This window comes from Zea mays, chromosome 4 (assembly GCF_902167145.1).
Source record: "Zea mays cultivar B73 chromosome 4, Zm-B73-REFERENCE-NAM-5.0, whole genome shotgun sequence".
Taxonomy (NCBI): Eukaryota; Viridiplantae; Streptophyta; class Magnoliopsida; order Poales; family Poaceae; genus Zea; species Zea mays.
Genome location: NC_050099.1, coordinates 133919467 through 133990985, shown reverse-complemented (window position 1 = coordinate 133990985; position 71519 = coordinate 133919467). Strand labels below are relative to the sequence as shown.

General features: G+C 53.1%; 2 protein-coding genes across 2 annotated transcripts; both read right to left on the bottom strand.

The window, feature by feature from the left end:
- Positions 1–12015: 12015 nt before the first annotated feature.
- On the bottom strand, positions 12016–20754 carry LOC100277110 (uncharacterized). Its single transcript, NM_001150770.2, has 8 exons — positions 20471–20754; positions 18832–19001; positions 14333–14466; positions 13994–14241; positions 13097–13202; positions 12871–13009; positions 12649–12776; positions 12016–12558 (listed from the first exon to the last, which is right to left on the bottom strand). The coding sequence occupies exons 1-8, from the start codon at positions 20652–20654 to the stop codon at positions 12297–12299; spliced, it is 1371 nt and encodes a 456-aa protein (NP_001144242.2). The 5' UTR covers positions 20655–20754; the 3' UTR covers positions 12016–12296.
- LOC103653695 (uncharacterized) lies at positions 14473–18293 on the bottom strand. Its single transcript, XM_008680522.4, has 2 exons — positions 17788–18293; positions 14473–17707 (listed from the first exon to the last, which is right to left on the bottom strand). The coding sequence occupies exon 2, from the start codon at positions 17310–17312 to the stop codon at positions 15480–15482; it is 1833 nt and encodes a 610-aa protein (XP_008678744.1). The 5' UTR covers positions 17313–17707; positions 17788–18293; the 3' UTR covers positions 14473–15479.
- Positions 20755–71519: the final 50765 nt, after the last annotated feature.

The following is a 71519-nucleotide window of genomic DNA, read 5'->3' as shown; positions in this document are numbered from 1 at the left end:
ATGACCGCATGTGACTACTGCCTCTCCGACTATTCCGACGGTAGCCGCAGCCTTGACGACGAGGACTGCGGCCCAAGCCACGAATGTTTCCACGTCGAGCTGGGGGATCCCTCCGAAGGCAACCATCTTGGCATGCCGGAGGACGGTGATCTTTCTAGGCCGGTGCCTCGCGCCGACATCCCGCGGGAGCTAGCTGTGGTCCCCGTTCCGGCAGGGGGTCACGACCCACAGCTCGAGCAAGTCTGCGGGGCGCAGGCCAGGCTTGACGAGGGAGCAGGAGCGCTTGAGCCGATCCGTCGGGACGTCGGGCAGGTATGGGCGGGCCAACCCCCGGCCGGAGAAATGCGTCACCTGCCCCAAGGTTTCCAGCACCGCATCGCCAACGACGTCAGGGTCAGGCCGCCGCCCGCATCCAGCGGGGTCGGTCAGAACCTGGCAGCCGCAGCGATGCTCCTCCGCGCGATGCCGGAGCCATCAACCACCGAGGGTCGGCGAATCCAGGGAGAGCTCAAGAATCTCCTGGAAGGCGCTGCGGCCCGACGGGCCGAGAGCACTGCCTCCCGAAGGCAGGGATACCCCTCGGAACCTCATGCCGCGACTTCCTGATTCATGCGGGAAGCCTCGGTCTACACCGGGCGCACGCGCAACACCGCGCCTGCGGCCCCGGGCCACCTCGGCAACGAGCACCACCGTCGCGACCGTCGGGCCCACCTCGACGAAAGGGTGCGCCGAGGCTACCACCCCAGGCGTGGGGGGCGCTACGACAGCGGGGAGGATCGGAGTCCCTCGCCCGAACCACCCGGTCCGCAGGCCTTCAGTCGGGCCATCCGACGGGCGCCGTTCCCGACCCGGTTCCGACCCCCGACTACTATCACGAAGTACTCGGGGGAAACGAGACCGGAACTGTGGCTCGCGGACTACCGCCTGGCCTGCCAACTGGGTGGAACGGACGACGACAACCTCATCATCCGTAACCTCCCCCTGTTCCTCTCCGACACTGCTCGCGCCTGGTTGGAGCACCTGCCTCCGGGGCAGATCTCCAACTGGGACGACTTGGTCCAAGCCTTCGCCGGCAATTTCCAGGGCACGTACGTGCGCCCCGGGAATTCCTGGGACCTTCGGAGCTGCCGGCAACAGCCGGGAGAGTCGCTCCGGGACTACATCTGGCGATTCTCGAAGCAGCGCACCGAGCTGCCCAACATCACCGACTCGGATGTCATCGGCGCGTTCCTTGCCGGCACCACCTGTCGTGACCTGGTGAGCAAGTTGGGTCGCAAGACCCCCACCAGGGCGAGCGAGCTGATGGACATCGCCACCAAGTTCGCCTCTGGCCAGGAGGCGGTCGAGGCTATCTTCCGAAAGGACAAGCAGCCCCAGGGCCGCCCATCGGAAGAGGCTCCCGAGGCGTCTACTCCGCGCGGCGCCAAGAAGAAGGGCAAGAAGAAGTCGCAATCGAAACGCGACGCCGCCAACGCGGACCTTGTCGCCGCCGCCGAGTACAAGAACCCTCGGAAGCCCCCCCCCGGAGGTGCTAACCTCTTCGACAAGATGCTCAAGGAGTCATGCCCCTACCATCAGGGGCCCATCAAGCACACTCTCGAGGAGTGCGTCATGCTTCGGCGCCACTTCCACAGGGCCGGGCCACCCGCAGAGGGTGGCAGGGCCCACGACGACGACAAGAAAGAAGATCACCAAGCATGAGAATACCCCGAGGTCCGCGACTGCTTCATGATCTACGGTGGGCATGCGGCGAATGCCTCGGCTCGGCATCGCAAGCAAGAGCGTCGGGAGGTCTGCTCGGTGAAGGTGGCGGCGCCAGTCTACCTAGACTGGTCCGACAAGCCCATCACCTTCGACCAGGCTGACCACCCCGACCACGTGCCGAGCCCAGGGAAATACCCGCTCGTCGTCGACCCCATCGTCGGCAACGTCAGGCTCACCAAGGTCCTGATGGATGGGGGCAGCTGCCTCAACATCATCTACGCCGAGACCCTCAAGCTCCTGCGCGTCGATCTGTCCTCCGTCCGAGCAGGCGCTGCGCCCTTCCACGGGATCATCCCTGGGAAGCGCGTCCAGCCCCTCAGACGACTCGACCTTCCCGTCTGCTTCGGAACGCCCTCCAACTTCCGAAGGGAGACCTTGACGTTCGAGGTGGTCGGGTTCCGAGGAACCTACCACGCGGTACTGGGGAGGCCATGCTACGCGAAGTTCATGGCCGTCCCCAACTACACCTACCTGAAGCTCAAGATACCGGGCCCCAACGGGGTCATCACCGTCGGCCCCACGTACAAACACGCGTTCGAATGCGACGTGGAGTGCGTGGAGTACGCCGAGGCCCTCGCCGAGTCCGAGGCCCTCATCGCCGACCTGGAGAACCTCTCCAAAGAGGTGCCAGACGTGAAGCGTCATGCCGGCAACTTTGAGCCAGCGGAGACGGTTAAGGCCGTCCCTCTCGACCCCAGTGGCGACACCTCCAAGCAGATCCGGATCGGTTCCGGGCTCGACCCCAAATAGGAAGCAGTGCTCGTCGACTTTCTCCGCGCAAACGCCGACGTCTTTGCGTGGAGTCCCTCGGACATGCCCGGCATACCGAGGGATGTCGCCGAGCACTCGCTGGATATTCGGGCCGGAGCCCGACTCGTCAGGCAGCCTCTGCGCCGATTCGACAAGGAGAAGCGCAGAGCGATAGGCGAGGAGATCCACAAGCTAATGGCAGCGGGGTTCATCAAAGAGGTATTCCATCCCGAATGGCTTGCCAACCCTGTGCTTGTGAGGAAGAAAGGGGGAAAATGGCGGATGTGCGTAGACTACACTGGTCTCAACAAAGCATGTCCGAAGGTTCCCTACCCTCTACCTCGCATCGATCAGATCGTGGATTCCACTGCTGGGTGCGAAACCCTGTCCTTCCTCGATGCCTACTCAGGGTATCACCAAATCCGGATGAAAGAGTCCGACCAACTCGCGACTTCTTTCATCACGCCGTTCGGCATGTACTGCTATGTCACCATGCCGTTCGGTTTGAGGAATGCGGGCGCGACGTACCAGCGGTGCATGAACCATGTGTTCGGCGAACACATCGGTCGCACAGTCGAGGCCTACGTCGATGACATCGTAGTCAAGACAAGGAAGGCTTCCGACCTCCTCTCCGACCTTGAAGTGACATTCCGATGTCTCAAGGCGAAAGGAGTCAAGCTCAATCCTGAGAAGTGTGTCTTCGGGGTGCCCGGGGCATGCTCCTGGGGTTCATCGTCTCCGAGCGAGGCATCGAAGCCAACCCGGAGAAGATCGCAGCCATCACCAGCATGGGACCCATCAAGGACTTAAAAGGCGTACAGAGGGTCATGGGATGCCTCGCGGCCCTGAGCCGCTTCATCTCACGCCTCGGCGAAAGAGGTCTGCCTCTGTACCGCCTCTTAAGGAAGACCGAGTGTTTCGCTTGGACCCCTGAGGCCGAGGAAGCCCTCGGGAACCTGAAGGCGCTCCTTACAAAGGCGCCTGTCTTGGTGCCCCCAGCTGATGGAGAAGCCCTCTTGGTCTACGTCGCCGCTACCACTCAGGTGGTTAGCGCCGCGATTATGGTCGAAAGGAAAGAGGAAGGGCATGCACTGCCCGTTCAGAGGCCAGTCTACTTCGTCAGCGAGGTACTGTCCGAGACCAAGATCCGCTACCCACAAGTTCAGAAGCTGCTGTATGCTGTGATCCTGACGAGGCAGAAGTTACGGCACTACTTCGAGTCTCATCCGGTAACTGTGGTGTCATCCTTCCCCCTGGGGGAGATCATCCAGTGCCGAGAGGCCTCGGGCAGGATCGCAAAGTGGGCAGTGGAAATCATGGGCGAAACGATCTCGTTCGCCCCTCGGAAGGCCATCAAGTCCCAGGTGTTGGCGGACTTCATGGCCGAATGGGTCGACACCCAGCTACCAACGGTTCCGATCCAACCGGAGCTCTGGACCATGTTTTTCGATGGGTCGCTGATGAAGACGGGAGCCGGCGCGGGCCTGCTCTTCATCTCGCCCCTCGGGAAGCACCTGCGCTACGTGCTACGCCTCCATTTCCCGGCATCCAACAATGTGGCTGAGTACGAGGCTCTGGTCAATGGGTTGCAGATCGCCATCGAGCTAGGGGTCAGACGCCTCGACGCCCGCGGTGACTCGCAGCTCGTCATCAACCAAGTCATGAAGAACTCCCACTGCCGCGACCCGAAGATGGAGGCCTACTGCGATGAGGTTCGGTGCCTGGAAGACAAGTTCTTCGGGCTCGAGCTCAACCACATCGCTCGGTGCCACAACGAGACGGCGGACGAGCTGGCTAAAATAGCCTCGGGGCGAACAACGGTTCCCCCGGACGTCTTCTCCCGGGATCTGCATCAACCCTCCGTCAAGATCGACGACGCTCCCGAGCCCGAGGCACCCTCGGCACAGCCCGAGGCACCCTCGGCACAGCCCGAGGCGCCCTCGGCACAGCCCGAGGCACCCTCGGCTCAGCCCGAGGCGTCCGCGGTTCAGCCCGAGGTACCCTCGGCCCCCGAGGGTGAGGCACTGGACGTCGAGGAGGGGCAGAGCGGGGCCACACCTGATCGAGATTGGCAGGCCCCGTACCTGCAATATCTCCGCCGAGGAGAGCTACCCCTCGACCAAGCCGAGGCTCGGCGGGTAGCGCGACGCGCCAAGTCATTCATCTTGCTGGGCGATGAGGAGGAGCTCTACCACCGGAGCCCCTCGGGCATCCTCCAGCGATGCATCTCCATCGCCGAAGGTCAGGAACTCCTGCAAGAAATACACTCGGGGGCTTGCGGCCATCATGCAGCGCCTCGAGCTCTTGTCGGGAATGCCTTCCGGCAAGGCTTCTACTGGCCAACGGCGGTGGCTGACGCCACTAGAATTGTCCGCACCTGCGAAGGGTGCCAATTCTATGCGATGCAGACCCACCTGCCCGCTCAGGCTCTGCAGATGATACCCATCACCTAGCCCTTTGCTGTATGGGGTCTGGACCTCGTCGGTCCCTTACAGAAGGCGCCCGGGGGCTACACGCACCTGCTGGTCGCCATCGACAAATTCTCCAAGTGGATCGAGGTCCGACCCCTGAACAACATCAGGTCCGAGCAGGCGGTGGCGTTCTTCACCAACATCATCCATCGCTTCGGGGTCCCGAACTCCATCATCACCGACAACGGTACCCAGTTCACCGGCAAAAAATTCTTGGATTTTTGCGAGGATCACCACATCCGGGTGGACTGGGCCGCCGTGGCCCATCCCATGTCGAATGGGCAAGTGGAGCGTGCCAACGGCATGATTCTGCAAGGGCTCAAGCCCCGGATCTACAACGGCCTCAACAAGTTCGGCAAGCGATGAATGAAGGAACTCCCCTCGGTGGTCTGGAGCCTGAGGACGACGCCAAGCCGAGCCACGGGTTTCACGCCGTTCTTCCTGGTCTACGGGGCCGAGGCCATCTTGCCCACTGACCTGGAATACGGCTCCCCGAGGACGAGGGCCTACAACGGTCAAAGCAACCAAGCTAGCCGAGAAGACTCACTGGACCAGCTGGAAGAGGCTCGGGACAAGGCCTTACTACACTCGGCGCGGTACCAGCAGTCCCTGCGACGCTACCACGCCCGAGGGGTCCGGCCCCGAGACCTCCAGGTGGGCGACCTGGTGCTTCGGCTGCGACAAGACGCCCGGGGGAGGCACAAGCTCACGCCCCCCTGGGAGGGGCCATTCGTCATCGCCAAAGTTCTGAAGCCCGGAACATACAAGCTGGCCAACAATCAAGGCGAGATCTACGGCAACGCTTGGAACATCAAACAGCTACGTCGCTTCTACCCTTAAGATGCTTTCAAGTTGTTCATATACCTCGCACCCACGCAAAGTTTAGTCATCAAGGAAGGGTCGGCCTCGCCTCGGCAAAGCCCGACCCTCCCTCGGGGGCTAAAAGGGGGGAGACCCCCTCTGCGTCGAATTTTTCCTCGAAAAAAGATCTCTTGTTAGCAGAATTTCTTTCGTGCTTTTTGACTACTTCGAAAAGCGGATCCTGGAAACGACGGAGTACACGTAAGCAGTCAAGGCTGACCGAGCCGAGGGACTCCTACGCCTCCAGGATACGGATACCTCACTCATCACCTTCTGCGATAAGTAACTCGCGTTCGGATAAAGTGATTCCGCGGACCGAACAAGTCTTCACGTTCGGAAGCTCTTCTGCCGAGGCGGTCCTTCAAGCCTTCTCGACTGAATCGGTGACAGGGCCTCATGGACGGGCGAAAGTACGCGTAAGCGGCAAGGCTGACCGAGCCGAGGGACTCCCACGCCTCTGGGATACGGATACCTCACTCATCACCTTCCGCGAGAAGCAACTCTCGCCCACGCAAACATCCCTGTTGCCGACGGAAAGTCCAGATGCTCGAAATAAGAGGAAAGGAGACGCGGCTTTACAACGCAGCGAGGGTGTGTTTTCTGGCCTCGGCGGCCGCAGAAGGCACACGCTACAAGACAATCTGATCCTGCAGGCTCGGGTCTTCATGCTGAAGGGGGCTGTAGCACCCTCGGCATCGACGACGCCTTCAGCGAGGTCCGACCCAGCCTCGGACGGCGGCGCGGTCCAGGGACTTCTCCGGGAATCCGGCCCGAGCAGGCGGCTCGACCGGTTACCCCTGGGGCCTCGGCCAACCATCTTCCAAGGGCGCCAGCCCGACCCGAGGCCTCGGCTGATCGACTCCGGCGTCAGCCCCGCTGACGGGCAACCCGGCTAGGCTCCGGCCAACCAGGTTCCCATTTTCGAGCCAACTCCACCTCTGTTCATACTGATATCGCTACCCCTGGCCTCGGCTCATCGAAGAGCGGCCAAGGGGTCCCTTTAACTAAGCTAGAGGAGCCTCCGACAACAAGGTCGATCGAGCCGAGGGACTCCTACGCCTCCGGGATACGGATACCTCACTCGTCACCTTGACACGGGGCGACTCATGCTTGGTGAAGCGATTCAGATAATCAACAGGCGAGACTTAGTGCTCAAAAATGAGGAAAAAACACGGCTCCGTGCCGAAATTACATACATGTTCAGGCCTCGACAGCCACAATGAACAAAAACACTGGCATTCGAAGTGCCATTACAAACGGAACTCCGGTTCCCCCTCCGCAGGCACGAACAACCCCACTCCGAGGGGGAAGGCCTGCGGAGCAACGGAAGGCCGACGAACGGCGCGCCGTCACCTGCTCCAGCAGCGGCGACGACGACTTCTGCTCCGGGGGGCCGAACAGCGGCAACGCTGACCTCAAGGTGGATGCCGCTGCCAGGAGGCCCCCGCCCATGCCAAAACTCGTGAGGCAAGGACGGGCAGAAGGCCGTAGAGTTGGAGGTCAGTCTGTGGCCGGCCCCGGCTATCGCGCCGGCGGAAGAACCTCTTCCAGCTGCCGTGGCAGACGCCGGCGCCGCAAGCGGCTCCGAAGCCACTCGCGTCTGAATACCGGGCACGCTGCAGCTGCCAGCGCCACGGACAACAACCGCTCCTCCCCCCATCACTGAGTGAAGGAGCGGGCCACCGCCCGCGCAGGGGGCGACCTCAACTCGGCGCACTCCCCTCCCCAGCCCCGATGATGAAAATCCTTGAGGCTGAGGGAGGGGCAGGGGCCGCAGCCCGGCTCGCTTTCCCCCACCATCAAGCCGGAGGTCACCATCTTGGGTGACCACCGGTGGAGGGGTGCGGCCGGGCTGCATGATGAAAATCCTTGAAGCCGAACGATGGCTGAAAGGTACCAACTCCCATGGAGTTGCGTTCCTCCAACGAGGAGGCGGAAAGACGGCGGATACCCCCCATCCGGGGGCTTGGAAGATGGAAAGACACGACGCATAAGGGAGGAAGAAGACATGGTTGCCTTCCGAAAGGGGTCGCCCTCCTTTTAAAGGCAACTCTCCCTACGTGCGCCCCCAAACGCCACGGGCTGAGTCTTCTCCAACACGCTCCAAGGCCCTCCCCTGCGGCTCGGGGGCTGGGTCCCGCATGTCATGCAAACCGGCTCAGAGCACAAGAAGCCAAACCGCCGCGCGTGGTGCACACAACCGCCCAGCGGTTACAAGCGACCCCCCACTTTTGCCCAGACCAACGGGCGAAAGGGGCGGGCAGCCATGCAGGCGGCATGCAACCGCGCCAGGTGGACGCGCTTCTCCGACTTCTGACACGCCAGCTTGGAGGCCCAGGCCCACGCGTCACGCAACCAGCGCGCCAGTTGCTGCATGCAAGCAACCGCACCGCCACTTGCGCCACCATCGCGCCTCTTCGGTTGCGGAACCTATGCGCGACTCGAGGCGACCCAGCAGCGCCAGCCTGGCGCGACGGTCAATGCGGCCGAAAGTGGGCCGGCAGTAATGACGGTGGCAGGCGGGCGGGAGCAGCAGTCACGTCGTCAGCCAGGCTCACGTCCCATCCAGGGACAGCAAGAGAGCCTCCTCCCACGGTGTGAAGACGGTGCGCCCGTGATCCGTTCCTCGAACGGCTCGCGCACGCGCAGCGGCCGCCCCGCCAACCACTCGCCCCGTCGCATTAACTCCGCGGCGGGACAGGCGGCGCCTCTGGCAGGAGAAGCGGGCGACGCTTCGCCTTCACCGTAATAACCGCGCCAAAAAAGGTACGCCACGTCGTTCGATTTCGTATCCTTTTCCTTTTTTCCTCTTTCTCTATCTCTTGCAACAGGGACCGGGAAAGGGGGATACCCCGAAAAGGATCCTTCTCTGTGAAGGAACCGGGCTCCGAGCCCCCCCCCCCTACTGATCAGAGGTTCGAAGGCTGGCCCTCCGAAGGGTTCAACAGTCGCCTCAGATCGCGTGGGCCCGACACCCACTACTGGTCAGGGGTTCGAAGGCCAGCCCCCCGAAGGGCTCCATGGCCGCCTCAGGCTACTCGGGCTCCGCGCCCATTACTGATCAGGGGTTCGAAGGCTGGCCCCCGAAGGGTTCACAGTCGCCTCAGACGCCGAGCGAGGGATGACCAGGGGTACGTTCGATACATAACCGAGGCTCGGGCTGCGCTCCCGAGGTACCCTAGGACATTTCCGAGACCAGCGGGAACGATCTTGTAACGGAATCCCATCGGAGGGAGGCATCGAGCCCTCGGACCCCGTCGCCAGGGGACCGGGTCCGGCAGATCACCCGCAGGTACTTTTGGGCGTGCCTCTGGGCCCCTAGCCGACCCCCAACGAACGGGGCACGGACGTCCACTCGGATTACCCGCTTGCAGCTCACCGGAGACACCATGTTCGGTGCCCATCGAGGGTAACATGGCGCTCTCCCCCCCTCCTCCTTGCGGAAAGGCGACGCAGGGGCGTATGTAAAAAAGCCGAGTCTGTCCCTGATCGTCCTCTCGCCCTGTGCGGAGGCTCGGGGGCTGCTCTCGCAAACCTGGCTCCGGCCAAACCGTTGACAGCGTCAACATACCAGCCCGAGAGCTTGGCCCCGACCGTGCACCCGGGCTACGGCCAGTTCGCATGAGGGAACAACCAGACCAGCCGAAGCATTACGCAAGGCATTAAGACCTCGAAGGAGTGAAACCACTCCTCCGAGGCCTCGGGGGCTACACCCGGCGGGTGCGCTCGCGCGCACCCACCGGAACAAAATGCAACCGAGAAAGGCTGGTCCCCTTGCAAAAAAGTGCGACGAAAGCCTCCAAGCGAGTGCTAACACTCCCTTCGAGGCTCGGGGGCTACTGTCGGGGACCATAATTAGGGGTACCCTCAAGACGCCTAATTCTCAGCTGGTAACCCCCATCAGCATAAAGCTGCAAAGGCCTGATGGGTGCGATTAAGTCAGGAATCAGTCCATACGAGTGACTTGATCACGCTTCGCCCGAGCCTAGCCACGGACAAGGGCAGCCGACCTCGAGGGACTTCCGTCTCGCCCGAGGCCCCCCATTAACGGCGGACACATCTCCGGCTCGCCCGAGGCCTTGGCTTCGCTAAGAAGCAACCCTGACTAAATCGCCGCACCGACTGACCGAGTTGCAGGAGCATTTAACGCAAAGGCGGCCTGACACCTCTATCCTGACGCGCGCCCCCCGGCAGAGCCGAAGTGACCGCCGTCACTCCGCCGCTCCACTGACCGGTCTGACAGAAGGACAGCGCCGCCTGCGCCACTCCGACTGCAGTGCCACTCGACAGAGTGAGTCTGACAGGCAGTCAGGCCTTGCCAAAGGCGCCATAGGGAACTCCGCTCCGCCCGACCCAGGGCTCGGACTCGGGCTAAGCCCCGGAAGATGGCGAACTCCGCTCCGCCCGACCCAGGGCTCGGACTCGGGCTAAGACCCGGAAGACGGCGAACTCCGCTCCGCCCGACCCCAGGGCTCGGACTCGGGCTAAGCCCCGGAAGACGGCGAACTCCGCTCCGCCCGACCCAGGGCTCGGACTCGGGCTAAGCCCCGGAAGACGGCGAACTCCGCTCCGCCCGACCCAAGGCTCGGACTCGGGCTCAGCCACGGAAGACGACGAACTCCGCCTCGCCCGACCCCAGGGCTCGGACTCCGCTCTGGCCTCCACCGAACGATCTCCGCCTCGCCCGACCCAGGGGCTCGGGCTCGGCCTCGGCCACGGAAGACAGACTCGACCTCGGCTTCGGAGGAGCCCCCACGTCGCCCGACCTAGGGCACAGGCTCGCCACGTCAACGGGAAGCGCCATCATCATCCTACCCCGAGCCGACTCGGGTCACAGAGAACAAGACCGGTGTCCCATCTGGCTAGCACCGCCAGATGGGCAATGATGGCGCCCCACCAGCTCTGTGACGACGGCGGCTCTCAGCTCTCTTACGGAAGCAGGGGGACGTCATCAAAGACTCGACCGCTCCGACAGCTGTCCCTCCGCCAAGCTCCGTTGCTCCTCCGATAGCCACGACATCACGCCAGCAGGGTGCCAAGATCTCTCCGGCTGCCACATTGGCATGTACTTAGGGCGCTAGCTCTCCCTCCGCTAGACACGTAGCACTCTGCTACACCCCCATTGTACACCTGGATCCTCTCCTTACGACTATAAAAGGAAGGACCATGGCCTTCTTAGAGAAGGTTGGCCGCGCGGGACCGAGGACGGGACAGGCGCTCTCTTGGGGCCGCTCGCTTCCCTCACCCGCGTGGACGCTTGTAACCCCCCTACTGCAAGCGCACCCGACCTGGGCGCGGGACGAACACGAAGGCCGCGGGATTTCCACCTCTCTCACGCCCGTCTCCGGCCACCTCGCCACTCCCCCCTTCGCGCTCGCCCACGCGCTCGACCCATCTGGGCTGGGGCACGCGGCACACTCACTCGTCGGCTTAGGGACCCCCCGGTCTCGAAACGCCGACACAATGTTTGCATATGATGCAATTATTCAGCTATTTGTACAGAACTCCTATTATATAGTAAAGATTTGACATTCGTTTCTGTACCATGAGTCATCATATGTGTGAGACTTGGTCCCAGCATACTTGGTGATTATTTCGAGTCCGGATTTTGGACCTTAGAATCCGGGTGTGAGACTTTTACAGTCTTGTACTCATTTTCAATTGCATAGTTGGTTTCACTTAAAATTCAATGTGCAACGGCACAAGAAGCGGGCGGACGTTGTTGCAAAATGGACGGGATTTGTTGTTAGAGCGATAGCTACGAGAACGCTGTTGTGTAAACAAATAGGATAGGGATGAGATATGACCTGAGATCGTAGGTTGATTTTGAAGAAATACAAGAGATTCTTTGTAAAAAAAATAACGGGGATGCTTTAATATAGTAAAGATGTATCTAGCACTCCAAATGTAACGTACCCTTCGGTCCAACTCGATGCATCCATAGCTCAGGTACGGAGGTACCAGTGCAGCTGAGGCAGGACCACATAGCAGCGCAGTTGAGGCTGAGAGTGAAATAAATAATAGAATATAGAATAGTTGATATAGTGTAGAGATTTGAGGTGAATATAAAGATTGTAGTATATAGTAGATAAATTTTGCTAACTAGAATAAAAATTAAGATAAAAATTTAGAGTTGCATAATCTTGTAAAGCTTCAACGAAGCAAACCATCAGCGGTTTTAATAATCTATTATGAACGCGGCTAAACCAGCCTGAGGCATCTGATTCCAACAAATACATAGCTGCTACACGCTACTTTCCACCAACAAACTGATAAAAGAAGCATGAAAGAAACTGCCCAAATTCGGCCAGGTTGCCAAGCTGCAAGCCTGCATCTCGATACAGCAAAGCGTCTATTACATAACATAATACATGATCAACGAAGCACCTACATTAAATAAATCTCATCTAGTCTAGATCCCAACAACACATTACAGGCCATCGCGTCGCATCAGTTTATGTTTCCCCAGATGGCGTGTCCTGAGGTCACTTTGTTGCTTGGCCTTGCTGTCAGTTCATACACGATCCGAGCAAATGTGTCCGAGTATTTCCCTTCTGATGTCAGGATCTCAGCAAAAGTGTTCTCGTGTACGAGGAGATGCATCCTGTTCTGCGGCTCAGAGACGAGGCTCTCCAGTATCATCGACGTCTTCCTGCAGACCTCAGGCACAGGGTGCGGCGTTTTCACAATCTTTAGGAGTCTATCGACAGCCCTGGTTCAATTGACATCAAAATGGTAAATTTTACAGATTGTTAAAGCCCCTTCTCCGATATTGGATGCTTTGTATGAAGCGGACATTTACCATCGCTCACTGGCAAGCTTGAGCCTGCAATCCATATTCACTTCGGCTACATTGTAGAGTGCACTAACAGCAGCAGCCTGTGCATCATATGCTGGTACACTCAATAGGTCAACGAGTCGTTTGTATATCTGCATCAAGTAAACCAATGTAAGTATGACACCAAAAGATCTGAGAAACAGATACCTTTATTCGAGTGATCGAATTCCAAAAAAAAACATTTACTTGTGGAATGATAGGAAGAAGAAATGGCTCGTTGTCTGGATTTATTATCAGACGGCCAATCAATTCAGCAGCAGCACAGTGCCATGGCTTTACGGAAGAAGAAAGCATACCCATTATGGCATGAATTGCACCTTTCTCGCTATCTTGGCAAAGAGCAGAAAATGAGTAAACCTCAAAATAGGAATGAACTGGGAGAGAATAATGAAATTCTAGCGTCATATCTTACGTCATTTTAATGAACGAAGGCTTCGATGAGCTGAAGATCCTCAGGTCCAGCACAGGTGCTAAATTGACAAGGGTCTCCAGCATGTTTGTTATGAGCTCATCATCTTCTGTTCAATGACAAATACCAGTAGAACATGAGTTCCCAATTATGTATTAAAGTCTGCCAGAAAAATGGCTAGATTTGAACTGCCATGACATGTCACATAGCCCCAGGATACATAGCTCACTCAAGTTGGCAGCAGATAGATAGTCGAATAGGAGTACAAACATACCAAAAAAATATATAAACTTCACATCATCCATATTTTTGCAGAGTTAGACCAAACACAAAGTTAAAATGGGAACATTAAATCGCCAGTTTCTTTCCAAAGCTTGTGGAGACTGAGCAATAGCTCGGTTGCGGAACCTCCAGTTGAGAGGCTGTCCACCCAGGTTTCGACAGTCACAGGTCATGTATGTACCTCCCTTAAGGGTCTGGCACAGTGTCACCATAAGGCCCTATTTGATTCCTCTAGATTTTGAAATTATGGATAGAAAATCCCATAATTCCAGTATCTCATCGAAACAGCCTAGTTTTTAGAGGGATTTTAACTCAGATTTTTTGAATCTCGAAATCCAATAAAACTGTTAGGATTTCTTTTTATCCGAATTCGCAGAATACCTTGGGATTCAAACGGCACCGAAGACAGAGCCAAGGGGAAGTTACCTTGTGGGGATTTTTCGCAGAGTAATAAACAACATAGATGCTGCTTGCTGCATATGCAGGTAATAATTGGACAACCCATAAACTACAGCACATTTGAAGTGCCAAACACATTCACATAGCCTCATTTGACCATCACCAAGTTAATCTATAAACTAAAAAAACAAAGACGCAGGACAATATTTCAATATTTACCTCTATTCTGGTTTTCTAAGCAATGAAATATAGTTTCCAAGCAATGCCTATGTTGAACCATGATAATCTCATTTTCTGGCATAAAAGAGAAATTGCGGATTATATTGGAGGCTGCAATAGCACACTGCTGCCTTTCCGCCCTCCCTTCATCATCGTTGTTAAACAACCCATCCTCATCAAACCAAAAGCTTGCAGCGCGCTTCTTTGTGACACTGGAATCTTCCGCCTTGGATTGGTCATTAGAGGTACTGTAAATAACACATTTTATAGAACATAAGTATGGCAGAACCATGGATACTGAGGGTTGTCAGGATCTTGGTAAGACTAGTAACAACATACGTGGCAGTGTCAGAGTATACTTTTTCCATATTCTCCTGGCCAAAGCCCGAGAGTGTTGTGTTGGCACCCAAAGTTCTTAGTCTGGGTGGTTTCGTATGGTCCTTAGGCATTGAAATATCGCTCCATTCATCAATCTGCACAAGATATCAAAGCATAAGACAGAATGCAAAAGACAAAAGATGGTAGCTTCTTTTTGAGAAAATGTGCAGGCACATTAGTATGTTACTTAGCAGAAGTTAGAATTTAATTTGGTATAAGAAACATATGAATAAGATGATACAAGAAAGTGCTTAGGTGACCCATTAATAATCGAACGCCTCATTTGACTTTATTAGGAAGAAGTTTATTGTTAGTTATCAATATGACAGACTCTTCCACAGTTAATCTCTATCTACCGCATTCCCTATCTCTCCCCCTCTCTCATCTCCATGTAAATGATGTGACTGCCATATGACAAAAAATAATGTTCTCGCTACGAAATCACCAAAAAAAACACCTCACTCGTCCTAGGGCATGGTTTGCACCTGTTTTATATGATTCTGGACAAAAAAGGGTGAACACTTGTGGGGTATGGGGAGAACTATGGGCAGCCTTATCCTTGTTTTTTTTTGGCAACATGTAGGATAAAATTTAAAACAAGTGCAGGTCCTAGTTATTAAAGTGTTAAGGCGACATAAGGCGATCGACCCCCTTTTTAACTTATAAGCGGTAAACCCTAAGGCGAGGCGACGCCTTAATTATATTGATAAATATAAAAAATAGACCAAATATTAGTTATATATCACTAATTAGAAGCTAATAAACAAGTAGCACAACTGTTTTTTTTCGTGAACGCGCAGGAGAGCTGCGCATCATTAAATTAAGAGAAGAAAACAGTCCAAAATGGACCAAAGTACAATGCCACAAAAGGCCAAACACCAAGACCACCAAATCCTGGCCAAACACAAGACCACCAATTCCTGCTACGCACAGAACTGCAGCTTACTTCTGCGCATGGAAACAGCAGCACGCAAAAGGACAACAGCATAAGTGCTAGCAGGCCACACACCCACACAACTGCTCTTCACTAAGCCCCCAATAGAACCCTTGATCTGAAAATTGCAGCACCAGGACCCAAAGCCTCAAGATGTCTAGCACCGGCAAGCCTCTAGCACTCAAACTCATCCAGAAAAACTGATTTTATTCCATGAATGGAAGGCCTGACGCCATCAAAAACCGCCTTATTACGGTGAAGCCATAAACACCAAGCCCCCAAGATGATGATACCGTTAAAGCCTCTTCTTTTGGATTTGTGCACTTGCTTACACACCTTCTCCCACCAGTCAGCAAAAGTGGACTCATCAGAGGTAGGGGAAAGATTAGCTAGTCCCAATGAAGAGAGAATGTAGAACCAAAATTGCCGCACAAAAATGCAAGTGCAAAGGAGGTGTTGGATATTCTCCGAATCTTGATCACATAAAGGACAAACCTCAGGATAAGCCAACCCTCTTTTCTGCAGTCTATCAGCTGTCCAACATTTATTTCTTATTGCCAACCAAAGAAAAAATTTGCATTTGGGTGGAGCCCAAGTCTTCCATAACCTCTTCCATGGTTCGAAGGTAATCGAACCCATGAAGAAGGTCCTATAACACGACTTCGAAGAGAACTGACCAGAGGAAGAATGAATCCACACATGTCGATCAGCCTCCTGAGTGAGCACCACTCCCCTTAATGCATCCCAAAGGTTAAGATATTGTTGCAGCCCAGGCAAATTAAGAGGGGTCTCAATGTCATTGATCCACTGCCAGTTTTGAAGAGCATGGGCCACCGTTCTAGAAGAAATAGCTCGTTTCCCAACATTAGCCACAACAGCAGGGGCAAAATCTTGGATACAAGACCCATCCAACCACCGATCTGTCCAAAATAATGTATTATACCCATTACCAACTAGGGAAACAATAGAAGAAGTAAAGAATCTCTTGACAAGTTGTTGAATAGACAAGTCCAAACCAGACCACAGCTTGTTAGGATCAGTTTTTTCTAACCATAACCATTTAGCTTGCAGCGCCCAACGCTGGTACAGCAGGTTAGAAATCCCAAGCCCACCGAGATCCAAAGGCCTTGTAACAATGTCCCACGACACAAGGCAATTGCCACCATTTACCTTCTTTCTTCCTTTCCAAATAAATCCTCTCTGAATCTTGTCTATAGAATTAATCACCCACTTGGGGATTTTCATGGCAATGAGAAGGTAGATCGGGATGGCTGAAAGCACAAAGCGCACCATAGCTGTCCTGCCAGCAAGACTAAGCAACCGAGCCTTCCAATTAGGAAGTCGGTCTGCAACTTTCTCAACCCAAATCATGAGATCAGATTTTCTGAGCTTTTTATCTAAAATCGGCAGCCCCAAATAAGTGCAAGGAAAAGAGGAAGAAGTGCACTGAAGAATATTGCAGCTCATCTGTACCGCCTGCTCATTACACCTGATTGGGATAACGAAACTTTTTTGCAAATTAGATACCAATCCCGTGGCTGAACCAAAGCAGTCCAAAATCGTTTTGACACATTGAAAATCTTCCTCAAAAGGTTGAACAAAAAGGACCACGTCATCAGCATAAATGGACAGTCTGTTTCGGATATTAGCACCCACCAAGTTGTGCAGCAGCCCCCTATTTTCAGCCAGATTAAACAGACTATTGAGAATATCCATAACCAATACGAACAACATTGGAGAGAGAGGATCACCCTGGCGAAGCCCTCTCCGGTGCCTAATAGGAATACCAGGAGACCCATTCAAAAGCACTTGCGTAGAAGAAGAGGCCAGAATATTGGAGATCATATTTCGCCACACAGGACCAAACCCAAGATATGAAAGCACTTCAAACAAGAAGGCCCAAGAGACCGAGTCAAAAGCTTTGGAGATATCCAACTTCAAGAGCAAACTAGAGACTCTTCTTGTGGAGAGATTTAATTGAATGCTGCACCAACATAAAGTTATCATGAATCAATCGGCCTCTCACAAAGGCACTCTGATTAGATGCCACCAACTCCTGCAGATAGGGTCCCAATCTATTAGCAAGCATTTTGGTGACCAATTTAGCAAAACTATGAATTAAGCTAATTGGTCTAAAATCTCTTGCAGACAAGGCATCAACTTTCTTAGGGAGAAGAGTTAAATAAGCTGAATTCAGCATCCCCAACTTGTGAGTATTCCCTTGATGGAGTGAATTAATGGCTGCCAACAAATCTGATTTAATAATATGCCAACAACATTTGTAGAATTTTCCAGTAAACCCATCAGGACCAGGAGCCTTATCAGATGGGAGAGCACCAATAGTGTCGCGAACCTCCTTCTCAGAGAAAGGTGCCTCCAGGGAACTCAAATCAATAGCGTCTCTGTGGCAAGCAGCTAGGTTAAGAGAATACGGTCTCTGGATATTAGAACTCAAAAGATTGGAGAAAAAATCGTCCAGAACCTCCTGTATTTGATCATGGCTGGTGACTGTCCTCCCATCATTCTCCAAATGGGAAATAAAATTTCTCTTCTTGCGGAAGCGAGCCTGTAGGTGAAAAAATTTTGTGTTGGCATCTCCATCTCTCAAGTAGTGCAACCGGGAACGCAAGCGTACAACTGTCCTTTCCAAAGAAGCAAGGACAAGGCAGTGTTGTTTCAATTTCTGCAGCAATCATAGCTCATCTGAGGACAACGGCCTGCTGTCCTGCGTCATCTCCAACCTGTGCAGTGTAAGGCCTCTTTGTAGGCCCATTCTAGCCTATTAGAAAATAAAAAACAGGAAAAAGAAAAGGAAAAACCCCATTACCAAGTAGCCCAACCCAGCCCAACACCACACTTTAAGGTTATCCTCTCCCAGCAGCCGCCGCCTGCCAGTTCTCACGCACAGCTGCTGCTTCGTCATTGCTCTCCCTCCCCACAGTTCTCCGGTTCTCTCCCACAGCTACCCTGCGCCGCCGCGACCACCAGGACCAGCGCTGCCGCCGGGACCAGCGACGCTGCAACGACCCCCGCGACGCCGCCACGACCCCCCACGCTGCCGCCGCCTCTTCCCCACGCGCCGCCGCTGCCTCTTCCGTGCGTGCCACCACCTCTTCCCCTCACCCCAGCCTTGCCACAAGGCGACAGGACGCCTTGCTGGCTCCAGCTCGCCTTACCTCTTAGGTGTCGCTTTAGCGACGCCTAAATAACCATGGTGAAGGTTTAGGAAACATAATTAGATGACTTTTTTCCTTTGTTTTATGGCTACAAACCTACAGTGGGCAATGATGCATTGGTGCCATATCATAGTATGGATGAGGCCAGTACCATTTTCTTCCATGTTTATGTCAAAGGGTGGGGCTAACTTGATTAGATCTAGTTCAGATGCATTCTAAATGCAAATACAACTAGCACTCATTAGCCAGACAGAACAAAGATTAAGAATTTACAATAATTTTTTAAAAAATGTAAATTGCATGATTTAGTAAAAGATACAACAAACTGGAAAGTAAAAATGGAGACATACAACTTGAAGAAGAGCATCTAGGAGCCCAGGAACTTTAGCAAGAGGTGTTGCATCACGTCGGAGGTCATCCTTCTCCTTAAATGAGAGTACTGTAAGGGCATTCAGTGCCCACAGTATCTCTGACTTCAACCCACTTTGCAATGCAAGGACAATTCTTTTGTTGTTCTGATCTGTCAAACAGCCAGTGCTGGTAACCGTTATTAGGAAATGATTACTTGTGCAGTTCAAACACATGATGAAGAATATGAGATATCATCTCTAGCAAATGGGGCAAAACAAGAGTAAAACTGGACAATATAGTATGCATCTTAAATATAGAGAGCAGGATCACAAAAGGTGGTCATAATTGTAGCATGCCATGATTTGTCAGCTGTACAAAATAGCTGTTTCCAGATTTCAAAAAAAAAAAACATGTACAGACATTATAAATATGTGTAGTAGAAGTGCTTGACTGCTTGCACCTACATACACTTTCAAGCAAGGATATGTGCACAAGTATAATAAAAAATATCTAAGTCAAATTTTTAGTCATCACATAATCACGTAGAAACTCAGCTCTCATTTGAGAGAGCTCCAATTCACAGACCACGGCAGACATGGAATTTGTCAACCAAATTAAAGTGGTTTAGATATTTATATTTACTCTAGAATAGAAACACAATGATACAATACAACCAAGTAATCTCAGTGTATCCCAGTTCCAGTTTCATGTATAATACACAACTCCAAGAACTCCTGGAGCTGGAGCTGTGCCATAAAGGTTTGACAGTCATGCAACAGAAATCATTACAGCTAACTTGGCTTGCAACACAATTCAAACCGGAAATGAAGGATATTACAAACTTCCAAGATTAAAAAAGAAATGATACTGAAAAAATATGTCTAAACTGGATATTAAGGCCAGATTCAAAGTTGTTTGGAACTCTACAACCTCATCCAGTTCTGAATTATGCATCTAAGACTCTAGGCATTGGAGGTGGAGCAGTGGTCTGAAAGATAGCTCGTTAGTATTCTACTGTATCACACTGTTTTGATAAAGGGCCCAGTTGTGAGGTCAATTTTTTTCCATTATGCGCAAACTTTGCTACTCTGCATGACTGTTCCGAGAGTATGAGCTGGGATCTGAAGGGAGCAAAAAGTTAAGCTACATTATATGCACTGTAAATCTTAGTTTGTATGACTGGTGGTTATTTTCCTCCCGAGATTTTATTCGACAATCTACACAATTACACAACGATATTGCAGTAATACCTCAGCATAGTGGCTTTGCCAACATAAGCCAACATGGCAACGATGTTGCTTCTGAGAAAACAAGGCACAACGAAGTGACACCAGATCCCCCCCCCCCCCCCCCAAAAAAAAGACGTACAGTCAGATGCGAAAATCTTGGAGCCCAACGCATTATGCCTCCGATGTCAATACCAAGCACATAAAAATCACACGGACCTTTCCAGCTCCAGCCGAAAGATAGGATTATTCATGATCTAAAGACACTAATGTGCATCCGACAACTCTACCCTAAGGAATGGAGGCAAGAGCAACAATTCAGATAACCAGGACCCCAGTTCTTCAGGCACCATGCCCTAGAAACCCATATAGGCTCAGATGAACTGCAGAAGCAGACGAATGAGCGAATTACCTGACAGGGCTGATAGGACTTGGAGGGACGGCCCGACCAGAGCGGCGGGTGCACCCGGGTCAACGACCGCCGCCGCCGCGGCAGCAGCAGCGGCCCCTCCGCCGGTGGTGCTCCCAAACGGGCGGCCGCGCTTCGCCGGCGTGCCCCCACCGGTCCCGCCGGACTTGCCCGTCTGTTTCTGCATAGCTAGGGTTTTGGAGCTCGGAGCCTGGAGGGTGGGGTGAGGGAGAACGTCGTGTTCGAAGTTCGGAACTGGGTGGGCAACTCCCAACTGGGCCGAATTTTTTGTTTTTAAGTCCTATTTTCAGAAAATATTTACTTTCAGGCCATTGGACGATTTAATGACACTTTTAGACTCTTTTCTCGGCGGCATGACTCGTGGCGCCGAGCTAACACGGCTCGGCGCCATGGATCTTGGCGCTGAGGTGTGATCCACGCTGGCCAGTGCGACGTGACATGTTGTCGACGTGGCTTTTGATCTCGGCGTCATAGATCGTGGTGCCGAGCTCGGAAGTAAAATATCGTGCCTTTCTTTCTCCCGTTGTTCTCTCTCCCAATGTTTTACCTAGCCGTCGTTGTTCAAACCGCTGACGCCGCCCCCACGCGTCGCCTCCCCGCCGGCCCGAAGCCACCCCGCCCCCACACGCGCGCCTCCTCGCCGGCCGACGCCGCCCCCACACGTTGCCTCCCCGCCGGCCGACGCCGCCCCCACGCGTCGCCTCCCCGCCGACCCGAAGCCACCCCGCCCCCAGCGCCTGCGCCGCCGTCGTCCGAGTCGCCTGCTCCCTCCTTCCCTCCGACCCCATTGAAAGGTAACATTGTTTTCTAATTTTGAATTAATTTATTTTGTATTTATTTAATATTAATTAGTTAGTTAGTGTTTAGATGTTAGTTATAAGTTAGTTAGTTAGTTGTAATTAGTTCTCATGCCATGTGCCATTTTTAATTAAGTTAGTTGTTAGTGTTAAGGGTTTAGGGTTAGTGAGTAGTAAGTGTTAATTAACATTGTTTAGCATTTACTTAGTTTAGGGTTTAGGGTTGGGGTTTAGCATTTACCTACTACTTAGTTGTTAATTTAGTGAGCTGTCGTTTTTTGCAGGTTATAGAAAACTCACCGTATAGGGAAGGCGATGTAGAATTTTTTTACTGATAATACTAATTTTTTGTATATAGGTGTCGGACTCGACCTTCGCCACCGTGAGTTTGACTCATCCGCGCGCTTCCTCCCTCGGCTGTCGTTCCTCCCGCGCACCAGCAGCCGACGCCGTCCACTCCGCCGCCGCTCCCGAGGTAAATTTTTTTCTAATTATTCTTTAATTTTTCTGTATTTATTTATCATTAATTAGTTAGGTTTAGGTATTAGTTATTAGTTAGTGGTTAGTGAGTAGTCATTATTTTTTAGCATAGTTTATGGTTTATGGGTAAGTGAGTAGTCAGTATTAATTAACATTGTTTAGCATTTATTTAGTTTAGGGTTTATTTAGTACTTTTATATGTTCAGCCATCTCGCTGAAGGTTTATCTGTAGGTTTTAGAAACTTGACCGTATAGGGGAGGCGCTGCTGAAAGTCGCCTAGAGGGGGGTGAATAGGCGAAACCTGAAAATTATAACTTTAAACCCAGACTTGATCCCTTGATTAGTGGTTAGAACAAGATGCACAATTATCAGAGTGAAAAACTAAGTCCTTTGCTTGCAAAAAGTGTTGCTTTCAAAGAATGCGGAATTGACAAATCAATACAACTAATAAGTTTATGGAGAGTGATGCAAGAGGGATTAGATAAGATGAGAAATAACAAAAGTTCTTTCTTGCAAGGCGTTGCTTCTTTAAATGAGAGATTAACTTGAAGCAACACAAAATAATATTAGCAAGGAATAGTGCAAGAGAACTTAGTGAGAAAGAAAACAAATAAATCACAAGCAATAAACACAAGGGACATGGGTGATTTGTTTTACCGAGGTTCGGTTCACCAAGAACCTAATCCCTGTTGAGGAGTCCACTAAGGACGGGTCTTTTTCAACCCTTTCCCTCTCTCCACCGATCACCAAGACCGGCGAGTGCTTCTTCTTCTTTGTCAACAAGAGATCGAAGTCTCTGCGAGGCCAACCACAAATATAAGGGGCTCTTGCTAGCTTTACAATGAATGGGAGTCAAAACTCCACGCTCAAATGATCACAAGATGTAGCACACACTTTCTCTCAATGAATCTCACAAGGCACTAGTGCTAAACACACACGAGTAGCTCTCTTTTGCTTGATCTCTCTTTTGTGGCACTTGTGTTGCTTGTGATGGTCTAAATCTTGTGTATGAGATAGATCAATGAATGGAGATGGTTGGGAGGGCTTGTATATGTCAACTATATGACTTGGAATGTTGCTTCGGCTCCATCACCTTGAAGTGGCCGGTTGGGTGGTATTTATAGCCACCAACCATCTTGTAGCCGTTGGGGAAGGCTGCTGGCGATGGGCGCACCGGACAGTCTGGTGTGCCGCCACGTCACCCAACCATTATGGTTAGGAGCTAGTCGATCGTTGGAGGCTTTGTCCTCATGTGGCACAGGACAGTCCGGTGCCGCACCGGATAGACACTGTTCACTGTCCGGTGCGCCTCTGACGGCTGCTCTGACTTCTGCTCGCACTGTGCGCGCACTGTAGCGTTCGCATGTGTCTGTTGCAGTCGACCGTTGCGCGAAGTAGCCGTTGCTCCATTGGCACACCGGACAGTCCGGTGGCACACCGGACAGTCTGGTGATTTTTAGCGGAGTGCGCCTGCTGAAACCCGAGAGTGGCTTGTTGGACTATGTACGTCCTGGTGCACCGGACAGTCCGGTGCGCCAGACAAAGGCACACTCGGTTCCTTTGCTCCTTTGCTTTTGAACCCTAACTTTGATCTTTTATTGGTTTGTGTTGAACCTTTACGCACCTGCAGAATATACAATCTAGAGCAAACTAGTTAGTCCAATTATTTGTGTTGGCATTTAACCACCAAAAATATTTATAGAAAAAGGTTAAACCCTATTTCCCTTTCAATCTCCCCCTTTTTGGTGATTGATGCCAACACAAACCAAAGCAAATACATAAGTGTAGAATTGAACTAATTTGCATAAGGTAAGTGCATAGGTTACTTAGAAATTAAACCAATTTATATTTTTACTAGATATACATGGATTGCTTTCTTTTTTAACATTTTGGACCACATTTGCACCACTTGTTTTGTGCAAATCTTTTTGGAAATTCTTTTTCAAAGTCTTTTGCAAATAGATAAAGGTATATGAATAAGATTGTAAGAAGCATTTTCAAGATTTGAAATTTCTCCCACTCTTTCGAATGCTTTTCATTTGACTAATCAAAACTCCCCCTGAATGAAATTATCCTCTTAGTTTTCAAGAGGGTTTTAATAGATATCAATTGGAATTATATTTAGATGCTAGTTTTGAAAATATATCAATTGAAAGTTGTCGGGGACCATAATTAGGGGTACCCTCAAGGCTCCTAATTCTCAGCTGGTAACCCCCATCAGCACAAAGCTGCAAAGGCCTGATGGGTGCAATTAAGTCAAGGATCGGTCCATTCGAGGGACTCGATCACGCCTCGCCCGAGCCTAGCCTCGGGCAAGGGCAGCCGACCCCGGAGGATCTCCGTCTCGCCCGAGGGCCCCCTCCAGCGACGAACATACTTCCGGCTTGCCTGAGGCCCTGTCTTCGCCAAGAAGCAACCCTGACCAAATCACCGCGCCGACCGACCAAATCGTAGGAGCATTTAATGTAAAGGTGGCCTGACACCTTTATCCTGACGCGCCCCCTTCAGTCGACAGAGCCGAAGTGACCGCAGTCACTTCACCGCTCCACTGACCGACCTGACAGAAGGACAGCGCCGCCTGCGCCGCACCGACTGCAGTGCCACTTGACACAGTGAGGCTGATAGGCAGTCAGGCCCGGCCTCAGGCACCATAGGAAGCTCCGCTCCGCCCGACCCAGGGCTCGGACTTGGGCTAAGCCCCGGAAGACGGCGAACTCCGCTCCGCCTGACCCAGGGCTCGGACTTGGGCTAAGCCCCGGAAGACGGCGAACTCCGCTCTGCCCGACTCAGGGCTCGAACTTGGGCTCAGCCCCAGAAGACGACGAACTCCGCTTCGCCCGACCCCAGGGCTCGGCCTCAGCCCTGGCCTCAGCCGACGATCTCCGCCTCGCCCGACCCAGGGGCTCGGACTCGACCACGGCCACGGAAGACAGACTCGACCTCGACCTCGGAGGAGCCTCCACATCGCCCAACCTAGGGCGCGGACCGACCACGTCGACAGGAGGCGCCATCATTACCCTACCCCAAGCTGACTCAGGCTACGGGGAACAAGACCGACGTCCCATCTGGCTCGCTCCGCCAGATAGGCAATGATGGCGCCCCGCACGCTCTGTGACGACGGCGGCTCTCAAGCCCCCTTACGGAAGCAAGAGGACGTCAGCAAGGACTCGACAGCCCCGACAGTTGTCCTTCCGCCAGGCTCCAGCACTCCTCCGACGGCCACGACATCACACGAACTGGGTGCCAAAACCTCTCCGGCTGCCACGACGGCGTGTACTTAGGGTGCTAGCTCTCCTCCGCTAGACACGTAGCACTCTGCTACACCCCCCATTGTACACCTGGATCCTCTCCTTACGCCTATAAAAGGAAGGACCAGGGCCCTCTTACAGAGGGTGGGCCGCGCGGGGACGAGGACGAGACAGACGCTCGCGCGAGGCCGCTCGCTCCCTCTCCCGCGTGGACGCTTGTAACCCCCTATTGCAAGCGCACCCGACCTGGGCGCGGGACGAACACGAAGGCCGCGGGATTTCCACCTCTCTCACGCCCATCTCCGGCCACCTTTCTCCCCCCTTCGCGCTCGGCCTCGCGCCGACCCATCTGGGCTGGAGCACGCGGCGACATTTCACTCGTCGGCCCACGGACCCCCCGGTCTCGAAACGCCGACAGTTGGCGCGCCAGGTAGGGGCCTGCTGCGTGTTGACGAACAGCTTCCCGTCAAGCTCCAGATGGGCAGTCTCCAGCAACATCTCCAGCCCGGGACGGTGCTCCATTTCGGGAGTCTTGAGTTCATGTCCCTCGACGGCAGCTACGACATGATACTCCTTCCCCCGCCGTGCGACAACGACAATGGCGGCCTACAGCCCGCCCGCCGGCGGCGGAATCGACGACGTCTTCCCCGCATGGTGGAAGAACAACATTCAAGCTCACCCCGCCCTCTCCCCCGCCGACGGAGGAGGAGGCGGGGCAACCAAGGCCAAGTAGGAGGCGGCCCCTCGTCGGCTGTCGAGCGAGTCGACGGCGCCGGCGCCCCAACAGGGGGCGCGTCGGGCATCGACCTCGCGTTTGAGACGAAGATGAGCGCCGTCTCCCCGCAACACGCCAATTCCGAGCAAACGGACGACGTCAGCACGCTCGCGAAAGGCTTGCTGGGCATCACCCTCGTGCCTAAGACGACGGTGCAGTCAGTCCTCGACGTGACTTCATCACCGCCCGTCGACCAAGAGGTACCGACCGATTCCCATCTCACGCCTTTCGGATTCAGCCTCGACCCGCTAAGCGGTTTCGCTTTGGCGTACGCTCTCGTAGAGGCGAGTCCAAACCCTCTGGGGTTTCGTATGCGGTCACCCTGGGACCGGCTGACGGACGTCTCGACCTACGGGCCCCCTGGGTCCAAGGAAGACGACGGGCCCGACTTCTGTTGGGACTTCTCCGGACTTGGTAACCCCAGTGCCATGCGGGACTTCATGACCGCATACGACTACTGCCTTTCCGACTGTTCCGACGGTAGCCGCAGCCTCGGCGACGAGGACTGCGGCCCAAGCCGCGAATGTTTCCACGTCGATCTAGGGGGTCCCTCCGAAGGCAACCATCTCGGTATGCCGGAGGACGGTGATATCCCTAGGCCGGTGCCTCGCGTTGACATCCTACGGGAGCTAGCTGTGGTCCCTGTTCAGGCGGGGGGTCATGACCCACAGCTCGAGCAAATCCGCGGGGTGCAGGCCAGGCTCGACGAGGGAGCAGGAGCACTTGAGCCGATCCGCCGGGACATCGGGCAGGAATGGGCGGGCCAACCTCCGGCCGGAGAAATGCGTCATCTACCCCAGGGCTTCCAGCACCGCATCGCCGACGATGTCAGGATGAGGCCGCCACCCGCTTCTAGTGGGGTCGGCCAGAACCTGGCTGCAGCAGCAATGCTTCTCCGTGCGATGCCAGAGCCATCAACCACCAAGGGGCGGCGAATCTAGGGAGAGCTCAAGAATCTCCTGGAGGGCGCCGCGGTCCGACGGGCCGAAAGCTCCGCCTCCTGAAGGCAGGGGTACCCCTCGGAACATCGCGCCGCGACTTCCCAATTCATGCGGGAAGCCTCGGTCCACACCGGGCGCACGCGCAACACAGCGCCTGCGGCCCCGGGTCGCCTCGGCAACGAGCACCATCACCGTGACCGTCGGGCCCACCTCGACAAGAGGGTGCGTCGAGGCTACCACCCCAGGCGTGGAGGACGCTACGACAGCGGGGAGGATCGGAGTCCCTCGCCCGAACCATCCGGTCCGCAGGCCTTCAGCCGGGCCATACGACGGGCGTCGTTCCTGACCTGGTTCCGACCCCCGACTACTGTCACAAAGTACTCGGGGGAGACGTGACCGGAGCTGTGGCTCGCGGACTACCGGCTGGCCTGCCAACTGGGTGGAACGGACGATGACAACCTCATCATCCACAACCTCCCCCTGTTCCTCTCCGACACTGCTCGAGCCTGGTTCGAGCACCTGCCTCCGGGGCAGATCTCCAACTGGGACGACCTGGTCCAAGCCTTCGCCGGCAATTTCCAGGGCACGTACGTGCGCCCTAGGAATTCCTGGAACCTCCGAAGCTGCCGGCAGCAGCCGGGAGAGTCTCTCCGGGACTACATCCGGCGATTCTCGAAGCAGCGCACCGAGCTGCCCAACATCACCGATTCGGATGTCATTGGCGCGTTCCTCGCCGGCACCACCTGCCGCGACCTGGTGAGCAAGCTGGGTCGCAAGACCCCCACCAGGGCGAGCGAGCTGATGGACATCGCCACCAAGTTCGCCTCTGGCCAGGAGGCGGTTGAGGCTATCTTCCGGAAGGACAAGCAGCCCCAGGGCCGCCCACCGGAAGATGCCCCCGAGGTGTCAACTCAGCGCGGCGCCAAGAAGAAGGGCAAGAAGTAGTCGCAAGCGAAACACGACGCCGTCGACGCGGACCTTGTCGCCGCCGCCGAGTACAAGAACCCTCGGAAACCCCCCGGAGGTGCCAACCTCTTCGACAAGATGCTCAAGGAGCCGTGCCCCTATCACCAGGGGCCCGTCAAGCACACCCTTGAGGAGTGCGCTATGCTTCGGCGCCACTTCCATAGGGCCGGGCCACCAGCGGAGGGTGGCAGGGCTCGCGACGACGACAAGAAGGAAGATCACCAGACAGGAGAGTTCCCCGAGGTCCACGACTGCTTCATGATCTACAGTGGGCAAGCGGCGAACGCCTCGGCTCGGCACCGCAAGCAAGAACGTCGGGAGGTCTGTTCGGTGAAGGTGGCGGCGCCAGTCTACCTAGACTGGTCCGACAAGCCCATCACCTTCGACCAAGCCGACCACCCCGACCACGTGTCGAGCCCGGGAAAATACCCGCTCGTTGTCGACCCCGTCGTCGGCGACGTCAGGCTCACCAAGGTCCTCATGGACGGAGGCAGCAGCCTCAACATCATCTACGCCGAGACCCTCGGGCTCCTGCGTGTCGATCTGTCCTCGGTCCGGGCAGGCGCTGCGCCTTTCCATGGGATCATCCCCGGGAAGCGCGTCCAGCCCCTCGGACAACTCGACCTTCCCGTCTGCTTCGGATCGCCCTCCAACTTCTGAAGGGAGACCCTGACGTTCGAGGTGGTCGGGTTCTGAGGAACCTACCACGCGGTACTGGGAAGGCCATGTTACGCGAAGTTCATGACCGTCCCCAACTACACCTACCTCAAGCTCAAGATGTCGGGCCCCAACGGGGTCATCACCGTCGGCCCCACGTACAAACACGCGTTCGAATGCGACGTGGAGTGCGTGGAGTACGCCGAGGCCCTCGCCGAGTCCGAGGCCCTCATCGCCGACCTGGAGAGCCTCTCTAAAAAGGTGCCAGACGTGAAGCGTCATGCCGGCAACTTCGAGCCAGCGGAGACGGTTAAGTCTGTCCCCCTCGACCCCAGCAGCGACGCCTCCAAGCAGATCCGGATCGGCTCCGAGCTCGATCCCAAATAGGAAGCAGTGCTCGTCGACTTTCTCCGCGCAAACGCCGACGTTTTCGCGTGGAGTCCCTCGGGCATGCCCGGCATACCGAGGGATGTCGCCGAGCACTCGCTGGACATCCGAGCCGGAGCCCGACCCGTCAAGCAGCATCTGCGCCGATTCGACGAAGAAAAGCGCAGAGCCATAGGCGAGGAGATCCACAAGCTAATGGCGGCAGGGTTCATCAAAGAGGTATTCCATCCCGAATGGCTTGCCAACCCTGTGCTTGTGAGAAAGAAAGGAGGGAAATGGCGGATGTGTGTAGACTACACTGGTCTAAACAAAGCATGTCCGAAGGTTCCCTACCCTCTGCCTCGCATCGATCAAATCGTGGATTCCACTGCTGGGTGCGAAACCCTGTCTTTCCTCGATGCCTACTCAGGGTATCACCAAATCAGGATGAAAGAGTCCGACCAGCTCGCGACTTCTTTCATCACACCCTTCGGCATGTACTGCTATGTCACCATGCCGTTCGGCTTGAGGAATGCGGGTGCGACGTACCAGCGGTGCATGAACCTTGTGTTCGGCGAACACATTGGTCGGACGGTCGAGGCCTACGTCGATGACATCGTAGTCAAGACGAGGAAAGCCTCCGACCTCCTTTCCGACCTTGAAGTGACATTCCGATGTCTCAAGGCGAAAGGCGTGAAGCTCAATCCCGAAAAGTGTGTCTTCGGGGTACCCCGAGGCATGCTCTTGGGGTTCATCGTCTCCGAGCGGGGCATCGAAGCCAACCCGGAGAAGATCGCAGCCATCACCAGCATGGGGCCCATCAAGGACTTGAAAGGCGTACATAGAGTCATGGGATGTCTTGCGGCCCTAAGCCGTTTCATCTCGCACCTCGGCGAAAGAGGCCTGCCTCTGTACCGCCTCTTAAGGAAGGCCGAGTGCTTCACTTGGACCCCGGAGGCCGAGGATGCCCTCGGGGACCTAAAGGCGCTCCTCACGAACGTGCCCGTCTTGGTGCCCCCCGTTGCTGGAGGAGCAGGCTAAAATAGCCTCGGGGCGAATAACGGTTCCCCCGGAAGCCTTCTCCCGAGACCTGCATCAACCCTCCGTCAAGATCGATGACACGCCCGAGCCCGAGGCGCCCTCGGCCCAGCCCGAGGTACCCTTGGCTCAGTCCGAGGTACCCACGGTTCGGCCCGAGGTACCCTCGACCCCCGAAGGTGAGGCACTGCGCGTCGAGGAGGAGCGAAGCGGGGTCACGCCTAATCGAAACTGGCAGACCCCGTACCTGCAATATCTCCACCGAGGAGAGCTACCCCTCGACCGAGCCAAAGCTCGGCGGTTGGCGCGGCGCGCCAAGTCGTTCGTCTTGCTGGGAGATGGGAAGGAGCTCCACCACCGCAGCCCCTCAGGCATCCTCCAGTGATGCATTTCCATCGCCAAACGCCAGGAGCCCCTACGAGAGGTACACTCGGGGGCTTGCGACCATCGCGCAGCACCCCGAGCCCTTGTTGGAGACGCCTTCCGACAAGGTTTCTAATGGCCGACGGCGGTGGCCGACGCCACCCGAATTGTCCACACCCGCGAAGGGTGTCAGTTCTACGCAAGGCAGACCCACCCCTTGCGGAAGACACCCGGGGGATACGTGCACCCCTGGGAAGGGCCGCTCGTCATCGCCAAAGTTCTGAAGCCCGGAACAAACAAACTGGCTGACAGTCAAGGCGAGGTCTGCACCAACACTTGGAACGTCTAACAGCTACGTCGCCTCTACCCTTAAGATGCTTTCAAGTTGTTCGTATACCTCACTCCCACGCAAGTTTTAGTCATCAAGGAAGGGTCAGCCTTGCCTCGGCAGAGCCCGACCCTCCCTCGGGGGCTAAAAAGGGGGGAACCCCTCTGCGTCAAAATTTTCAATCAAAAAGGCTTTTGTGTTCCCCTGGCTATGTCGGAAGCAGGACCCCAAGGAGCGAACGTGGGTGCATGTAAGTGGCAAGGCTGACTGAGCCGAGGGACTCCTACGCCTCTGGGTTACGGACACCTCACTCGTCACCCACCACGAAAAGTGACTCCTACTTGGGGAAGCCACCCTGCTACTGACGGGCGGGGCCGGACACGCAAAATGAAAGGAAAAGGGGCACGACTTTATGCAACGATAATAAAGTGTTCAGGCCTCAGCGGCCGCAAAAAGACACACGTGCATCCAACAGAAACTGCTCCGACAGAGTTAGGCGTCGCCCAGGGAAGGAGCCGCGCCTTCGGCTTCGTCCCCGCCCTCGGCAAAGTCCATCCCGGCTTCGGACGACGGCGCAGGCGGGAGGATCTCTGCCTCGAAGGTGGTCGCCAGCATTGCGCTCGGACCCACGGCGGCCGCGTCGAGCCTCTGGACTTCTGCCAGGGCGGCTTCATCTTCGTCAGGAAGGCAATACCCCTCGCTGACCCGCTACAGGTCCACGACGTAGTGGGAAGCGAGCACGGCGAAGGCCCGCCTGACGCCGTGGTGTAGCGCCTCGCGGAGTCTGCCGCGCACATGATCGCCCAAGGCCTGCAGGCGACTTTGAGGGGAGCTTCCTGAGGGGACGTCACCGAAGCCAAGGACCCGGCAGAAGTCCGAGACGGCCTCGGACATGGCCGCATGGTCGGCCTACCTCTGCTCGGCCGCCCCGGCAAGCGCCTCGGCAAGCGCCTTGGCGGACTCATCAAGGGCGGACTCGAGCTCTGCGAACAGCCAGAACGAAAGATCTCAAACACAAGCGGAGGAAACAAGCTGAAACGAAAACCGAAAATGGCCAGGGCGTACCTCCGACTCGGGCACGCTGCTCCGAGGCTGCGACCTGGGCTACGGCTAGGTCGGCTGCAAGGGCTTCAGCCCGACTGTCGGCCTTGGCAGCCCGGCCCCGAGATTGGTCTCGCTCATTGGCGACCTGGTCGAACTCCGACTGCTGTCGTCGCACCTCTGCGCGTGCCGCTGCTGCCTCGGCTCTCAGATCGGTGCAGAGCAACCGAAGGTCCGCCACCTCGACGCCCTGCTGAGAGAGGCGCGCAGTAGCCCCGGCGAGCTAGGTCCTCAGGGATCGCAGCGAGCCCCAGACGTCGACCTCGTGGCGGATGAACGACGACTTGGCGGCGCTCAGATCCGTCAGATCCTGAGGGAAGGAAGCGGGGCGTCACAAAAGACGCCCTGGTCACAAAAAAAGAGGTATGCCTGAAACCATTACCTGGAGGATTTTGGGGACGTCCCTGCAGAAAACCTCCAGCGACGACCGGAGCGACCCCACCGTTGCTTCGGCACACTCGCGGAACTCGTCCCAAGACTGCTCCTCCCGTTCATCGTCAAGAACGAAGAAGGGATCCGAGGCCGCACGGGTCCGGAACCGGAGCAACTGGCACCGACCCTCGAAGCTCTGCCGCACAGCGACAAGGCTGCCGCTCGGCGGGACGGATCGTGTTTCCACGCCCCCCTCCTCCGAGGCACCGAGCGCCGACGCCTCGGCCATCTCAGTGTCGGCAGCAACAGTTCGCTCCCCGACTGGGACGGCAACGGCTTCAGTAGCAACAGGTGCCAGCACCGCCGGCACGTCCGGTGGGGCCGGGGCCACGTCCGCGTCAGCCGCCTCCTCTAGCACGATGGCCTCCTCGGTAGAAGAGCCGGCCTCGGGAACTCGCTCCACGGCGATTGGTGCCGCCTGAGCCCCCTGCTGTGGAGCACCTTGCGAGAAGGTCAGCTGAACAACAAGGCCCGGAGCGGCACCGGCTGCGGAAGCCAACGCCGTCTTAAGGGCCTTTCGGGGAGCCAGATCGGTCAGGCCATGACTTCGCTTGCTGAGGAGGAAAGAAAAGTCGCGGTCGGGACATACAAATGAAAAGCCAGGACGAAGACGTTCCAAGATACTTACCCGCTCCGGGCCATGATCAACCGTGCCTGAGGGGAGGTCTCTCGGATCTCGACCCCCGAAGGCGCCGCCGAGGTCCGCCTCGCCGGCAGCTTCGGCACCACCCTTGCTTTGGGCACCTTGGACGCCTGGGAGACGGACTGCCCAGGCACTGCCACAGCGACCTAAGGGTCGCTCTCCTGCGCTGCCGGCGTGGGCGACGGCTCTCGGGGAACAGACGCCTCGGCCTGACTCCCCGGGGTCACCTCAACTCCCCCGGCCGAGGGGTCAATTACCCTCTCGGTCTGCCCCCGCTCTTCGGGCCGAGACCTCGGCGTCCCGACTCCGAGGATTGACGGTGCCAGCCCACTCGGGGGCTGGCTTGACGGTTCCTGGCCTAACCTCAAGCCCGGGCTGAAGCCGAGGCGGGAGGCCATGTCGTCATCCTCGTCATCGTCTTCATCGTCGTCGTCGTCGTCAGGCGTTTCCGGCGACGGCTCCCTCGGGAGCCCCTCCCTCTCCTGCCGACGACGGAGCTTTTCCAAGGCGTCTCGAGCCTGCATCCGCTCGCGGGCCCGGGCCTTCTCCGCGTCCTTCTTTTTCTTCTTCTCCTTCGCGGCAACCCACCGCGCTGCTCGGTCCACCGCATCCTCCGGGACCCGTGGCAGGGAAGGCTTGTGCCACCCTACCTCCTGGAGACGGATGGAAATCCTAACCGTAAGAACCAGGGGCAACCCGACGCAAGAAGAAGGAAGGAGCGGACACTCACCAGAGTCACGCACCCTTGGTTGGGGCACATCAAGGGCTGGGAAAGGGCGCTAGCGTCCGGTTTCCCCAACGTGACGGCCACCCGCCCGTGGAGAACGTCGACGGGAAGAGGATCCGAGGACATCCGCGAGCCCTCCAAGTCAGCCTCCGGCGTCATCTCCCAAAGCGGCAACCGCCGCTCCGCCAAGGGAAGCACCCTCCGGCGATGGATGGCGGCAATCACTCCCGCGGCGGTGAGTCCCCCTTTCCGCAGCGCCTCCAGGGCCTTGAGAAGGGGCTCGAGGTTCTTCTGTCTGTCGTGCGGGGTCCCGTGGCGCCAAGCATCGGCGGCGACGGTAACCACTCGCTGGGAAAACGGCGGGAGCATCTCGCCGTCGTTCCGGAGGTAGAACCACCTGCGCTGCCACCCTTTATTCGAGGTCGCAAGGATGGCGGGAATGTACAGCAACGCTCGCGACTGCCTCAGCTGGAGGATGTAGCTGCCGGCCCGCACTGCCGCGTGGACCCTTCTCTCCCCCGTCGGTGAAGCAAAAAGCTCCACGGAAAAGAGATGAGTCCACAAGTCCCAGTGGGGGGCGATCCCCAAATACCCTTCGCACACCGCTACGAAGATGGCGGCTTGCGAGATGGAGTTGGGGCTGAGGTTGTGCAACTCCACCCCATAGTTGTGCATGATCGCCCGCATAAAGCGGCTCGCCGGCACACCGAATCCCCGCTCATGAAAGGAGACAAAGGTCACGACGTACCCCGGCGGCGGGGACGGAGCAGCTCCGCTCGCAGGGGGAATCCACTCCGGCCGCCTCTCATCAGAGAGAGGGCAAAGTAAACCCTCAGCAACAAGATCCTCCAGGTCACCCGCCGTGACCGTGGAGAAAGGCCATGGATCGCGCGGCGAGATGATGGTCACCCGGTCGGCCATCACCGAGCAAAAGGGGTGGCGGCGGAAAAGACTAGGTAAGCGGTTTCCTTTTCTCTGGCTAAACCTCTCGGGTTGCGAAAACCTAAGGGGGAGGCGAGAAGCGGAGCAAAGAACCGTCGCCAGACCCTCCTCCGAGTATATATGGGTGCGATTAAGTCAGGGATCGGTCCATTCGAGGGACTCGATCACGCCTCGCCCGAGCCTAGCCTCGGGCAAGGGCAGCCGACCCCAGAGGATCTCTGTCTCGCCCGAGGCCCCCTCCAGCGACGAACATACTTCCGGCTTGCTCGAGGCCCTGTCTTCGCCAAGAAGCAACCCTGACCAAATCACCGCGCCGACCGACCAAATCGCAGGAGCATTTAATGCAAAGGTGGCCTGACACCTTTATCCTGATGCGCGCCCTTCAGTCGACAGAGCCGAAGTGACCACAGTCACTTCGCCGCTCCACTGACCGACCTGACAGAAGGACAGCGCCGCCTGCGCCGCACCGACTGCAGTGCCACTTGACAGAGTGAGGCTGACAGGCAGTCAGGCCCGGCCTCAGGCACCATAGGAAGCTCCGCTCTGCCCGACCCAGGGCTCGGACTCGGGCTAAGCCCCGGAAGATGACGAACACCGCTCCGCCCGACCCAGGGCTCGGACTTGGGCTAAGCCCCGGAAGACGACGAACTCCGCTCCGCCTGACCCAGGGCTCAGACTTGGGCTAAGCCCCGAAAGACGGCGAACTCCGCTCCGCCCGACCCAGGGCTCGGACTTGGGCTAAGCCCCGGAAGACGGCGAACTCCACTCTGCCCGACCTAGGGCTCGGACTTGGGCTCAGCCCCAGAAGACGACGAACTACGCTTCGCCCGACCCCAGGGCTCGGCCTCAGCCCTGGCCTTAGCCGACGGTCTCCGCCTCGCCCGACCTAGGGGCTTGGACTCGACCACGACCACGGAAGACAGACTCGACCTCGACCTCGGAGGAGCCTCCACAACGCCCAACCTAGGGCGCGGACCGACCACGTCGACAGGAGGCGCCATCATTACCCTACCCCAAGCTGACTCAGGCTACGGGGAACAAGACCGGCGTCCCATCTGGCTCGCTCCGCCAGATAGGCAATGATGGCGCCCCGCACGCTCTGTGACGACGGCGGCTCTCAAGCCCCCTTACGGAAGCAAGAGGACGTCAGCAAGGACTCGACAGCCCCGACAGCTGTCCTTCCGCCAGGCTCCAGCACTCCTCCGACGGCCACGACATCACACGAACCGGGTGCCAAAACCTCTCCGGCTGCCACGACGGCGTGTACTTAGGGCGCTAGCTCTCCTCCGCTAGACACGTAGCACTCTGCTACACCCCCCATTGTACACCTGGATCCTCTCCTTACGCCTATAAAAGGAAGGACCAGGGCCCTCTTACAGAGGGTGGGCCGCGCGGGGACGAGGACGAGACAGGCGCTCGCGCGAGGCCGCTCGCTCCCTCTCCCGCGTGGACGCTTGTAACCCCCTACTGCAAGCGCACCCAACCTGGGCGCGGGACGAACACGAAGGCCGCGGGATTTCCACCTCTCTCACGCCCATCTCCGGCCACCTTTCTCCCCCCTTCGCGCTCGGCCTCGCGCCGACCCATCTGGGCTGGGGCACGCGGCGACATTTCACTCGTCGGCCCAGGGACCCCCCGGTCTCGAAACGCCGACAAAAGTAAACATACCAATTTGAAGTATAGCAATTAAGAATTTTCGAAGGGTGGTGGTGCGGTCCTTTTGCTTTAGGCTAATACTCTCTCCCCCGTTGGCATTAATCGCCAAAAATGGAGACTTTGTGAGCCCTTTTTATTTTCTCCCCCATTGATAAAAAGAAATATAAGTGAAAAATTATACCAATTGGAGAGATGGCGGAATACCAGCAAAGGGTAAATAATACCAATGGAGTTGAGTGGAAGCGTTGTCTTTGCCGAATACTCCATTTCCCTTTCAATCTAAGACAATACAAGAAATACTTTTGGAAGCACATTAGTATTAGCCTTGGCACATGAAGAATAAGAAATATGGATGTGTACCAAATGAAAGAGATATGATCAAAAGATATGTCAATTAAGCTTTATCATAGTTCTATATAATATAGATTGCTCCCCCTAAATATGTGCCTTAAGAGGAATACATATTTTGGCCTTAAATGCCAAATGCATATAATGAGGTTAATGAGAACATATCTATATCATAGACAATGTGAAGTGCATTGTGTCATAATATAAGTGTGATGCTTACGACAGACTATGCACTTATGAAAGCATGTTATAAACATTTTAAGCATTTACCCTTAGGTCCCGTTTGTTTCCTTTCATTTCGAGGAATTGGAATCTTACTAATAGAATAGGCTATTTTTTTAGAATGTGACATTCCACCACTTTCCAAAGTTATCATATAAGCTCATCTCAAATTCATGGGGTGAGAGTTGGAAATTGATTCTATAGATTTACATGCTAATTTTCCGATGTACAAATTATAGCACACTCTTCTACTTGCTTCGCTATAACATATATGTAGTATATAACTATCTCTCGCATATGATTTAAGATAATATACAAATATATTACATATATAAATATATGAACTTAATTAGTTTTGTCTAAATTATAGTTATTGAAATGGAATTCAATTCCAACCAAACAAACGGGGCCTTAAGGATTTCAAAGAGGCTTAAGGAACCTCCACCTTTGGAACAAAGGTAGCATATCCACGTTACAAGGTTAAGCTTTAAGCTCTTTGACAATAAAATCACTTCACCCAGTTTTAACAAAAATGCATTAATGCAGGAATGAAATTTTTGAGAGGTTAAACTAGGTATGAAGCGGGGATAATGCATAGACATGCTTTCTCTTTCTTTTATACAAGATATGCAAAGAATGTATAGGAAGATTTAGATACATGTGTAAAAGAGAGGAAGTAGTTTACCCTTATGTACCTTCACATAGAGATGCTCTCTTCATTGTGCTATGTTCTTAGTCTTGGTTACTTAAGACCTATATTCAAGACAATGTATGGAAATATTTTGCACAAGAGATAGTTCTTCAACTAGTGATCCTTTTCTGAGTCATAGTTATCATATATCAAGTAGATCACAAATTGCAAAAAAATACCTGTTGGGGGCCTTCGGCTTCCGAAGGTCCTCAAAAACAAGATTTAACAGTGTTTCTAGAGTATAATGTGTGAACAGGTATCTTCGAACTCGAATCGATATCACAGTAGGAGAAGCCTAAATAATACGAAGGTTGATACAGCGCCGAAGATGTGAGCAGGAAAGCTTCGGCGTGGTAGCAGAAAAGGAAACAGACTTAAAGATGAAAAGGCTATTCAGACCTCGGTGGATTACTATAGAATTACTACCAAATGTAAAGGGCATGGATGTAATTTTATATGGGCTGTGTCCCGTGCCTATAAATAGGTGAATAGTACCCCCGTACTGGGGACGCTGACTTGACATTTGCTTTTGCGTCACGCTTGTACTTTCGCCTTCTTTCAAGCCGAAGGTACATTTGTAATTTGATATTATTTCTACTTTTCTATAATAATAATACAGAAATGAGTTGATGATAATACATGATGGTTTATGCTATCTTTTGTGTCTCATATGATTCCTTCTTCATTATTATATGTTGAATTTATGAAGGCATGTCCTTCATAACCTTCGTCCGAAAATCATTATGTCCTAAGGGAAATAATGCTTCGAAGGACGAAGGACTTTAACGTTTAACATTTCTTGTGTTGCCTTGTTCTTAATTCGAAGCATTTGAGAACAAGTCCCCAACATTGGCGCCCACCTCCGGTGAACTCACTTCCACTCTTTGAGTTTTGAACACCTTCGGCGATCATAAACCTTCGCTATGGCGTCGAAGAAAGCTTCAGCAACTGGGGCTGCAGCTCTGCAACCGCTAGACCCCAATCAGGAGACTCTCTCCCTTCGGGAGGCCCGAAGCCAGAAGAGGAAGGCTGTCAGCCCGACACCGCTAGAGGATGAGCTAGACCAAGAAATCAGAGACATGGAGATGCTTCATCAACAGGTGCAGAGGAAGAAGGAAAAGATGGCCAGGCTAGCTGAACTGCAAAGGCAGATAGACGAAGCCTCTGAAGAAGTTCGTCATCTTACTCAGGATGAGCAGAACTGAAGGCCTCAGAATAAAGACCTTCATCAGGAGGGTTTCCTCAACGAAGATGACTGGTATGAGAATTTTCACCATGGAAATTTTGCTTTTGATGATGCTTCTCCTCTGTCCGCTGAGCTGCAGGCTACACCTTGGCCTCCGTCCTACAAGCCGCCTCAGCTTCCCATATTCGACGGCCATTCAGACCCGAAACAGTTTTTGATGAGCTACGAAGCAACAGTATCTTCGTATGGTGGCAATACTGCAGTCATGGCAAAATCTTTTGTTATGGCTGTCAGGAGTGTTGCTCAAACCTGGTATTCCTCTCTTCGGCCAGGAACGATCACTTCATGGCAGAAGCTGAAGGACATGTTGTTAACCAGCTTCTAAGGGTTTCAGACGAAGCCGGTCACTGCTCAAGCTCTATTCCAGTGCACCCAGGATCACGAAGAATACCTTCAGGCGTATGTTCGGAGGTTCTTGCGTTTGAGGGCACATGCACCAACAGTGCCCAATGAAATTGTCATTGAGGCCATGATCAAGGGACTTCGGCCAGGACCTTCAGCTCAGTACTTTGCTAGGAAGCCTCCTCAAACTTTGGAGAAGCTGCTCCAGAAGATGGACGAGTATATTCGTGCCGACAATGATTTTCGTCAAAGAAAGGAGGAGGCTTTCAGGTTTTCTGAAATGACCAGGGGCTTCGGAGGAAGATTTTATCCGAGGCATGTTAGGTCAATCCACAACTCTACTCAAAATGATGATAAGGGAAGTCAGCAGCAAAGGCCACAGTGCTCCTCACAGGCTTCGGGGCAACAGCAAAGCTCCTTCCGGCCGCCAGCTCCAAGAGGCAGAGGCGCCAGGGGCTTCGGCAGAAGGTTTGGAGATCAACCAAGGAGAATATTTTGCTTGTTCTGTGGTGAAAACAAGGGCCATACCACCAGGATGTGCCATGTTACCATCCAGAAGCAAAAGGAGATAGCCGAAGCTGCAGCACAACAGGCTCAGCCGAAGCAAATCATGCACACTGCTACGTATCATTCGCCTTACATCCCAGAATATGTAGGCAACCACCCTGCAGTTTCTGTTGCTTTGGCGAGTCAACCTCAAGCTTCCTGGCAACAGCCTCCGCCTCCACCACCGCTGCAACAAGGCCAGCAGCCAGAAGGGGGCCAATACGCTCAACACCAAAGGGACTTCAGAGAACAGTCCGAAGCTCGCACAGTCAATAGCACTGTGCCAGAGTCGAAGCACATCTATTGACAAATATCCTACCTTGATAGCAGTCTTTTCCATTCAGTTTTACCTTGATAGCAGTCTTTTCCATTCAGTTTCATGTAATAGTTTCGTTGTTTGCCACAAGGAAAATATATTTTCTCCACAGGCTTAAGTTGTTGAAGCTTAAAGATTTGCGATGACAAGGAGGACCTTTGAATTATCAAAAATTCTTCGAAGCAACAAAAAGTCGTTCTAAGGAACGCAGAGTAAGTTTGCTGAAGTTACAAAAAGCCGTTCCAAAGGGAGCGCAGTGTAAGTTTTCTGCTCCAAAGTCGTTCCAAAGGGAATGCAGAGCTTACAGCGAAAAATAAACGCTGATACCGCCTAAGTAAAAGGCGAAGCGCGAAAAGTTAACGCGAATACCGCCGAAAGTAAAAGGCGAAGAAGCTCCTAAGGGAGGCTTACAGCGAAAAATAAACGCTGATTCCGCTGAAGTGAAAGGCGAAGAAGCTCCTAAGGGAGGCTTACAGCGAAAAGTCAACGCTGATTTTAAAAGATCATGTGTTTTGTTGCAGGGATGCGCGTGTATCTTCGGAATAAATACCATTTTACATAGCATAACATCATCACATCATTTCGCATAGCATAAGTATCATACATCATGCTGCATATGGCATAAGAAGGGGACACAATATCGATCTTCGGAAGAATGCTTTGAAAAAGGAAAATCATGCTAAGTTACAAGGAGATACAATATTGATCTTCGGAGTGTAGCTTCGGAAAATATTTTCAACAAGCTTGGAGATTCTTCATCAGAACACTATGGATATTATTGTGATAAATGAAAATTATTCTTCACGAAGCATGAAAAGAAGGGAAGGTGTTTTTTCGTCAAAGACTCAAAAACGGTACGTATGTAAAGTTTCTTGCATCGTAAAGCATTGAACCATAAAAAAACAAGTATATTACATTCAGGGTTACAAGATATTACACATATTATATTTCAGATGTTTTCACGATAGCACCTAGTCTTCCCTAAGTACTACTTCCGCAGCTTCGTTCAGGAGTTGATTGACAACTTGATCCATGATAGCTTCAGCCATCTTTTTAATTTCATCGTCATCTTTCGGGAGAGGGCCCGAAGACGCTTTAGTAGGATCTGAGGGAGGACAGGATACAGCTACATTGCTATTACAAATTGCGAACGAAGTTTAAAATCAAAAATTACAACACAATAAAAACCATTAGTTAATACCTATTTGCCCTTCGGGCTCTGCGTTTTTCTCAGCAACCTCTGCTACTTTTCTAGCATCATGGATGCCCTTTTCGCTTTTTTGGATAATTTCTCGGGCCATTTCTCGACCACCATTGTCCCAGACATCGGTGAAAAATTTTCCACCAACCATGCTAGCTTCGGCTGAAGGATCTTTTGCATCTTCGAAGGACATGTAGCTTCGGATTGCGCTAAAATCTTTACATGTTTGCAGCCCTTTTTCTCCAAAATGGTGGCAATCCCCCTGGCACCCGAAAAAGCGCATATGTCTCCACGGCTATTTAAAATTTCCTCAAAGGCCTCAGCTTCGTGATTAATCCATTCGATGGGACCTCGGGGTTGCCTCTTGTAAAGTTTTCTTTGCTCGAGAATGCGCCAATGCTGGCGAAGCTAGTTTTCATTTTCTTAACACACTCCATAGATTTGACATAGCATCTTTTCTTGGACGAACGAAGCTCTTCAACAGTTCCTTCTAAATGATTTGCCCATTGGTCGCTAAGTTCTCGCCTCGTTTCTTCAAGTATGCGTTCCTCTTTAGCTCTGGCTAGTTGTTTTCGAAGATCTTCAATTTCACGCTTCTGAGCCTCAGCTTGACCTTTAAAAGTAGCTTCGTCTTCTTTTATTCTATTTATCAATGAATGTAATATTTTATCTTTTTCGAGACCTTCGTTCCTTAGTTCAATTACTTCGGAACGAAGGTTGCTCAGGGCCATAACACACCCTTCGTCTTCGGCATCTTTTTGGGCCCTGAGGGCATTGCTAAGTATAAGGCCCTGCAAAGAAAAATGTGTGTGCGTCAATAAATTTAAGCAAACGAAAAATTTTGGTCTCAAGAAAAAATACAAAGACTTCATTTTTTGCACCTTTAAGCTATTGTACACCAAGCTGTCGGCCAGCTCGTTTTTCGACAACACCGAAAGCCCGTCTTCTAGTGTTGGGAATCCGAAGCTCTTGCTCATCTCCCGACAGACAGAAATCTCCTTGCTGTCAGGGAGACAATACAAGAAGTCTTCTTCTCCGCCGCCGTTGAATACCAACGCCCCCTTTGGATATTTCAGTTTTTGGGCGTAAAACTGGGCCTTTTGCTTTTCTTTTTCAGACAATTTTTTCCCCGAAGCATGTCGAACAATATAATCAAGGACTTTAGGGGATGCTTCGGGGGCAACAACACTGATTTCTTCAACAAGAATTGGTTCCGTCATTTTTTCTTCATCGGTTTCCAAGGATTTTACCTTCGTGGGAGCTTCAGCCTCAGTTTGTTGCTTTGGAGCTTTAGTATCAAAAATTTCAGTTTCCGCTTTGGAAGTTTCAACAGTCTTTTTCGGAGTTGTGCTTGAGGACTTAATTGTCTCCAGAACATCTAGCACATTGACCATTCTTTTTCTTTTCGGAGTCACCGTTGGACCCTTTTGGTTTTTTATTGTCTCCACACTTGCTGAAGGACTCAAAATTTCCAACACTTTCTTTCCCTCAGTCGATCCTTTTGATTCTTCAATTTTTTCTGTCGATTGCGCTTCGGCCATCTCTTTGGTTTCTGGTAATAAAATTTTTGGTTCCTCCAATTCTGTTGTTGTTGGCGCTTTGGCCATTTCTGTGACTTCTGGCAGCAAGGTTGGCTCTTCAGCCTCGGTGGCCGAAGAGGTCTCTCCAGTGAACTCAGGCACCGAGGCTGGTTCAATATAGCGTGGCCGATGTGTGAGGACCTTTATCCTTTTTCTTTTCGGTGCTGGCTCACTAGGAGCAGCTGCAGCTTCTTTCGCAGAAGTCGTGCCTTTTCTTTTCTGCCCTCGAATGGGATAACGATAGTCAGGGTAGACGAACCCGATTGCGTCGAACACTCGGTTCAGTCTTTTCTTTTTCCGGCCTCCGAAGGCTGCCGACAATGCAGTATCTTCGGCCTTTGAATAAGCCCCGAGTAGTTCATCACTTACATTTTCAATGTTTTTTAGCCAGTCGTCATCTGGCTCAATGAATTTATCTCCAAACTAGAAGGTATACTTCAGCATGACAAGTCCACCTTCGTCAGCCTCCTTTATGGTCTCTTGCGGCATTTCCCATTTTTTCGTAAGCGGCCATACTATGAAGGCAATATGCTCTTGAACCAAATCCCTCGTTCCAATAAAAGAGCAAATAACTCCGAAGGCTCTCTGGCATTCTTCGGCAGCTTCATTCATTTCAACCTTCGGCCTCCGTAGGCCGAAGCTTTGCCAAATAGGGCGCATAATTATACCTTTAATATCTTCCCGTGTTTTAAGGTCATTCTTCACATAAAACCATTCTGTCATCCAGTCGCCGGGCCATCTCTTCCGAAAGGTCGGCACTGGGCAGCTTGACCCAGAGCGAGAGCCGAAGCTATAGCAGCCAAAGTTGTTGTGATACTGCTCCTTACCCCAGGGTTTTGTCTCGTATAACAATTCGTGTATATTGCAGAAACTTTTTGCATCAGGTTCCAGACCTTGGCTTCTCGCGGCCCACACGAAGATATTCATCCTTATGATTGCTTCGGGGGTAAGTTGGTGAAGATAGATTTCAAATATTTTCAGCACTTCTACGACAAAGCTGCTCAAGGGAAATCGTAGCCCAGCTTTCAAAAAGCTTCGGAACACTACGACTTCATTTTCCTCAGGGGACGGACAAGTCTTCTCTCCTTCATCGGCCCTTACAATGGATAAGTCCCGGAAATATTTTCCCCTCATATTGACAAGATGATTTTCTTTGATACTTGATTTGCCGAAAACCGAATGGCTTGGTCGCCAAGGGCGATCTTCGGAGTCTTCACCACCACTATCCACATCATAACTGTCGCTGTCATCAGTATCTTCAGATAAACCTTCTAAAATCTCTTTGGTGATTTTTTCTGTATTGGTCTTCGACATTGCTATAAGAAACCCCAGGTTTTTCTCTTCAGAGAGACTCAGCTTCATCTCGGCAGCAGCCTTCTTATCTTCAGACATCTTCGGAAACACTAAAAAACTGTTTTCAACGCCGAAGCTTAATAACTTAAAAAGCTAAGCAAGTCTTGGTGCGCAAGAGCTAAAAATTGAGTGAGCAAGAGCAGATGGCAAGAAAGCGTACCAAATGAGCTCGCGGTATGCTCTTATTTATACGCCCAGTGCGTTGAAAATTGGAAGACCCCGCTTGTCAGTGAATGTTGCTATTCTAGCAAAGGGAAGGTGTTTTTTCGACCTTCGGCTTAAGGCCTTCGTCCATGTCGCAATCTAAATTTATTATTCTAACAAATTAATATTGCGAAGGGCTACTGTTGGGGGCCTTCGGCTTCCGAAGGTCCTCAAAAACAAGATTTAACAGTGTTTCTGGAGTATAATGTGTGAACAGGTATCTTCGAACTCGAATCGATATCACAGTAGGAGAAGCCCAAATAATACGAAGGTTGATACAGCGCCGAAGATGTGAGCAGGAAAGCTTCGGCATGGTAGCAGAAAAGGAAACCGACTTAAAGATGAAAAGGCTATTCAGACCTCGGTGGATTACTATAGAATTACTACCAAATGTAAAGGGCATGGATGTAATTTTATATGGGCTGTGTCCCGTGCCTATAAATAGGTGAACAGTACCCCCGTACTGGGGACGCTGACTTGGCATTTGCTTTTGCGTCACGCTTGTACTTTCGCCTTCTTTCAAGCCGAAGGTACATTTGTAATTTGATATTATTTCTACTTTTCTATAATAATAATACAGAAATGAGTTGATGATAATACATGATGGTTTATGCTATCTTTTGTGTCTCATATGATTCCTTCTTCATTATTATATGTTGAATTTATGAAGGTATGTCCTTCATAACCTTCGTCCGAAAATCATTATGTCCTAAGGGAAATAATGCTTCGAAGGACGAAGGACTTTAACGTTTAACATTTCTTGTGTTGCCTTGTTCTTAATTCGAAGCATTTGAGAACAAGTCTCCAACAATACCCTAAATTCTCCTTTTAACTTAGTGCATTTCAAGAGAGATATTGATAGATAGTATATGAGGCACTAAGCAATATAAGAGTCAATTGAAGTTATTCAATGAATAACAATTGCGATCAAAAGAGCAACATCAGAATATCAAATAAGCTTAAAATACGAGAATCCAGTAAATATGCTACTTTAACAATAAAAGCTACAATCCTTAATAAAAGTGATATTACTTTACCAAATTGGATTGATTTGAAGCAGCATACTTCATGAGAAACTTATTCTCATACTTGAGACTTTATGAGATTACTAAGAGAAAAAGTTAGTCTCAATATGATCAAGATATAGAAATGGAGCTCCCCCTAAAGATATGCATCAAGAATTTGAATGACTTGGTTAGATGCACTTTTCCTTTAAAGAAACATAGGAGAATACATTGAACATCTTGATCAAGGCATGTAATATTTCCAATAATCAACTTATGCCTGGTATTCTTAACAATCAAAATGTTTAGAATACTTACAACCACACCATTGACCATTTGAAGATCTTACTGTCCAAGTAGGCGTTGTTGTTCTTGATGTCTTCCTTTTGAGTGTCCTTCCTTTGAAGTTGTCTCTTTTTCTTTTCAAACTTATTGAAAATACTCAAGAAAGATATTAGCAGCACAGAGGAGTATATGATGAATGATGATTTCTTTAGATAAGAGATACAAACAATTCATCATCCACAAGTCACATAGACACGAAGTAAAATCCTTAATATTAGTGCATATCATTAGAAAGGAGGAATATGCACATTTTAACATTTCTAATCAATCACAGGAAATTTACTTCTTCATATTGAATTTATTAACATAACTTAGAAGCATATCAATATGAGAACATATATAACAAAGGCATGAATTAGATTCTAATGGACTAATGCATTTATGAAAACAGGATTGAATGCACTTCTAGCTGATTTTAGTCTAATAAGGAATCTATTCTTCTCATTGGTGGAATATGATAATTTAGAACAAATACCAATTGATGGGAACTATTGTTGATTAAGAAGATGAGTTCCCATACCTTTGCTTTTACCTTTCTTCTTTTAGGTGAAGAGCAACCCTTGAGGCTTGTGTTCTTTTTAAAAAATTGAGTATGCGCTTACTCTCTTGTGGATTTTCATAAATATGCTCAATAGATATGTCATTAGTAACACAAGCACTAGTTTCCCTTTTTGTAATTTTTTTGAGAAGGAATGAAAAGTAGATTACTAAAGCATGGAAACTTTATATCATGAACTAGATTATCATGACATACTTAGTTTTAACTCATAAAACAAGCATAACCAATTTCTTAAGATTATGGGAACAAATCTAATTCATAACATGGAGAGCGATGAATGTAGAAGAATCATATCCAATTTAAGCAAGAGGAAATACATCATAAATCATTGGATTGATTTTTCTTTTCATGTTAGATTACACATTTCCTTAGAGAAACTTATTCTCTAAATGTGAGACTACTTAGGTCAAATAGACAAAAGCATTGGTCTCACGATTCTAGTCATAAAGAGATATTCCCTTTATAAGTGTGTCACACCTGGTTTTGGAAGGCAAACCTAATGTGAACCATGTACGTGCCAGGATCAGAAACTCACATACACAACGATTACATAATTGGACATCATCACACAATGCTCGAAATAAATAGTGGAAAGGTACTTTATTACATCAAGATGTCTGAGACATCCATAGAGTCTAATACATAACCATTGTTCAACATAATTATCAAAGTGCGGAAATACGAAACGTAGATGCTAAGCCTACACAGGCAGCTGACTGGGGGTTTGCCACTAAGAAAGAACTAGAACTCGTCATATTCCTGGAACTCCTCGAAGTCATCCATGCTGCCAGCATCACCTCCTGAGCACTGAGAATAGTGGGGACAACCTGGGGTGGGGGTGGTGTGTAAAGCAAGGGTGAGTACACATCAACGTACTCAGCAAATGTCCCGTTTGGCTAAAGTGGACTAGTTGTATATGGATTTGAGGTCAAGCAGTTGCTTTTAATTGATCAAATATTTATTATCATTAGTAGAGCCAAGTTTTAGTAATAAACCCGATTATTACCCAGAAGTACCTCCTCAAACGAGGAAATACCAGAGATCAGATTTTATAACATCATTATTAACCATCATCATATAAGTATCCAAAGTTCTTCTAATCAAAGAGGATCCCAAGGCTGCTCTTAACCGTGAGCTCGGCTGATATACCAGTTTTTAACACTCTGTAGAGGTTGTACACTTTACCCACAAGTCGTGATCCCTTTCCAGCCTGGGTTGTACAGACCTGATCTTCACTACCAAGGTGAATGACCAAGGATACACTACGTAGCCTTTACAAAGACTCCCCTGGTGCATAGCTGCTCGTTAGGTTTCGCCAGTCGTACAAACGCAGTACACCTCCCTAAGGTGGGTGACTAACAAAACCAAATCGAAAGAACCTCTGCACCCCAATCTTGGCAGAGCGAGCACTACGCCCCAACCCCCATTGACAGCCATCCGGCAAAGCCAACTACACCCCCAGGTTCATCTAATTAATCAGCTAAGGGCATCCCATTCCACCCTCATGGTTGTACTGTTGTCGGGGACCATAATTAGGGGTACCCCCAAAACTCCTAAACTCGGCTGGTAAACACCATCAGCACAAGCTGCAAAGGCCTGATGGGCGCAATACAGGTCAAAGCTCTGTCCACTCAAGGGACACGATCTCGCCTCGCCCGAGCCTAGCCTCGGGCAGGAACAGTAGACCCAGGCGGATTCACGCCTCGCCCGAGGGCCTCCTCAAGCAACGGGCGCACCTTCGACTCGCCCGAGGCCCAGCTCGGGCAGGCTTCGCATTGAAGCAACCTTGGCCAGATCGCCTCGCCAACTGACCGTATCGCAGGAGCATTCAATGCAAGGATCGCCTGACACCTTATCCTAACGCGCGTTCCTCAGTCGACAGGGCCAAAGTGACTGCAGTCACTTCGCCCCTCCACTGACTGACCTGACAGGAAAACAGCGCCGCCTGCCCCGCTCCGACTGCTGTGCCACCCGCCAGGGTGAGGCTGACAGCAGCCGAGTCCAGCCTCAGGTGCCATAGGAAGCTCCGCCTCGCCCGACCCCAGGGCTCAGACTCAACCTCGACCTCGGAAGACGGTCTCCGCCTCGCCCGACCCTAGGGCTCGGACTCAACCTCGACCTCAGAAGACGGTCTCCGCCTCGCCCGACCCTAGGGCTCGGACTCAACCTCGACCTCGGAGGAGTCACCGCCTCGCCTGACCTCGGGCTCGGACCGACCACGTTACAGGGGGGTGCATCATTACCCTACCCCTAGCTAGCTCAGGCTACGGGGAACAAGACTGGCGTCCCATCTGGCTCGCCCCGGTAAACAAGTAATGATGGCACCCCGCGTGCTCCCATGACGACGACGGTTCTCAGCCCCCTACGGAAGCAAGGAGACGCCAGCAAGGACCCGACAGCCCCGACAGCTGTGCTTCTACAGGGCTCGAGCGCTCCTCCGACGGCCACGGCATCACATGAACAGGGCACCAACACCTCTCCGACAACCACGTCGACATGTACATAGGGCTCTGGCTACTCTCTGCTAGACACGTTAGCACATTGCTACACCCCCATTGTACACCTGGGCCTTCTCCTTACATCTATAAAAGGAAGGTCCAGGGTCGTCGTACGAGAAGGTGGCCGCGTGGGAGGACGGGCTGACGAGCAGGCTCTCTCTCTCCCTCGCGAACGCTTGAAACCCCCTACTGCAAGCGCATCCGCCCTGGGCGCAGGACAACACGAGCCGCGGTCCCCTTTTTCCCCCTTGTGTTCCGTCTCGCGCCGACCCATCTGGGCTGGGACACGCAGCGACAATTTACTCGTCGGTCCAGGGACCCCCCGGGGTCAAAACGCCGACAGTTGGCGCGCCAGGTAGGGGACGTGCTGCGTGTTGACGAACAGCTTCCCGTCAAGCTCCAGATGGGTAGTCTCCAGCAACCTCTCCAGCCCGGGACGCTGCTCCGTTTCGGGAGTCTCGAGTTCATGTCCCTCGACGGTAGCTACGACATGGTACTCCTTCCTCCGCCGCGCGACAACGACAATGGCGGCCGTCAGCCCGCCCGCCGGCGACGGAATCGACGACGTCTTCCCCCCGTGGTGGAAGAGCAGCATCCGGGCCTGTCCCGTCACCTTCCCCGCCGCAGGAGGAGGAGGCAGGGCAACCATGGCCAAGCAGGAGGTGGCACCTCGTTGGCTGTCGAGTGAGTCAACGACGCTGGCGCCCCAACGGGGGACACGTCGGGCGTTGACCTCGCGTCTGAGGTGAAGGCGAGCGTCGTTTCCCTGCAACATGCCAACCCCAAGCGGACAGATGACGCCAGCACGCTCGCGAAGGACTTGCTGGGCGTTAGCCTCGTACCTGATATAACGGTGCAGTCTGTCCCCGACGCGACTTCGTCACCATCCGTCGATCAAGAGGTGCCGTCCGTTTTCCACCCTGTGCCTTTTAGATTCAGCTTCGACCCACCAAGCGACCCCGCTTCGGTGGACGCTTTCATAAAGGCATATCCTAACCTTCCGGGGTACCATATTGTAACACACCCACTGGGCCAGTCCGCCTAAAGCCCACCATCGCCAGTGTCGGACGTTCATGCGCTCGTGCACAGCCTATTCAGACGGGCACCTCGCTCTCAAAACCTAGGCTGAGAGAGGAGGGAGGCCCGCCCTTATAAGTGCAACACGGCCCCCTTGGCTAGGCGAGGTGGTACTAACCCAGGGCGTGCATACCAGTCCCTTACATCCCACCCCCTAAGAGGCCCAAAGCTCTCCCAGGCAGCAGCGGCAATGTGGGCTCTGATACCAATTGTAACGCACCCACTGGGCCAATGCGCCTAACCACCATCGCCAGCGTCGGACATTCATGCGCTCGTGCACAACCTATTCAGATGGGCACCTCGCTCTCAAAACCTAGGCTGAGAGAGGAGGGAGGCCCGCCCTTATAAGTGCAACACGGCCCCCTTGGCTAGGCGAGGTGGTACTAACCCAGGGAGTGCATACCAGTCCCTTACACATATGTGGTCAACCTGGGACCGACTGACGGCCGTCTCAACCTACGGGTCCCCGGGTTCCGAGGAAGATGACGAGCCCGACTCTGGTTGGGATTTCTCCGGGCTCGGTAACCCCAGTGCCATGCGAGACTTCATGGCCGCATGTGACTACTGCCTCTCCGATTACTCCGATGGTGGCCACAGCCTTGACGACGAGGACTGTGGCCCAAGTCGCGAATGTTTCCATGTCGATCTAGGGGGTCTCGACGAAGGCAACCACCTTGGTATGCCGGAGGACGGCAATCCCCCTAGGCTTGCGCCTCGCGTTGACATCCTTCGGGAGCTAGCTGTGGTCCCAGTCCTTGCGGGGGGGGGGGGGGGTCAGGACACACAGCTCGAGCAAATCCGCGAGATGCAGGCCAGGCTCAACGAGGAAGCAGGACAACTTGTGCAGCTCCGGCAGAACATCGGGCAGGAGTGGGCAGGCCGAGTACCAGCCGGAGAAGCGCGTCGTCTGGCCCAGGACGTCCAACACCGCATCGCTGACGATGCCAGGGCAAGGCTGCCCCCGGCTTCCAGTGGGGTCGGCCAGAACCTGGCCACAGCAGCAATACTACTCCGAGCGATGCTGGAACCATCCACCACCGAGGGGCGGCGTATCCAGGGAGAGCTCAAGAATCTCCTGGAGGATGCCGCGGTCCAACGGGCCGAAAGCTCTGCCTCCCGAAGGCATGGGTACCCCCGGAGCATCGCGCCGTGACTTCCCGATTCATGCGGGAAGCCTCGGTCCACACCAGGCGCACGCGGGACGCAACGCTTGCAGCCCCGGGTCGCCTCGGCAACGAGCACCACCGCCGCGACCGTCGAGCCCACCTCGACGAGAAGGTGCGCCGAGGCTACCACCCCAGGCGTGGGGGACGCTACGACAGTGGGGAGGATCGGAGTCCCTCGCCCGAACCACCCGATCCGCAAACTTTCAGCCGGGCCATACGACGGGCGCCGTTCCCGACCCGGTTCCGAGCCCCGACTACCATCACCAAGTACTCGGGGGAGACAAGGCCAGAACTGTGGCTCGCGGACTACCGGCTGACCTGCCAGCTGGGTGGAACGGACGATGACAACCTCATCATCCGCAACCTCCCCCTGTTCCTTTCCAACGCCGCCCGGGCCTGGCTGGAGCGTCTACCTCCTGCGCAGATCTCCAACTGGGACGGCCTGGTCAAAGCCTTCGCCGGAAACTTCCAGGGCACATACGTGCGCCCTGGGAACTCCTGGGATCTCCGAAGCTGCCGCTAGCAGCCAGGAGAATCCCTGCAGGACTACATCCGGCGATTTTCGAAGCAGCGCACCGAGCTGCCCAACATCACCGACTCAGATGTCATCGGCGTGTTCCTCGCCGGCACCACTTGCCGCGACCGGGTGAGCAAGCTGGGTCGCAAGACTCCTACCAGGGCGAGCGAGCTGATGGACATCGCCACCAAGTTCGCCTCTGGTCAGGAGGCGGTCGAGGCCATCTTTCGAAAGGACAAGCAGCCTTAGGGACGCCAGCAGGAAGACGTCCCCGAGGCGTCCGCTCAGCACGGCGCAAAGAAGAAGGGCAAGAAGAAGTCGCAAGCAAAACGCGACGCCGCCGGCGCAGATCTTGTCGCCGCCGCCGAGCACAGGAACCCTCGGAAGCCTCCCGGAGGGGCCAACCAGTTCGACAAGATGCTCAAGGAGTCGTGCCCCTATCATCAGGGTCCCGTCAAGCACACCCTTGAGGAGTGCGTCATGCTTCGGCGCTACTTTCATAAGGCCGGGCCCCCGGCGGAAGGTGCCAAAGGCCATGACAACGACAAGAAGGAGGGTTACAAAGCAGAGGAGTTCCCCGAGGTCCACGACTGCTTCATGATCTACGATGGGCAAGTGGCGAATGCCTCAGCTCGGCACCGCAAGTAGGAGCGCCGGGAGTCTGCTCGGTGAAGGTGGCGGCGCCAGTCTACCTAGACTGGTCCGACAAGCCCATCACCTTCGACCAAGGCGACCACCCCGACCGCGTGCCGAGCCCAGGGAAGTACCCGCTCATCGTCGATCCCGTCATCGGCAACGCCAGGCTTACCAAGGTCCTCATGGACGGAGGCAGCAGCCTCAACATCATCTACGCCGAGACCCTCGGGCTCTTGCGGATCGATCTGTCCATGATCCGGGCCGGTGCGGCGCCCTTTCACGGGATCATCCCCGGGAAACACGTTCAACCCCTTGGGCAACTCAATCTGCCCGTCTGCTTCGGGACTCCCTCCAACTTCCGAAAGGAAACCCTCACGTTCGAGGTGGTCGGGTTCCGAGGAACCTACCACGCAGTGCTGGGGAGACCATGCTACGCCAAGTTCATGGCCGTCCCCAACTACACCTACCTCAAGCTCAAGATGCCGGGCCCCAACGGGGTCATCACCGTCGGATCCACGTACCGACACGCGTACGAATGCGACGTGGAGTGCGTGGAGTACGCTAAGGCCCTCGCCGAATCTGAGGCCCTCATCGCCGACTTGGAGAGCCTCTCCAAGGAGGTGCCAGATACGAAGCGCCACGCCGGCAACTTCGAGCCAGCAGAGGCGGTTAAGTCCGTCCCTCTCGACCCCAGCAACGATGCCTCCAAGCAAGTCCGGATCGGCTCCGAGCTCGACCCCAAATAGGAAGCAGTGCTCGTCGACTTTCTTCGCGCGAACGCCGAGGTTTTTGCGTGGAGTCCCTCGGACATGCCTGGCATACCGAGGGATGTCGCCGAGCACTCGCTGGATATCCGAGCTGGAGTCCGACCCGTGAAGCAGCCTCTGCGCCGATTGAACGAAGAAAAGTGCAGAGCCATAGGCGAGGAGATCCACAAGCTGATGGCTGCAGGGTTCATCAAAGAGGTATTCCATCCCGAATGGCTAGCCAACCCTGTGCTTGTGAAAAAGAAAGGTGGGAAATGGAGGATGTGTGTAGACTACACTGGTCTAGACAAAGCATGTCCGAAGGTTCCCTACCCTCTGCCTCGCATCGATCAAATCGTGGATTCCACTGCTGGGTGCGAAACCCTGTCATTTCTTGATGCCTACTCAGGGTATCACCAAATCAGGATGAAAGAGTCCGACCAGCTCATGACCTCTTTCATCACACCCTTTGGCATGTACTGCTATATTACTATGCCATTTGGTTTGAGGAATGCAGGCGCGACATACCAAAGGTGCATGAACCACGTGTTCAGAGAGCACATTGGCCGAACGGTCGAGGCTTACGTCGATGACATCGTAGTCAAGACGAGGAAAGCCTCCGACCTCCTCACTGACCTTGAAACGACATTCAAGTGTCTCAAGGCAAAAGGAGTAAAACTCAATCCCGAGAAGTGTGTCTTCGGAGTCCCCCGAGGCATGCTCCTGGGGTTCATCGTCTCCGAGCGGGGCATCGAGGCCAACCTGGAGAAAATCGCGGCCATCACCAACATGGGGCCTATCAAGGACTTGAAAGGAGTACAGAGGGTCATGGGATGCCTTGCGGCTCTGAGCCGCTTCATCTCGCGCCTCGGCGAAAGAGGCCTACCCTTGTACCGCCTCCTAAGGAAGATCGAGCGCTTCACTTGGACCCCTGAGGCCGAGGAAGCCCTCGGGAACTTAAAGGCGCTCCTTACAAGCGCGCCCATCTTGGTGCCCCCCGCTGCCGGAGAAGCCCTCTTGATTTACGTAGCCGCAACCACTCAGGTGGTCAGCGCCGCGATCGTGGTCGAGAGACGAGAAGAAGGGCATGCATTGCTCGTCCAGAGGCCGGTCTACTTCATCAGTGAGGTACTGTCCGAGACCAAAATCCGCTACCCGCAAATTCAGAAGCTACTGTACGCGGTAATTCTGACGCGGTGAAAGTTGTGACACTACTTCGAGTCTCATCCGGTGACTGTGGTGTCATCCTTCCCCCTGGGGGAGATCATCCAGTGCCGAGAGGCCTCGGGTAGGATTGCAAAGTGGGCGGTGGAGATCATGGGCGAGACAATCTCGTTCGCTCCTCGGAAGGCCATCAAGTCCCAAGTCTTGGCGAACTTTATGGCTGAATGGGTCGACACCCAGCTTCCAGCAGCTCCGATCCAACCGGAACTCTGGACCATGTATTTCGACGAGTCGCTAATGAAAACAGGAGCGGGCGCGGGCCTGCTCTTCATCTCACCCTCGGGAAGCACCTCCGCTACGTGCTGCGCCTCCATTTCCCGGCGTCAAACAACATGGCCGAGTACGAGGCTCTGGTTAACGGGTTGCGCATCGCCATCGAGCTAGGGGTTTGACGCCTTGACGCTCATGGCGACTCGCAGCTTGTCATCGACCAAGTCATGAAGAACTCCCACTGCCACGACCCGAAGATGGAGGCCTACTGCGACGAGGTTCGGCGCCTGGAAGACAAGCTCTACGGGCTCGAGCTCAACCACATCGCTCGACGATACAACGAGACTGCGGACAAGCTGGCTAAGATAGCCTCGGGACGGACAACGGTTCCCCCGGACGTCTTCTCCCGAGACCTACATCAACCCTCCGTCAAGACCAACGACACGCCCGAGCCCGAGGAGGCCTCGGCCCAGCCCGAGGCACCCTCGGCCCCCGAGGGTGAGGCACTGCGCATCGAGGAAGAGCGGGATGGGGTCACGCCTAATCGAAACAAGCAGACCCTGTACCTGCAATATCTCCACCGAGGAGAGCTACCCCTCGACAGAGCCGAAGCTCGGCGATTGGCGCAGCGCGCCAAGTCGTTCGTCTTGCTGGGTGACGAAAAGGAGTTCTACCACCACAGCCCCTCAGGCATCCTCCAGCGATGCATATCCATCGCCGAAGGTCAGGAGCTATTGCAAGAAATACACTCGGGAGCTTGCGGTCATCACGCAGCACCTCGAGCCCTCATTGGAAACGCCTTCCGACAAGGTTTCTACTGGCCAACCGCGGTGGCCGACGCCACTAGGATTGTACGCACCTGCCAAGGGTGTCAATTCTATGCAAGGCAGACACACCTACCCGCTCAGGCCCTGCAAACGATACCCATCACCTGGTCGTTTGCTGTGTGGGGTCTGGACCTCGTCGATCCCTTGCAGAAGGCACCCAGGGGCTACACGCACCTGCTGGTCGCTATCGACAAATTATCCAAGTGGATTGAGGTCCGACCCCTAAACAACATCAGGTCCGAACAGGCGGTGGCGTTCTTCACCAACATCATCCATCGCTTTGGGGTCCCGAACTCCATCATCACCGACAACGGCAGCCAGTTCACTGGCAGGAAGTTCCTGGACTTCTGCGAGGACCACCACATCCGGGTGGACTGGGCCGCCGTAGCTCACCCCATGACGAATGGGCAGGTAGAGCGTGCCAACGACATGATTCTGCAGGGACTTAAGCCGAGGATCTACAACGACCTCAACAAGTTCGGCAGGCGATGGATGAAGGAACTCCCCTCGGTGGTCTGGAGTCTGAGGACGACGCCAAGCGGGCCACGGGCTTCACGCCGTTTTTTCTAGTCTATGGGGTCGAGGCTATCTTGCCCACAGACTTAGAATACGGCTCCCCGAGGACAAGGGCGTACGACGACCGAACCAACCAGACTAGCCGAGAAGACTCACTGGACCAGCTGGAAGGGTCTCAGGACATGGCCTTACTACACTCGGCACGGTATCAGCAGTCACTGCGACGCTACCATGCCCGAGGGGTTCGGTCCCGAGACCTCCAGGTGGGGGACTTGATGCTTCGGCTACGACAAGACGCCCGAGGGCGCCACAAGCTCACACCTCCCGGGGAAGGGCCATTCATCATCGCCAAGATTTTGAAGCCCAGGACGTACAAGCTGGCCAACACTCACGGCGAGGTCTACAACAATGCTTGGAACATACGACAACTACGTCGCTTTTACCCTTAAGATGTTTTCAAGTCGTTCATATACCTCGTTCACATACGCAAAGATAGTCTAACCGTCAAGGAAGGGTCAGCCTTGCCTCGGCAAAGCCCGACCCTCCCTCGGGGGCTAGAAGGGGGGACCCCCTCTGCGTCAAAAAAATTTTCCTCAGAAAAAGTCTTTCTGTCAGAACGTCTTTCGTGCTTTTCGACTAATTCGATAGTGGGATCTTGAAAATGACGAAGCACACGTAAGCGGCAAGGCCGACCGAGTCGAGGGACTCCTACGCCTCTGGGATACGGATACCTCACTCATCACCTTCTGCGATAAGTAACTCACGCTCAGATAAGCGATTCTGCTGACCGAACAAGTCTTAACGCTCGAAAACTTTTCTGCCAAAACGATTTTTCGTGCCTTCTCGACTATATTGATAACAGAATCCTGCGGACGAGCAAGAGTACACGTAAGCGGCGAGGCCGACCGAGCCGAGGGACTCCCACGCCTCCGGGATACAGATACCTCACTCATCACCTTCCGCGATAAGTAACTCTCGCTCGGATGAGCGATTCTGCTACCGACGAACAAGTCCTGATACTCGAAACAAGGGGAAAAGAAACGCAGCCTTAGAACACGACAATGATATGTTTGGGCCTCGGTGGCCGCAAAAAACATACGCACACTACAGACAAACTGTTCCTGCAGGTTCAGACATCAACAGGGGGAGCAGCAGCACCCTCGGCGTCGACTCCACCTTCGGCGGAATCCGACCCGGCATCGGACAACGACACGGTCGGAGGATCTCCACCTCGAAGGGAGATGTCAACACCGCGTCTGGGCCATCGCCGCCAGGGTCTCCTCCAGGAACCCGACCTAAGCAGACGGCTTGACCAGCCGCTCCGTAGCCTCAGCCAGCTGTCCCCCAAGGACATCAGCCCGGCTCATGGCCTCGGCAGCCTGACTCCGGCGTCGGTCTCGCTAGTGGACGACCTGGCCAGGTTCCAGCCGTCGCTGCTACGCCTCCTCGGCCTGGGAAGTCACCTGCTCCTGGGCCAACGAAGTTTCTTCTCGAGCCAACTCCGCCTCTGTCCATGCTGACGCCGCTGCCTCTGGCTCCGGCTCATCGCAGAGCGACCGAGGGTTTCTTTAACTAAACAAGAGAAGCCTTGGGTGGCAAGGCCGACCGAGCCGAGGGACTCCTACGCCTCCGGGATACGGATACCTCACTCGTCACCTTCCGCACAGGGCAACTCACACTTGGTTAAGCGGTCCAGCTAGCCGACAGGCGAGTCCTGGTGCTCGAAATGAGGAAGAAACACGGTATTGCACCCAAAATACCTAGATGTTCAGGCCCCGACAGCCACAATGAACAGACACCGACACTCAAGGTGCCATTACAAATGGAACTCCGGTTCCACTCCCGCGGGTATGAACAACCTCCACATCAGAGAGCCTGCGGGACGACAAGCTCCGGGTGGCTCGCCGCCGACCACTGCAGCAGCGACAACGACCTCCGCTCAGGGCGGCCAAACAACAACAGTGATGACCTCAGGGCAGACGCTGCTGCGACAAGGCCCTTGCCCGCGTCCCCACTCGAGGGGCGAGGACAAGCTATCAAAGCCAAAGAGCCGAAGGTCGGTCCGCGGGTGGCGCTGACGGTCTCGTCGGCGGGGAAGCTTTCTCCAGCTGCCACCACCTCAGCACCGACGACGGTAGCCACCTGCCCACCGGCAGATCCCCACTCGAGTCCTCCCGGACGGGCGAGCACCGACCTCCGCGCGGAGGCGTCGTGCCGGAGCGAGGGCAGGACAACCCAAGAACACGAACGCCGCCCTAGCATCGCACGACGTCTTGGGCGGTCCCCCGGTGCGCGCGGCGCAACAGCCGCCCGTACGACAGGCAGATAGCCACACTCCGCCCAGCGGTGGGAGGTGGCACCGGAAGCTGCGCCAGAGCCAACTGAGCCAGCGAACCAGGCATGCTGGAGCTGACGACGCTTGCGGCCGACCGGCCCCGCGTTGTCGAAGTCCGCCCCTCCGCTAGGCCGGTGAGCGCCCTCTCCCCTGAATGCTGAAGGAGGAGGTGGCCCGCCAGCCCGTACGGGAGGTAGAGCTCCGACTCAGCTCGCCCCCCGCCCCAGCAAGGATGATGAAGATCCTTGAAGCTGAGGGCGGGGCAGAGGCCGCAGCCCCGCTTGCTTCTCCCCACCATCGAACTGGTGGTCACCGTCCTGGGTGACCATTGGTAAGGGGATGCAGCCGGGCTGCCTGATGAAAATCCTTGAAGCCGAGCAATGGCTGAAAGGTGCCAACCTCCGCGAAGTTGCGCTCCTCCAACAGCAGCAAGACGAAAGCAACATGGGCGCTCCCCATCCGGGGGCTCGGAAGGCGGAAGGGCACGATGCATGAGGAGAGTGCGAAGGTGTGGCTACCACCCAGGGGGTCGATCCCTTTTTAAAGGCGACTCTCCCCGCTCGCGTCCTCAGGCGTCGCGGACTAAGTCTTCACCAACGCGCTCCAGGGTCCTCCCCCTACGACACGGGGGTTGGGTCCCACACGTCATGCAAGCTGGCCCGGACAGAAGAAGCCAAACCGCCGCGCATGGAGCGTGTAACCGCCCAGCGGTTACAAGCACTCCTCCACCTTCGCCTAAACCAGCAGGTGAAAGGGCGGACCACCATGCAGGCGGCATGCAACCGCACCACGGAGATGCACCCTTTCGACTTCGGCGCATCTAGCATGGAGGCCCAGGCCCACACGTCATGTAACCGGCGCGCCGGTTACTACGTGTGAAAAACTGCACCGCCATTTACGCCAATACCGCGCCTTCTCGACTACGGAGCCGGTGCCGCGACTCAAAGCAACCCTGCGCATGGCCCAACAGTGCCAACCAAGCACATCGGTCATAGGTCAGTCAGCCACGGGAGAAGGCGCGACGGTCGATATGGCCAAAAGTGGGCCGACAGTAATGGCGGCAGTAGGCAGGCGGAAGCGGCAGTCAAATCGTCTGCAGGCTCACGTCCCCTCCTCGAGCAGCAGGGGAGCCCTCTCCCATGGCGTGAAGACGACGCGCCTGTGTTCTGTTCCTTGAAAGGCTCGCATAACGGCTGCCCCGCGAACCACTCGTCCCGTCGTATTAACTCCGCGGCAGGGCAGGCGACACCTTTGGCAGGCGAAGCGGGCGACGCTTCACCTCCGCCATGATGACCGCGTCAAAAAAGGTGCGCCACATCGTTCAAAATTCGTATCCTTTTCCTCTTCCCCTTTCTCTCTCTTGCTACAGGGACCGGGAAAGGGGATACTTCGAAAGGGATCCTTCTCTGCGAAGGAAGCGGGCCCCGAGCCCTCCTACTGATCGGGGGTTCAAAGGCTGGCCCCTCGAAAGGTTTCGACAGCCACCCCAGAGCACTCGGGCCCCGCGCCCACTACTGATCAGAGGTTCGAAGGCTGGCCCCTCGGAAGGGTTCGACAGCCGCCTCAGAGCACTCGGGATGCGCGCCCACTACTGGTAAGAGGTTCGAAGGCTGGCCCCTCGGAAGGGTTCGACAGACGCCTTAGGCCACTCGGGCTCCGCGCCCACTACTGATCAGGGGTTCGAAGGCTGGCCCCCCGAAGGGTTCGACAGCCGCCTCAGAACACGCAGAGCGAGAGATGACTCTGGGTACGTCTGATACATGGCCGAGGCTTGAGCTACACTCCCGAGGTACCCTAGGACATTTCCGAGACCAGCAGGAGCGATTCTGTAATGGAATCCCATCAGAGGGAGGCATCGAGCCCTCGGACCCTATCAAACGGGACCGAGTCCAGCAAATCACCTGCAGGTACTTTTGGAGCGCGCCTCTGGGCCACCAGCCGAACCTTATCGAACGGGGCACGGGCGTCCACTCAGATCACCCGTTAGCAACTCACTGGAGACAACATGTTCGGCGCCCTCCGAGGGCAACATGGCGCTTTCCCCCCTCCTCCTTGCGGAAAGGCGACGAAGGGGCGTATGATAAAAGCTGAGTCAGTCCTTGACCGTCCTCTCGCTCTGTGTGGAGGCTCGGGGGCTGCTCTCGCAAACCCGGCCCCAGCCAAACCGTTGACGGCGTCAACATACCAGCCCGAGAACTCGGAACCTGACCATGCACCCGGGCTACGACCAGATCGCATGAGGGAACAACCAGACCGGCCGAGGCGTCACGAAAGGCACTAAGACCTCGGAGGAGTCAAACCACTCCTCTGAGGCCTCGGGGCTACACCCGGCGGGTGCGCTCGCGCGCACCCACCGGACCAAAATGTAACCGAGAAAGGTCGGTCCCCATGCAAAAAAGTGCGACAAAGCCTCCAAGCGAGTACCAACACTCCCTTTGAGGCTCGGGGGCTACTGTCGGGGACCATAATTAGGGGTACCCCCAAAACTCCTAAACTCGGCTGGTAACCACCATCAGCACAAGCTGCAAAGGCCTGATGGGCGCAATACAGGTCAAAGCTCCGTCCACTCAAGGGACACGATCTCGCCTCGCCCGAGCCCAGCCTCGGGCAGGAACAGTAGACCCAGGCGGATTCACGCCTCGCCCGAGGGCCTCCTCAAGCAACGGGCGCACCTTCGACTCGCCCGAGGCCCAGCTCAGGCAGGCTTTGCAGTGAAGCAACCTTGGCCAGATCGCCTCGCCAACTGACCGTATCGCAGGAGCATTCAATGCAAGGATCGCCTGACACCTTATCCTGACGCGCGTTCCTCAGTCGACAGGGCCGAAGTGACCGTAGTCACTTCTCCCCTCCACTGACTGACCTGATAGGAAAACAACGCCGCCTGCCCCGCTCCGACTGCTGTGCCACCCGCCAGGGTGAGGCTGACAGCAGCCGAGTCTAGCCTCAGGTGCCATAGGAAGCTCCGCCTCGCCCGACCCCAGGGCTCGGCCCCCGCCTCGGCCTCGGAAGACGGTCTCCACCTCGCCCGACCCCAGGGCTTGGACTCAACCTCGACCTCGGAAGACGGTCTTCGCCTCGCCTGACCCCAGGGCTCGGACTCAACCTCGACCTCAGAAGACGGTCTCCGCCTCGCCCGACCCCAGGGCTCGGACTCAACCTCGACCTCGGAGGAGTCACCGCCTCGCCCGACCTCGGGCTCAGACCAACCACGTTACAGGGGGGTGCATCATTACCCTACCCCTAGCTAGCTCAGGCTATGGGGAACAAGACTGGCGTCCCATCTGGCTCGCCCCGGTAAACAAGTAATGATGGCACCCCGCGTGCTCCCATGACGACGGCGGTTCTCAGCCCCCTACGGAAGCAAGGAGACGTCAGCAAGGACCCAACAGCCCCGACAGCTGTGCTTCTACAGGGCTCGAGCGCTCCTCCGACGGCCACGACATCACATGAACAGGGCACCAACACCTCTCCGACAGCCACGTCGGCATGTACATAGGGCTCTGGCTCCTCTCTGCTAGACACGTTAGCACATTGCTACACCCCCCATTGTACACCTGGGCCTTCTCCTTACATCTATAAAAGGAAGGTCCAGGGCCCTCGTACGAGAAGGTGGCCGCGCGGGAGGACGGGCTGACGAGCAGGCTCTCTCTCTCTCGCGAACGCTTGTAACCCCCTACTGCAAGCGCATCCGCCCTGGGCGCAGGACAACACGAGCCGCGGTCCCCCTTTTTCCCCCCTTGTGTTTTGTCTTGCACCGACCCATCTGGGCTGGGACACACAGAGACAATTTACTCGTCGGTCCAGGGACCCCGCGGGGTCGAAACGCCGACAACTGTTATCTCTGCTAGACACGTTAGCACATTGCTACACCCCCCATTGTACACCTGGGCCTTCTCCTTACATCTATAAAAAGAAGGTCCAGGGCCTTCGTACGAGAAGGTGGCCGCGCGGGAGGACAGGCTGACGAGCAGGCTCTCTCTCTCGCGCGAACGCTTGTAACCCCCTACTGCAAGCGCATCCGCCCTGGGCGCAGGACAACACGAGCCGCGGTCCCCCTTTCCCCCCCCTTGTGTTTTGTCTCGCACCGACCCATCTGGGCTGGGACACACAGAGACAATTTACTCGTCGGTCCAGGGACCCCGCGGGGTCGAAACGCCGACAACTGTTATCCCGGGTGGTCACTCCACGAACAGGTCCTTACGGAGAGGTACTCAGGAAAAAGGCCTGAGCCCCCTAAGGTATCACAAGATCATCCACATAATCAGGATAACAGTATCGTATCATAAATGTTCACATCATGTTCATTGATTAAGTTAAGGCAATAGCAACATGCTAACCATGATAACCCAAAAGGTAAACAAGGATAAGTGAAATAGAAAGCTAGTCAATCCTTAGGTTTCATAAAGTAATGCGGGATAATGAATCATAAAGTATGTAGGACACAATAGGTCAGAGGACACTTGCCTTCACCAGGTTGCTGCTCAGGGAGGTCTCCAACAACACACTCAGGAACCTCGAACTGATCGTTGTCTAAATAAAGCGAGCATGCATTCAATGCATTTGGAAAGTACAAATGAACATCACACGAAACATGTACAAACATTGGAACACATCTTAAAAAGACATAATACTACATAAGGGATAATGGATTCAAAGTATAACATGAACTACAACATAACTTAACTTCATTTTGGAAACTGATTATTATTTCTCTAAGTGTTACTGACAAGTACATAATCATGGATCAATTTATTTTATGGTGACCTAAAATTTAGGACAGGGATGAACTTATGTAATACATATTATTAATCTCACAAGCTTAAACAAGTTTAAATCTCTAAGGTTCTCCTTTATTTATTTATTAAATAAATAAAACATACACCTACAATAGTTCATATTCAATCCTAAAAATTAGAGTGTGCAGTCAGTACGTGAACCTATTTTATTTAAACAGAGAATAATTCTATGAACATTTTGCAATTTGAATCACTAAATTTGGAGTTCATATGCAAAAGTTATGAAATAAACAAGTATGTGAATTCAAAATATGAATTTAGGGCTAATTCTGTGAATATTTAAAAGTCCAGGGGGCTAATTAAAACAAACCAGGGACCTATGCGCTAAAATAGAGGACGGTGGGTTGATTTCCTAAAACCAGGGGGTTTCTTAAGCAAAACAGCCACGCGAAGGGGTATCGGGTGAATCTAACCGTTGGATCAGATACCGACGGCCAAGATTAAATCTGCGGCCGAGGGCGCACGCGCGGGCGGGTGAGCACTGACAAGCGGGCCAGGGGCGTCAGCTGCAGAGGGGGAGAGCGTGCTGACCGAGCGGGCCCAGCGCCAGAGGGGAAACGAACGGGTCCGAGGGGGTCCGAGCCGTTCGATCAAGATCGGACAGGGAGGGGTCCGAGGGGGTCTAAGCCGTTCGATCTGAATCGGATGGAGGGGAAATCAGACCGGGAAGGATGAGCGGCTGCGGGTGGCACTGACAGGCGGGCCAATGCGTCAGACGCGCGTGCACGAAGCGGTATCCCGCGGTTCGGGCCGTTCGATCTGAATCGGACGGAGGGGATCGGACCGGGGAAACAGACGGCTGCGGGCGGCGCCGCTCCTCTCCGCGGTGGTGAGGTCGCCGGAGTTAAGGCAGGCGCGAGCTAGGGTGGCTCCGGAGTCGCCAGAGTTGGGCAGAGAGGAAGAGGGCACCACAGCGAACTAAATGGCGGGAAAGAGGCCATGAATCCACGGGCAGAGAGGGGAGAATGACGGTGAGAAGGTCTCGGGCGGGCCGGAGAAACTCCGGTGAGCCATTCCGGCCATGGGGAGGGGACTTAAGGCGCGCTAAGGCCTTGGCTGGCTTAGCAGAGACAGGGGTGACACAGGGAACTACTCCGGTGAACTAGACCAGCTAAATCGGCCGGCCACCGCGCGAGCACGGCAGACCGCCGCGGTCGAGCACCTGCGAAGGCGAAATTGGACGAACACAGGGCGCAATAAGGGAAATTGGGCACATGGACATGTGTCTCACCTCGGGGCGGAGCTTGGGGAGGCTTGGAGCGGTCTCCGGTAAGCTGGATGGCCGGGAACGCGGGCGCGGGTCTCCGGCAGCGGCTGGCGGCGTGGGCAGAGCACGAGAGAGGGTGAAGTCGAGCGAAGTGAGGCAAGGGGTGTGCGTGGGGCACTGGCGGGGCTCTAAAAAGGGGAGCTGGGCGCGTGGGCGGGCGTCGTGGCCGAGAAACCCGGCGACGTGCGCGAGTGCGCACTCGCCGGTCCACAGCGAGAGCGGGGAAGGCGGATCTGACAGGGAGGGTCCATAGCGCAGAGAGAGTAAAGGGGACGCGCGGGGCAACGGCTCGGCACTGGCGAACCGGGCCCGCGAGACAGGGAGAGAGAGGGGCACGCGGGTGAAGAAAAACGGCACCGACAGGTTGGCCCCACTGGGCAGCGAGCGAGAGAGGGAGGGCGCGCGCGAGAGAGAACTGTCGCTGACAGGCGGGGTCCGCCTGTCAGGCGGCGTGGGCGCGCGGGCACGCGGCCTGGCTGGGCTGACTTGGGCCGGCTAGGCTGCTTTCTCTTTTCCTTTTTCTCTGGATTTTCTAATTCTTTTTCTATTTCTTTTTATAGGGTTTTCAAATCCAAATTCAAATTAGGTTTCAAATTCAAACATGTGCAACACTTTAAAGAATATTTTAAGCTCAGCATGATGCAACGTGTCATGACTCATAAGGTTTTTTTGGCAAAAAAATAATTAACCTCCACTAGTTTAAGCTATTTCTAATTAAAGGAAAAAGAGAGAAAGAATCTAGAGAGAGAAAGCCTAGAGTGAGAAAAGGAAGAGTAACACATGATTTTGGGTGATAATTAGAAAGAAATTTTATACCCCAAAATCAGGGTGTTACAAAGTGTTCTAAGGATTTGAATTCCCTGCATGACACCTTATTCTTTTAAGAACTTAGAATATGTCTCTATGTCTGAACCATGGCAATAATGGGATGATTAGTGTAAAACATGCCATATAGTACTTACAATAATTTAAAGCATGTAGATTGCCATAATATTGAAATGATGAAAATTCAATCTATCATATGAGAGGAACTTTCTCCAAAGAATGGTGACATAATTTGATAATATTCTTAAGTGCTTCCTTTTTCTATGTGACTACACAAGACATAAGAGAAATGGTAATTGAAGATACTTGCACTTAAAGACATAAGTGTTACCATCCTTTGGCTTTCCTCCATGTTGTAGGCTTTGGTTACATAGGATAATCCTTTAATTCCTACAACTTCAATATCCTGCTCGAGATGATATGAGTAGATATACTAACTCAAAATAACTTTGGGTCAATCTTATAAATCATTGTAAGATTGATAGCTTGAGTTAATATGAATTGAATTGATCCTCTCAAGCACATCCAAAGCTTCATATCATCTACTTTTCCCTGCAAAGCTTGTCATGCATATTTTGGTCCCCATCTGTTCATGGGTCCATCAAGGTTAGTCGTCAAAGATTTAGGAACCCAAATGTCCTTTGTGCTAGCACTTGGTAAACTCATTACCTTAGCACAAGTTGCAGTTTTGGGTTGCCTAGTTTCATATGAATTAATTGACAAGCTAGGAGCGGGATAGTTACCAATAGGACAATCCTTACATTGATGTCCTTTCTTTCTACATATGTAGCAAAGGCGATCTTCATGTCTTGAAGATTTCTTCTTTCCTCATTTCTTGCTCGCTACATGGTTAGTAAATATTTTCTTTTCTAATACTATGCCTTTTTGTTTCAAATGGGGACAAGACTTAACTAAGTGTCCCTTCTTTGAGCATTTAAAACAAAGTTTATCATCCTTGTTAATAATCAAGCCATTTTTAATATAGGGACATGATCTAATCAAGTGTCTCTTTTCAAAGCATTCACTACACTTCTTACTTTTCTTAGTGTGAAGTGTGCTTGATCATTACCTTGGATGTTACCTTGCATGGAGGCATGGTTGAGGCTTTTGGCAAAGGTATTGATTTTCTTCTTTTGTTCCTTCCTCTTGACAATCCTCAAGTCCTTGACTTTTTCTTCAAGGGATTTTGTGCATGCCACGATTGTTCCCGTCTCAAGCTTTTTCACCATGTAATCACGGTTATCTTGAAAAGGTTGGGTAGTGCACTTCCCTTTTAGTTGTGTCAAGCTTGTTCTTAGCCTCTCATTTTCTTCCTTGAGCTTTTGGCATGTGTCATCTTTCGTTTCTGGAAATTCTAGATCACAGGAGGAATTACTTGTTGACGAGCAACAAGCATTAGCACATGGTAATATAGTTTCAATTTGAATACATGTGCATGAGTGAGGTTGTTGGGATTTTAAGTTTTCTATCAGAACCTCATGAGCAATGTTTAACATGATATGATCATCCATAAGATTTTTATGAGAGCATAGAAGCATATCATGTTTTTCTTGAAAGGCTATATTTTCAATTTTTAGCCTTTCTACTTGGTCCTTAAGCAAGGCGTTCCTATTTACTAATTGAGCGACACAAAATAAGGAGTTATCTTGCTCAATTGAAATAGATTCATACCTTTGGACCAAATCAACATGAGAGCACTTTAGCACCTCATGTTCTTTAGTCAACTCTTCAAAGCATTGCGTTTTTATGGTGAGAATATCTTCTAGCATGTGAAGAGCTTCACTTTGCTCTCTCGCTCTTTTTAGAAGTTTGAGCATGACCGCCTTATCTTCTTGACTTAGATGAGCGTAGAGTTGTGTAAAGCTTCTTTCATCCTCCTCATCCTCATTTGTGCTTCCACTATCATTTTCATTAGCAACACAACATATGTGGGAATCGAAATAGGAAGACAAACCTTTTGGAGAGGTGAATTCATCGTTTGGTCTCCAACGTTCATTTTCTTCTTCTTCCTTCAAAGGGTTAGTTTCACAAAGACTAGAGGAAGTAGAAGCATGGACTCATCAAATTTACTTTAATTCTAGTCCAAATATCATGTGCATCATGAATATGTTCATTATAATTCATTATGAAGGCATGATAATCTTCTTTGCTAAGAGAATTACTTAAGATGTCATAAGCAAGATAGTTTAAGCGTATACATCTTTGATCTTCCTCAGAAGCAATTTCCTTGTCATAATTAGAGGGTATAATACTCTTGTCTAAAATTTGCTCTAATCATGAGTTTATGGTTCTAAAAGCATTTACTACTCTAGTAGACCATGAAACATAATTAGAACAATCGGAAAGTAATATCTCAAGAGTTACCTCCTTGTTTTCCTTCGGAGTTGTTTTCTTGTTCTTTTGGGATTTTCTTCGAGCCATCACTTCGAGTGGTTAGACTCAATATAAAGTGCCTAGCTCTGGTACCAATTGAAAGTCGCCTAGAGGGGGGTGAATAGGCGAAACCTAAAAATTATAACTTTAAACTCAGACTTGATCCCTTGATTAGTGGTTAGAACAAGATGCACAATTATCAGAGTGAAAAACTAAGTCCTTTTCTTGCAAAGAGTGTTGCTTTCAAAGAATGCGGAATTGACAAATCAATACAACTAATAAGTTTATGGAGAGTGAAGCAAGAGGGATTAGATAAGATGAGCAATAACAAAAGTTCTTTCTTGCAAGGCGTTGCTTCTTTAAATGAGAGATTAACTTGAAGCAACACAAAATAATATTAGCAAGGAATAGTGCAAGAGAACTTAGTGAGGAAGAAAACAAACAAATCACAAGCAATAAACACAAGGGACACGGGTGATTTGTTTTACTGAGGTTCGGTTCACCAAGAACCTAATCACCGTTGAGGAGTCCACTAAGGACGGGTCTTTTTCAACCCTTTCCCTCTCTCCACCGATCACCAAGACCGGCAAGTGCTTCTTCTTATTTGTCAACAAGAGACCGAAGTCTCCGCAAGGCCAACCACAAAGATAAGGGGCTCTTGCTAGCTTTACAATGAATGGGAGTCAAAACTCCACGCTCAAATGATCACAAGATGTAGCACACACTTTCTCTTAATGAATCTCACAAGGCACTAGTGCTAAACACACACACGAGTAGCTCTCTTTTGCTTGATCTCTCTTTTGTGGCACTTGTGTAGTTTGTGATGGCCTAAATCTTGTGTATGAGATAGATCAATGAATGGAGATGGTTGGGAGGGCTTGTATATGTCAACTATATGACTTGGAATGTTGCTTGGGCTCCCTCACCTTGAAGTGGTCGGTTGGGGTGGTATTTATAGCCACCAACCATCTTGTAGCCGTTGGGGAAAGTTGTTGGCGATGGGTGCACCGGACAGTCCGGTGCGCCACCAGATAGTGTCCGGTGCGCCGCCATGTCACCCAACCGTTAGGGTTAGGAGCTGGTCGACCGTTGGAGGCTTTGTCCTCATGTGGCACCGGACAGTCCGGTGCCGCACCAGACAGACACTATTCATTGTCCGGTGCGCCTCTGACAGCTGCTCTGACTTCTGCGCGCATTGTGCGCGCACTGCGGCATTTGCAGGTGTCCGTTGTAGTCGACCGTTGCGCGAAGTAGTCGTTGCTCCGGTGGCACACCGGACAGTCCGGTGATTTTTAGCGGAGTGCGCCTGCTAAAACCCGAGAGTGGCTTGTTGGACTCTGTACGGTCTTGGTGCACCGGACACTGTCCGGTGGCACACCGGACAGTCCGGTGCGCCAGACCAGGGCACACTCGGTTCCTTTGCTCCTTTGCTTTTGAACCCTAACTTTTGTCTTTTATTGGTTTGTGTTGAACCTTTATGCACATGTAGAATATACAATCTAGAGCAAACTAGTTAGTCCAATTATTTGTGTTGGGCATTCAACCACTAAAATTATTTATAGGAAAAGGTTAAACCCTATTTCCCTTTTAGCTGCCCATTTTTTACTGGGAGTAATATTTAGGGTTTAGGAGATGAGTAGATGGGGATAGTAATAAGTTAGGCATTACTTGATAGTGTTAGTCAGATACCATATTTAATGGATATTGAGTTAGTAATATGTGTTTGCAATAGATGGAAACCCTAGTGACACTATACCATGGAGGAAGCGTGGAGACAAATGTTTATAGGAATGTTAGTTTTTATGGTATGAAGAACGTGGCCATGATGTTCGATGAAAGACCATCTTTTGGCCAGATTTTCGCTCGAGCTTGTGAGGAGATTAGTTGCAATATAAACGACCCTAGAATATCAATTCAGGGTTTGTTGTCCCATATTACATCTGAGACAGTTGTCTGACGGTTGATCTCCATTGCCTCAGAAGATGATTGGGTGAGATATGTCAGAATTGTGAAGATGATTGTTCCACCATGTTTGGATGTGGTTGTTCGAAAGTTATCTTTTAGTCATTGCGATGCTCCATTCGGGTTGTCTCCACAAATGCCAAATGCATCTCGTATTGAAGCTCCTTTGCCTAAGCTTCCGGAAGAAGTGGTTGTTGTGCCCGATGCTCAATCGGGCCCGAACGAGTATGAGATTTCTCGTCCTGTTCGCGGCGATTGTGGGGCTTCTAATCCGGTGGTACCCCCCAGGAGATACCATTGACCCTGGGTCCAATTCAGGATCATCCTAGTAAGTGTCTTTAACACGTTGTTCATATCCATCGTTATTTCGTTTGATTAGACTTTTTAATGTAGTATTTCCTCCTTCGACGCGATGCAGGATCTCCACAACTAGATAATGGTGCTTATCTTGATGTGCCCGTAGCATACAATATGGACAACGTATGCAGGGCATCAAATAGTGTTGATGTTCAGATTGAGGATGAGGAGGAGCCATATGAGGCTACACGGGCCTTAGATTCTGATGATGACCGTCCGGTTCAAGAAATGACCGAGCAAGAAATTGAACTCATAAGACGTTTGTGTCCCGAGCGTGATCCTGCAGTACATGAATTTAGCAGTCTAAGTCATTCCACCGGTGCATACGCAGAAGGACGTGATGATGAACTGCTAGAGGCTTCGGATAACGCCGACAACATTGAGATTAATGTAAGACCCAAAATTGGTAGAAAAAAATAATTATAAAATAAATAAACAATTATAGTTATTATAGTGCCTTGGGAATACATTACAAAAAAATTATATAAATGTAAATAAATAATTGTAATTCTTCATGCTTGTTATTGCACCTAATCTGTGAAGCACACCAACAAATTTGAATTTAAAATACCAAATACATATAATTAAAAACACTTTAAATCTATAACTCTATAAAGCACTCCTTAACAATATTTGAATCAAATCATGGTGAAGATTTTATAGTAAATTTCTCCTAAACAAAATAAAGTAATATGTGGATATGTTTTGGAGCATTTACTTAAAATAATAGAATAATAATAATGAAATAAATACTTTGCATCATGTGTATTTTCGTTTGAGCATTCAAATAGGTGAAGCACAAAACCAGATTTGAATTGGAAATGAGATTAAAATAAAAGAAAATGAAAAAAAGAGAAAAGAAAGGAGATTAGGAACTGGCCTACTCGGCCTAGCCACCACGACGGCCCATCATCTCCCCGCGCGGCGCTTGGGACTGGCGGGTGGGACCCGCGCCCCAGCCTCAGCTCCTGCACGGCCACTCGCCTAATACCGATGACAGGTGGGGACACCCTGTCAGCTGTACCCTCTCCCTTGTAACAGACCGCGCGGTTCGGCCTGCAAATGCGCGCGCGTAACGACCTCCACGCGATCTCTGCGACCAGCTCGCTCTCCTTCCCCTGGGTCCATAAGTATCGGTTCCGGGCTTCCCCCTCGTCCTCGCTCGCGAGTGCCCTATTCGCCGGAATCCCTGTGCCTCGAAGAGAGAACGCAGTGAGTGGGTGAGCGAGGCGGGACGCGCCGCCATGGGGCCAGCGTGCGCGTCGATCTTTGGACACGGCATGGGGCCAGGAGGTTTCTCCATGCAGCGCTGGACTCGACCGTGGTCTCTCCGGTGGCGATTATCCACTGGAACCACCTCAATTGCTCATCGGAGCTCGAGCACCGCTGTGGAACCGCACTTCGCCGTGGCCGGGGCTGTCCATGCGGCAATCATCGGTGAGATTCCTCCCGTCTGTTCCTATGTGACCTGAATTTGGTTTTTACGCAATAGTATTCGGGGTTCGTACTCGGGCGCGAGCTCCGCACGGTGGTCGCCCATGGCGCTGCTGCGGCGGGTCACCGCGTCGTGCGACCGGGGTGCTCTGGGTAGGAGGACGACTCTTGGCCGTCCGATCCCTATCGGATGGTGGCGATTGGCAAGGAAGTGAGAAGAGTTAGAATCGTCCACTTGGGCTTGGACGACACAGATTTAACCCTGGCGTACCAGTTCGGGGTCACGTTAGGGCCATTGGATCTGAATCCGTGGGCTAGGAGCGGTTCGGACTTCATAAAATCTTGAGCGTCGGTCTTGAATCCGAGGGTTGTCTGTTGGCGTCCGTTCGGTCTAATCTGGTCCGCTGGTGTTGGATCGGATGACTCAAACGCAATCTTACCCCTTCGGTCCTGGCCGTTTTTCAAAAGGGCCCCTATCCTTTATATGTATAAACCCGTAGTCCACATCTAGTGAAGAACCTCACGGGTAGGTCCTAAAATTTGCAGATTAGACCCTGACCTTCTGCAGAATGGTGTCCCCAGACCAGTCAGCAAATAAAAGGGAATAAATCAATATAGGAAATAGGGTTTTGGTATTAAATTAATGTTAGGAACCCTGTTTAATCCATATCTCATCCGTTTTAACTCCAAATTGATCCGTTCTAGTTGCATTAATTTTGTTTTAATACTGTTTACCACCTAGTCCCTTTGTTTCGCCATGAAACTTAATTTAAAATTATCCGTTTGAATTACTCTATTATAGGTACTAAATAACTCCAGAAATTCATAATTTCTTTATTCTAACTCC

Coding starts and splice junctions, on each gene's coding strand:
- LOC103653695 (XM_008680522.4), bottom strand. CDS start 17,312: ATGATAACTTTATGTTGGTGCAGCATTCAATTAAATCTCTCCACAAGA.
- LOC100277110 (NM_001150770.2), bottom strand. CDS start 20,654: ATGCAGAAACAGACGGGCAAGTCCGGCGGGACCGGTGGGGGCACGCCG. Junction 13,010..13,096: donor CCTTCGTTCATTAAAATGAC/GTAAGATATGAC, acceptor TTGCCAAGATAG/CGAGAAAGGTGCAATTCATG. Junction 12,777..12,870: donor TTCTTCCTATCATTCCACAA/GTAAATGTTTTT, acceptor TACTTGATGCAG/ATATACAAACGACTCGTTGA.